The sequence below is a fragment of the Microtus pennsylvanicus genome, chromosome X (genome assembly GCF_037038515.1).
Source record: "Microtus pennsylvanicus isolate mMicPen1 chromosome X, mMicPen1.hap1, whole genome shotgun sequence".
NCBI lineage: Eukaryota > Metazoa > Chordata > Mammalia > Rodentia > Cricetidae > Microtus > Microtus pennsylvanicus.
In genome coordinates, this window is record NC_134601.1 from 143,061,040 (window position 1) to 143,133,128 (window position 72,089).

General features: G+C 38.3%; 1 pseudogene; it reads right to left on the reverse strand.

The window, feature by feature from the left end:
• Positions 1–32,152: 32,152 nt before the first annotated feature.
• On the reverse strand, positions 32,153–32,720 carry LOC142841632 (RNA polymerase II subunit A C-terminal domain phosphatase SSU72 pseudogene; annotated as a pseudogene).
• Positions 32,721–72,089: the final 39,369 nt, after the last annotated feature.

The following is a 72,089-nucleotide window of genomic DNA, read 5'->3' on the forward strand; positions in this document are numbered from 1 at the left end:
TATAGTCTATGAGATAGTTCTGAACTGGGACTTTCAGCAGCACCAGAAGTGGATATTTCTTATGCTATATTCACCACCAAGTGTTCAAATACCAGAGTCTATGTGGGACATTTCTCACTCAAACCAATGCATTCCACTCCCTGGCTCCCATAGACCTCATGGCTATATCATAATACAAAATGGATTTAGTTCAACTTCAAGAGGTTCCATAGTCTTTCACAGTTTCAGCACTGTTCAAAAACACAAAGTCTATTCTGAAATTTAAGGCAACCTCTTAATTGTACCATCCTATAAAATAACAAATTATATATTTATAACATATAATACCATAGAAAATACCATTCTAAAAGAGAAGAATGGGGACATAATAAGGAAACATGGAACCAAAGCAAGACTGGAATCCAGCAGGTAAAACTCCAAATCCTGCATCTCAATGTGCAATGCCAAAGGTCTGAGGTGCTTCCATCTTTTCAGATTTGCTGCCTGCAACATCTCTCTCTCTCTACTTCCTGTGTGCAGCTCTCCTTGGTAGATGTCTCATGGCTCTGGTATCTGCAACATCTTGGGGGCTCCACCAAAACCAGAGCTTCATGTTCACAGCTTCATGAAGTGGCCTCTTGGGGCTACCTGCCCACTTAGGGCCTTCATTCTGGGATTCCCCTGCCACAGGATGCCTTGTCTCAGCAGCTCACTGAAATGATGGAAGTAGATTCATGACTCCTTCACTCCTGCCCTTTAAGCTTTTCACTCTGTCATCACATGGATGACACGGTCAAGTTCTACTGCTGGTTTGGGATGTCCTCTCTGCCAATCATATTAAAATTTTTCTAGGAGCAGAAAACTCCTTAGGCCTTTTCATAGTTTGGAACCTTAGTAGGGTAGGGTCTTGTTCTGAGGGCACACTTCCTTTTATTCCAGATTTAAACAAATGGATTCTCTTTGAGGGCACTAAACTCTATATTTTTTTCAGCACAAGCCTTGGCTGGAACATTAAGTTTCCTGATGCTTTTTAATCTCTTCAGATTGTACATTTTCTGTTTCTATCTGCCCCACTTGCTCCTTTACATAATAGACCTTTGTAAGTTATTAATAATAACCCTACCTCCAATTAAATATTATGATGCTGTGAAATTGCCTCCACCAACAAAATTCATGCATTTTAAATGTAACCTTGGGAAACATTTTAGGACAAGGACAGAAGCTAGCTATATTCCTTGCCAAAATAACACAAGACTAGCCTCTTACCAAGTTACTAATGTTGCTCACCTCTGAAACTGCTTGAACCGTGCCTTCACAGTAACATCGCTCTCAGTACTACTGTCTTCTAATTTACTACTAGGATGTCCCCTTAAGCTCTGCTTATAGTATTAATCTGCTTTTCCAAAATCTCCCACATTCCTCCAAAAAATAACGTAGTCACTTTCCTCACAGAAAGGCCCACTCTCTTGTACCGACGTCTGTATTAGTTCCTTTTCTATTGCTGTGCTAAAACGCAACTTAAAGAAGAAAGAGCTTACTTTGGCTTCTAGTTCCAAAGGGATAAGAGTCCATGATGGTGGGATGGAACCATTGACAGGCATGGTGACAGAAGCAAGAAGCTACAAGTTCACATCTTGAATCACATGCAAGAAGCAGAGAGAACAAACTCTAAGAGGAATGAGTCTTTTAATCTCAAAACCTGTCCCCATCAATGTCCTTCTTGCAGCAAGGCTATATACCTTCTAGACCTCTCCAAACGATGCCCACCAACTAGGGACCAAGTATTCAAATACTGAATCTTATGTGGGACAGCTCTCATTCAATCTTCTACAGCAATAGTAACTTTTCTGAACTTTCTTCTGACAAGTACCTTGATTTTCTATGCAAAATACCATATTGTCTGAAAATAAGGAGTTACTGATTTTCTATTGTCAATTATTATATAACACTTTAAAATATTTACTAAATTTTAATTCATGTATATGTGTGTGCATGTGTACATACATATATGTATGTGCATGTAGATGTCTACAAATGCCATAAAAGGGTATGGAAACTCCTGGAGCTGGAGTTAGATGTAGTTGTGAATGTGGGTGTTGGGAATTAAGTTCAAGTTCTCTGCAAGAGCAGTAAGAAGTCTTAACTACTAAGTTGTTTCTCTGGTCTTCAGTTCTTATAATTCTTAGTTCTTTTTTTTTAAGTTAGGTAGGACATCTAGTTTCAGTTTCAGTTTTTGTGAGCTCCTGTGAACCCAGGTTAGACGATTCTGTAGGCCATGTTCTGTGGTGTCCTCCACTCCTCTGGCTACCACAGTCCTTCCTCATCCTCTTCAGTGGGGTTCCCCTGGCTCTGCCTAGTGTTTGCTGTGGAACTCTGCATCTGCTCTCATTAGTTAATGGATGACACCCCTCTGAAGACAGTTGGGCTAGACACTAATATGTGAGTATAGTACAATATCATTGGGAATCCTTTTCCTGACTTTTTTTGTCAGTTGTGTTTGGTTCTATCTTAGGTCTTTGGACAGTTCTGCCTCTAGGCCCTGGCCATCGAGGCAGTGTCAGGCTTGGTATCCCTTTCCAGGTATGGCCCTCAAGTTAAACCAGTCTTTGGCTGGTCACTTGCACAAGTTCTGCACCACCATTACTGCAGCACATCTTACAGACAGGACAGATTGCAGGTTAAAGGTTTCGTGGCTGGGTTGATGTTCCAGTCCCACTTCTGGGAGCCTTGTCTGGTTATAGAAGATGGCCAGTTTGGGCTCCATATTCCCCATTACTAGGAGAATTTGCTAGAGACTCTCTCATAGATTCCATGGAGTTTCCACAACTCTAGGTTTCTATATCACCCTCAAATGCCCCACAATTCCACAAATCTCTCCCTCTATCTCTCCCCCCCCCACCTATTCTCATCCTGATCCCTCCTATTCTCATTTTCACTTGCCCCAATTCCACCAACAAATTCTATTCTATTTCATACCCTTCCTAAGGAGACTCATGTGTTCCTCCCCTTGAGCCCTTCTTGTTACTGAACCTCTCTGGGTTTGTGGATTGAAGCATGGTTATCATTTATTTAATACTAATGTCCACTTGTAAGTGAGTGCATATCGTGTTTGTCTTTCTGGGTCTAGGTTACCTCACTAAGGATGATCCATTTGTCTGTAAATTTCATGATGTCATTGTTTTTAACAGCTGAGTAATACTATACTGTATAAATGTACCATACTTGAGTTTTGTGCAGGGTGATAGAAATGGATCAATTTGCATTCTTCTACATGATGAAATCCAGACAGAAAAATCATCATTAATTGAAGATACTTTCTTTTTTCCATTGTGTGTTTCTGGCATCTTTATCAAAATCCATAGACGTATGGATTTATAGTCTGCTTAGCTATTGGATGTTTAGCTTTTTATTAAACCGATCAAAGTGACATATCCTCACAGTGTACAAAATTATTATTATACAGCATTTTGGCCCTCAGTTTGATTATTTCCTGCCCTCTACCCCTCTTGTATGTACCCACTTCTTTTTGTTCTAGAGCTTTCAGTTATGCTGTCAAATTACTGGTATGAGATCTCTCCAGTTTCTTAATGTAGGCACTTAGTGCTATGAGCTTTCCTCTTAGCACCATTTTCATTGTGTCCAATAAGTTTTGCTATGTTGTGTGTTCATTGTCATTGAATTCTAGAAAGTCTAATTTCTTTATTTCTGCCCTAACACAGTTTTCATTCAATAAAGAGTTGCTCAGTTTCTGTGAGTTTACAAATTTTCTGTTTTCTCTGTTGTTATTGAGAACTAGCTTTAGTCAGTGATGGTCTGATAGGATGCAGGGACTAATTTCAATTTTATTTTATCAGTTGAGACTTGCCTTTTGACTGAATATATGGTAAATTTTGGAGAAAGTTCTATGAAGTGCTGAGAAGGAGGTATGGTCTTTTGTGTTTGGATGAAATGTTTTGTAGATATTTGTTATGTTATAAACCAAATGGGTTCATAACATCTGGTAACTACATTATTTCTCTGTTTACTTTTTGTCTGGAGAACCTGTCCATTGGTTAGAGTGGGGCATTAACGTCTCCCAGTATCAATGTAGGAGGTTTGGCATGTGATTTAAGGTATAGTAAAGTTTACTTTATAAATTTGGGTGTCCTTGTATTTGGGGCATAAATGTTAAGAATTGAAAAATTATTTTGGTGGATTTTTCCTTTGATGATTACGAAGTGTATACTTTCTTGTCATTTTTGGTTAATTTTGGTTGGAAGTCTGGTGTAGGAGGTCCTTCTGCCTATGTGTTGCTTTCATTGGTTAACAAAGGAACTGCTTTGGGCCTCTAGCAGAGCTGTATGGTAACAGAGCTAGGTGGAGAAAATTAAACAGAATGCTGGGAGGAAGAAGGCAGAGTCAGAGAGACGCCATGGATCCTCACCTGGAGGTAGATGTGCTGAAACTTTGCTGGTAGGCCATGACTTCATGGTGATATACAGATTAATAGAAATGGGTTAAATTAAGATGTAAGAGTAAGCCAATAAGAAACTAGAGCTAATGGGACAAGCAGTGTTTTAATTAATACAGTTTCTGTGTGATTATTTCAGTTCTAGGCAGCTGGGATGAACAAGCAGCCTTCCTGTTACAGAAGTCTATTTTGTTAGATAGTAGAATGGCTACACCAGCTTGGTTTTTTAGGTCCATTTGTTTGGAAAATCTTTTTCCAACCCTTTATTTTGAGGCAATGTCTATCTTTGATGTTGAAGTCTCTTCCTTTTGTGCAGAGAAGGATGGATTATATTTTTGCATCCTTTCTCTTAGTCTGTGTCTTTTTATGGAGTAGTGCATTGATATTGAGAGATATCAGCCCCCAATGATTGCTAATTTCTGTTAGTTTGCTGTTGGTTGTGTGTGTGTGTGTGTGTGTGTGTGTACATCCTTCCTTTCTTTTGGTTTGCTGATGTAAGCCGTGTCCATAGCCCTTGATTTGCTAATATTTTAAGATTTATGAAAACATGTTTATTCAAAATACAAGCTGCTCAGAAATCTTTTTTGTTAATTATTCATTTTAGCTTCCATTTTATCATGAGACAATTTGGAAAACCTGAATGATATTTGAAATAAATGAATTTTATCCCTTCTAAAAGTAAGTATTTATAGTACTTATTTGTAATTTAAGAAATTCTATGGGTGATTAGATCTCTATCTTTCCCCCTCCTCTTGTATATGTTACCTTTTTTTCATTATTATCCAATTTTACTAGAAACAGGACCATTTTCTTTTTTTTTTTAAAGATTTATTTATTTATACAACATTCTGCCTCCATGTATGCCCGCACGTAAGAACATGGCACCAGATCTCAGTACAGATGGTTGTGAGCCACCATGTGGTTGCTGGGAATTGAACTCAGGACCTCTGGAAAGAGCATCCAGTGCTCTTAACCTCTGAGCCATCTCTCCAGCCCCAGGACCATTTTCTTAATATTTTAAGGCTGTCTTTTATTTGATGATGCCAGTTTCTTCATTTATATTTGATTGGTGTATGCTCTTACAATCTTTTTATTTTACTTTATTTTCATCTTTTTTTTTTTTTGAGTCAGGGGTATCCCTGGATTCCCTGGAACTCACTATGTAGACCAGGCTGGCCTCAAACTCACAGAGATCTGCCTCTCTCTGTCTCCTGACTACTGGGATGAAATGTGTCCACTAACATGATGGTTTGATTTTCTTTTCTTTTTCTTTTTTAGCTCCCTGGAGCAAATCCATAGCTTGTATATTTTTAGTCTTAAAAAAAAACTGTTTGTATTTAGTTCTACATTCTGCCCATACTTTTATCAGTACTTTCACTGTGGGATGGTTTTCAGGAGCTTTTCATTTTCTTTGCCTATGTGAATGTACATGTGCAAATGTATGTCTGTGCATGTATGTGTGGAAGTCAGAGATCAATGTTGAATGTTCTTACAGAGTTTTTAAGCTTGTTTTGTTGAGGCAGTGTTTCCCCCACAACTTCCATGAGCCAGGCTCTCACTAAGTAGCCCTGCCTGGCCTGTAACTTGCTGTGTAGACCAGCTGACCCTGAACTCACAGAGATTACCTGCCTCTGCCCCTGAATGCTGGGATTAAAGGGCTGTGCCAATATCCCTATCTTGAGACAGGGTTTCTAGAATTAAAGGCCTATGCCACCCCACACTCATTCAAAACACAAAGAATAGCTATTATAGATTGTTGTCTGGACTATACATCATATTCCCCATAGTCGAATGTTTCATTAATTTCATTACAAGTTATTTTTACAATAATAAACATTTTTTAATAATTTTCAATATTTATCCTTGTTGTTTCCTCTTTATGTATCCTCAGTTTTGTTTTATTTTCTTGCCTTTTGAATGATATCTGGGTTGCTTATAAAATCAAGGTTGACAATTATTTTAATCCAGTTTTTTAAAGATAACCTCATCTTTTGCTGATAAATAACTGATTCTTCTCTGTAACTTGCCTTATTTCTCAGGTAGCTTTCAAAACAACCTTAAAGAGTAACTGTCCAAATCTGACAGTTTGCTGTTTTCTCATAATGTTTCTTGTTTCAATGAGTATGTAACAACTTATTCTTCTAAATAACTTTATTTACCTGAGGATTTCTATATTTTTTTCAGTTCTGCAAAGTTCTCAATTGTTTTTGTTTTAAACAAAGTCTCTTTGAACACAAGCTGACCTCAAACTTGCTGTGTAGTGGAGTATGTCTTTGAACTTTTGCCACCCCCCGCCTCAATTTCTGAATGCTGAGGGGACAGGCATGCACGACCTTTCCCACTTTATTTGGTGCTAGGGACTGAAATCAGGACTTCCTATGTGCAAGGTAATCATTCTACCAACTGAGCTATATCTCCATCTCATTCTTTTAATTCTTAAGTGATCAAAATATGGCTTCTTGTATAATTGTATCCATTTATTTTAGGGACATATTTTGGTCTTATGCTGGATTTTTAAAGTCTATTTGTAATACCCTTAACTGCTTATATTTTGATAGACTACCTTGTTTTTATGGACTTTCAATGTATTCTGCATTTTTCCCATCTTTCAATTTTTTATTTTAATGATATTTTAACTTAATTTTTATTTGTATGTATATTCACAAATGTATTGAGTGCACATGTCTGTGTGGGCATGTGCTGATGCCGGATAAGGACAGCAGGTGTTGTGCTCTATATTAATTCCTCAAGATAGTGTCTCTCACTGCTTTCCCGTTGGAATGGCTAGCTAGTGAGTCCCAGTTATCATATAGTCTCTGCCCAGCCAAGCACTGGACTACAGATTTCTACCTCTGCACCCAATTTTGACTTGAGGGCTGGGAATCTGAACTCAGGCCCTTATGATTCCAAGAGTAAGTGGTACTACCTACTGACCTGTCACCCTAGTCCCTTGATGGTATTTTTTAATAGAATGCATTTTTAAAATGCTTGCATATTGTTTCATTTGTTAGATTACTTTATGAAATTGTTGTTGTAATGGGACTTATTCTTTTTTTCTTTCTTTTTTTTTATACATAGCCTTTATTTCTTACAGATCAGAGATTCTGGGCTTAATCATATAAAGATGAGGAATCAAGTTTAGCAACTTAAAAATATTTACTTATTAAAACTATATTAACACTTTAGTAAACTATACAAAAAGATAAGGAGACAAACATGTACATTTATAGAACTGCATGTCAGTCAGGCCAGATCCTGTAAAGAGAATCCCCAGCATGACCTCATTCATCTGTGAGGACACAGAAGAGTCCTTGTTTAGATACACACCATCTTGTCCTGCATGAGCTGCTCTTCTCGTGGTGGCTTCCTTCTACACACACGTGTGTCTAGTTGTCTGCTTCTCAGAGCAGATGTTTACCTTCCTCATCCACCACCCATTGGAGGAGGGCTAGGGCCTTGAAGATGACTGATTCGACCCATTCTTCGTGGAGGGTTTCCTGTGGCCCCCTTCCATCATCGTATCTGGAGCCGGACAAGCTTCTATAGCCTCTTCTCTTCTTCACATCTTGCTGAAGCAGAGTTTTGAAAAAAAAATCCACAAATTCTGCTATTCCCCAGAAGTTGGGCTGGTCTCCCCGGGCGTTTGGAAGCGGGCACCCGGAGGGAAGATGGGTTACATCTCGAATGGACAAGTGTTGGACAGCCAGATTCAGTCCCCATGGAGATTGTCTTTTATAACAGGTGGGACTTATTCTTATTTTGGGTTCTTTGGGCATCCCAAATCTATTTATTTTTGCTGATTTTTTTATATTATTGTACACATTCAATTCATTGTAGTGAATTCCTGTTATGTTGGCTGATTTTTTTTTTAACTGTTTTGGCATTACATTTCTCTATGATGTAGAATATGTTCTTCAGACCCATTTCTAGTGTCTTCCACTTGACTTTCAGCTTGGTTGTGTCCTCCTTCACAATTTGTCCTTCTGTGTTTTTGTGATGGTGTTTGTGTTTCCAATTAATACTGAAGACACTCAACAGGTACACCAACTCACCCAGACTCTTTAGTATAACTTCAAAATAATGCAAAAGTTAGAATAGAATAAAAATTACATTTTCTACTAAATTAAAATACTAACTTTAAGAGAGAATGTTCAGTATCTTCAAATGCAGTGTGTAGTGGGAGGTGAGGCAAGATTGTGTGTTCAATGTCAGTTTGGGTTACATAACAAGACCATACTTTAAAAATCTTTTTGTATGTTTGGTTTTGAAACAAGGTTTTATCATGTAGCCTTTGCTGTCCTGGAACTTGCTATGAAGACTAGGCTGGGTTCAAACTCACAGAAATATCCCTGTCTCTGCCTTTCCAGTGCTGAGATTAAAGGAGTATGTCACCATCCCTGGCTTTTTCTTTTCTTTTTTAAAAGAAGAAGGAAGAAAAAGAAAAGAAAGAAAATACAATAAAAAGTTGAAGATATCAAAAATAATTATCCTTTTCCTCCCTAAAGTATATTAATAACCATAAATCTGTTTATTAACACATATAATAGAGCCTTTCCTCCATTTCTTTCTTTTTATTTCCTTTGTGACAAAGTCTAGTTATGTAGCACTGACTTGCTTGATAATTTCAGATCTTCCAGGCTGGGATTCCATAGTTCTGGGATTACAGGTATGTACCAGAACACCTGACATCTTCTCTCCACTTCTTACAGACTAATTCAATGACAAGAATAATGAAAGATATAGGTATACAACAGTCTTCCCTAATTTCAGCTCATATTTCTCACCATTGATTTCTGTAGTTAGTAATGGTATGAGGGCAATCATTGGTGGAGTCTTCCAAGGGCTTTACTTGCACTACTTGAAAATTATAAAATGGTACTAAAGCATTAATTACATAATGGAGACAAATTTAAGCAATATATATCTATAAATACAGCCTTACAGAAGGTGCTAGAAGGAAAACTCCAATCTAAGAAGGTTAACTCCAACCATGAAAATCAGTGGGAATAAATAACCCACTGATTAGAAAAATGTTTCAAAAGAAGAGAACACCCTCCCACACCACCACCACCACCATCACCACTGCTATCACCACCATCACCCAAACCATCAACAAAATAAAAAGAATTAACAATTGTTAGTCCTCAATAGATTCAATTCTTCAATAAAAAGACAGACGTTAACAGAATGGATGTGAAAACAGGATCCATCCTTATGGTACATCCAATAAACACACTTCAATGTCAAAATAGACATTAACTCCGGGATGGAAAAAGATATTCCAAGAAAATGGACCTAAGGAACAAGCTGGTATAGCTGTTTTGATATCTGACAAAACAGACTTCAAACCAAAGCTAATCAGAAGAGACAGGAAAAGACACTACATACTCATCAGAGGAAAAATCCACCAACATCTATGCCCCAACACAAAGGCACCCAAGTTTGTAAAAGAAACACCACTACAGCCAGGCAATGGTGGCACATGCCTTTAACCTCAGAACTCACAGAGGCAGAGGCAGGTGGATTTCTGTGAGTAAAAGACCAGCCTGGTCTACAGAGTAAGTTCCAGGACAGTCAGAGATACACAGGAAAATGCCACCTTGAAAAACTAGATAGATAGATAGATAGATAGATAGATAGATAGATAGATAGATAGATGATGGATGGATGGATGGATGGATGGATGGATAGATGGATAGATAGATAGATAGATAGATAGATAGATAGATAGATAGATAAAAGTAGAAAATAAGAAACACCACTGTATCTTAAATCAGACATTGACCTCCACATACTGATAGTGGGATACTTCAAGACTCCCATGCTCATCAATAAACAAAGAAATGTGGGAGCTAACTGAAGTCATAAACCAAATGGACCTAACAGAAACTTTCAGATCATTTCACCCAAACACAAAAGAATATACCTTCTCAGCATAGCAAGGAACTCAGGGCAGAAATCAATAAAATAGACACAAAGAGAACAATACAAAAATAAAACAAAGAGTTGCGTTGATTCCTTAAGAAAATCAACATTGACAAACCTATAAGGTTTTCTTTTTTTTATTAATAGACAACATATAATTGTATTTACTGATAAATAGGATATTAAGAGTATAATTTCAATATTAGAAATATATTGACTCCATATTTCTTATATATTGGGTTGTGAGTTTAGTTTTTTTGGGTGTGTGTGTGTATTTTTTATTTTTATTAAAAATTTCCACCTCCTCCCTGATGGGGGAGTGTCATATATCAATCTGTTGATTTCATTGGTTAAGCAATAAAGAAACTGCTAGGCCCATTTGATAGGCCTACCCTTAGGTGGGTGGAGTAAACAGAACAGAATTCTGGGAGAAAGAAGCTGAGTCAGAGAGTCGCCATGATTCTCCCACTCCAGACAGACGGAGGTTAAGATCATTCCTGGTAAGCCAGCTGGTGGGCTACAGCAGATTATTAGAAATGGGCTAGTCCAGGTGTGAGAGCTAGCCTAGAAGAGGCTAGATAGAAATGGGCCAAGCGGTGTTTAACAGGATACAGTTTCTGTGTAATTATTTCGGGTATAAAGCTAGCCGTGGGGGCGGCCGGGTGCCGGGGACGCAGCCCTGCCGTTCCTATTACTACACCTCCCATGCTCCCATTTCCCTTCCCTTCCTCCTATTCTCCCTCCCCCTCCATCTCCAGTCCTAAGAGCAGTCAGGGTTCCCTGCCCTGTGGGAAGTCCAAGGTCCTCCCCCTTCCATCCAGGTCTAGGAAGGTGAGCATCCAAACAGGCTAGGCTCCCTCAAAGCCAGTACATGCAGTAGGATCAAAACCTAGTGCCATTGTCCTTGGCTTCTCCATCAGCCCTCATTGTCAGCTACATTCAGAGAGACTGGTTTGATCACATGCTCCATCAGTCCCAGTTCAGCTGCCCTTGGTGAGCTCCCATTAGATCAGCCCCACTGTCTCAGTGGGTGGGTGCACCCCTCGCAGTCCTGACTTCCTTGCTCATGTTCTCCCTCCTTCTGCTCCTCATTTGGACCTTGGGAGCTGAGTCCAGTGTATATTATATACAACCCAATATATAAGAAATATGGTCTCTGTCTCTATCTCCATCCATGGCCAGATGAAGGTTCTATGGTGATATGCAAGATATTCATCATTTTGACTATAGGATAGGTCCAGTTCAGATGCCCTCTCCTCAGTTGTCCAAGGAACAAGCTTGGGGCATCTCCTTGGATACCTGGGAACACCTCTAAAGTCAAGTCTCTTGCCAACCCTAAAATGGCTCCCTTAATTAAGATATCTACCCTTCCTCCATCCCAACCATCCTATTCCCCCAAGCTCTCCCCATTCTCCCCTTCTCCCTTCTCTCTCCTCCTCTCCCTTTACCCCCATTACACCCCCACCCCCAAGCTCCCAATTTTTGCCTGGCAATCTTGTCTACTTCCAATATCCAGGAGGATAACTATATGTTTTTTTTTTTTGAGTTCATCTTCTTACTTAGCTTCTCTAGGATCCCAAATTATAGGCTCAATGTCCTGTATTTATGGCTAGAATCCACTTATGAGTGAGTACATACCAAATTCCTCTTTTTGGGTCTGGGTTACCTCATTCAGGATAGTGTTTTCTATTTCCATCCATTTGCATGCATAATTCAAGATGTCATTGTTTTTTTACCACCGAGTAGTACTCTAATGCATATATATTCCACACTTTCTTTATCCATTCTTGCACTGAGGGGCATCTAGGTTGTTTCCAGGTTCTGGCTATTACAAATAATGCTGCTATGAACATAGTTGAACAAATGCTTTTGCAGTATGATAGAACATCTCTTGGGTATATTCCCAAGAGTGGTATGGCTGGGTCCAGGGGTAGGTCGATCCCGAATTTCCTGAGAAACCGCCACACTGATTTCCAAAGTGGTTGCACAAGTTTGCATTCCCACCAGCAATGGATGAGTGTTCCCCTTAGTCCACATCCTCTCCAGCAAAAGCTATCATTGGTGTTTTTGATTTTAGCCATTCTGACAGGTGTAAGATGGTATCTCAAAGTTGTCTTGATTGCATTTCCCTGATTGCTAAGGAGGTTGAGCATGACCTTAAGTGTCTTTTGTCCATTTGAAATTCTTCTGTTGAGAATTCCCTGTTCAGTTCAGCGCCCCATTTTTTAATTGGGTCAATTAGCATTTTAACGTCTAGTTTCTTGAGTTCTTTATATATTTTGGAGATCAGACCTTTGTCTGATGTGGTGTTGGTGAAGATCTTCTCCCAGTCAGTAGGTTGCCTTTTTTGTCTTAATGACAATGTTCTTTGCTTTACAGAAGCTTCTCAGTTTTAGGAGGTCCCTTTATTCAATGTTGCCCTTATTGTCTGTGCTACAGGGCTTATAAATAGGAAGTGGTCTCCTGTGCCCATGTGTTGTAGACTACTTCCCACTTTCTCTTCCATCAGGTTCAGTGTGTTCAGATAAATATTGAGGTCTTTAATCCATTTGGACTTGAGTTTTGTGCATTGTGATAGATATGGATCTATTTTCATTCTTCTACAGGTTGATATCCAGTTATGCCAGCAACATTTGTTGAAGATGCTTTTTTCTGCTGTATAATTTTAGCTTCTTTGAGAAAAACCACGAGTTTAAAGGTGTGTGGATTAATATCTGGGTCTTCAATTCGTTTCCATTGGTCGACTTCTCTGTTTTTGTGCCAATACCAAGGTGTTTTCAATACTGTAACTCTGTAATAGAGTTTGAAGTTAGGGATGGTAATGCCTCCAGAAGTTCCTTTATTGTATAAGATTGTTTTGGCTATCCTGGGTTTTTTGTTTTTTCATATAAAGTTCATTGTTGTTCTCTTAAGGTCTGTGAAGAATTTTGTTGGGATTTTAATGGGGATTGCATTGAATTTATAGATTGCCTTTGGTAAAATTGCCATTTTTACTATGTTGATCCTACCCATCCAAAAGCATGGGAGATCCTTCCATTTTCTGGTGCCCTCTTCAATTTCTTCCTTCAATGCCTTAAAGTTCTTGTCAAATAGATGTTTCACTTCCTTGGTTAGAGTTACCCCAAGATACTTTATGCTATTTGTGGCTATTGTAAAAAGTGAAGCTTCTCTGATTTCTCTCTCTGCTTCTCTATCCTTTGTGTTTAGGAGGGCTACTGATTTTTTTTGAGTTGATCTTGTAACCTGCCACATCACTGAAGGTATTTATGAGCTGTAGGAGTTCTTTGGTAGAGTTTTTGAAAAGGTTTTCTAAACTCACTAAAAAGTGAAGAATATCCAAATTAACAAAACCAGAAATGAGAAATGGGACATAACAACAGACACCAAGGAAATCCAGAGAACCATAAGGACACACTTTAAAAATTTGTGCTCAACTAAATTGGAAAATCTAGAATAAATGTATAATTTTCTCAATAAGCACCACTTACCTGTTAAATCAGATAAGATAAGCAATTTAGACAGATTTATAACCCCTGGTGATATAGAAACAGACATTAAAAATCTCCCAAACAAACAAAACAGAACCAGATAGTTTTAGTGCATAATTCTATCTGACTTTCAAAGAATGGGTCACAGAAATACTTCTCAAATTATTCCACAAAACAGAAACAAAAAAAAAAAACAGAGCCCAATTTGTTTTTTGAAGCCACTGTTACCCTGGTACCTACATCATAAAAAAAGAGAATTACAGACCAATCTCACTTATAAAATGGATGTAAAAATTCTTACTAAAATATTTGCAAACCAAGTTTAAGAATACTTCAAAAAAGACTATCCACCATGATCAAATAGGTTTCACCCCAGAGATGTGGCAGCAATGGTTCAACATATGTAAATCAATAAACAATCCGCCATATAAACAAACAAAACCCACATGATCACCTCAGTAGATGCAGAGAAGAAATCTGTCAAAATCCAGCATCCTTTCATTATAAAAGTACTGGAAAAATTAGTGATACGAGAGTCATACTAAAGGCAGTTTTCAGAAAGCCCATAGTCAGTATCAACTTAAATGGAGAAAAATTCAAAGCAATTCTACTAAAACCAGAAACAAGACAAGGTTGCCCACTTTTTCCATACCTATTCAATTATCATATTTGAAGCCTTGCTCAGTAGCAATAGGACAACTGAAGGAGATCAAGGGGATACAAATTGGAAAGGAAGAAGTTGAAGTATTGTTATTTGCAGATGATGGGATATTACACATAAGTTACCTCAAAATTCTACCAGGCAGGGAACTCCTACAACGGATAAACACCTTTAGTGAGGTAGCTGGACATGATATTAACTCAGAAAAGAATCAGTACCTCTCTTATATACAAATGGACTGAGAAAAAAAATGAGGTAAACAGCATATTTCACAATAGCCTCAAATAATATAAAATATTATATTTGGAATGACTAACCAAGTGAGTGAAAGAATTTTATGATAAAATCTTCAAGTCTTTGAGTAAAGAAAATTGAAGAAGATATCAGAAGATAAAAAGATCTCCCATGCTCATGGATCAGTAGGATTAATATAGTAAAAATGACCATCTTATCGAATACAATTTACAGATTCAGTGCAATCCCAACATTCCAACAGCGTTCTTCACAGATCTTGAAAGAAAAAATTTCAGCTTTCTATGGAAATACACACTTGGATAGCTAAAAAATCCTGAATAATCAAAGAACTGCTGGAAGTCTCACCATTCCCTATTTCAAATTGTACTACAAAGTTATAGTGATAAAAATAGCATGGTATTGGAATAAAACCATACAGGTTAATCAATGGAATCAAATTAAAGGCCCAGCCATAAATCCACATATCTATGGACAGGTGATTTTTATAAAGAAGAAAGACACAATGGAAAAAAGACAGTATTTTTATCAAATGGTGCTGGTCAAACTGGATATCTGAATGTAGAAAATGCAAATAGACTCATATGTATCACTCCGCACAAAACTAAACTCCAACTGGCTCAGAGACCTCACCATAAAGCCACATACACTGAACCTGATAGAAGAGAAAGTGGGGGATGTAGCCTTGAATGCAGTAGTACAGGAGACAATTTTCTGAATAGAACACTGATAGCACAGGCATTAAGATCAGCAATTAATCAATGGGACCTCATGAAACTGAAAAATGTTCATAAAGCAAAGGACACGATTAATGGGAGAAAGTGGCAGCCTACAGAATGGAAAAAGATTTTCCCCAAACTATTCATTTAATAAAGGTTTAATATATAAAGGACTGAAGAAACTAGATATTGAGAAAGAAGATAACCCAATTAAAAATGGGACACAGATCTAAACAGAGATTCTCAATAGAGGTATCTCAAATGGCTAATAAATCACTTAAAGAAATGTTCAGCACCTTTACCATCAAGGAAATGCAAATAAAAATGACTCTGAGAATCCATCTTATACCTGTCAGAATGGCCAAGTTCAGTAACACAAGTGACAGTTTATGCTGGGGAGGATGTAAAGTAAGGGGAGCACTCCTCGATTGCTGGTGGGATTGCAAACTTGTACAGCCACTAGGGAAATCAACGTGGCAGTTCCTCAGAAAACCAGGAATAGATCTACCTCAAGATCCAGTTATACCACTCCTGGGCATACACCCAAAGCACATCTTGTCCTACTATAAGGACACTGGCTCAGCCATAGTCATTGCTCCTCTATTCATAATAGCTGGAAATTGGAAACAACCTAGATGTCTCTCAAGAGAAGAATTGATAAAGAAAATGTGGTACATTTATACAAGGGAATATTACTCCTGTTCTTTTCTAGTGAGTGGATCTGGATGGTAGGGGAGGTGGGGAGGAACCAGGAAGAGTAGAGGGAGGGGAAGCTGTAATCAGGATGTATTGTATGCAACAGGGAAAAAATTAAAAAAGAAAAGAATGTGGAATGTAAAAATAAATTAATTCTGATTTTGGTTAAAAAAACAAAAAATAACTGGTTTATAATCTCAAAAAATAGAGTAAATAATGAAACAAAATAACTAGGTATGCTTACTCTCTGAATTGCGCTGCTTGGAAAGAGAGAAGCATTACATAATGATTTGCAGGTGCTGTCTCATGGGGTCGGTAATTAATTCACACAATAAAATATAATATATTTTCCCACCTGTAATTGCAACACCAAATCACCAATGTAGTCAAGTCATATTTTAAATCTTTCAGTTTACTACTAGATGTGCAAGGTTTGGAAATTTTTTTCTCAGTTTGCTACCATCACCCCCAAAATGCATAGTTTATTTTGTTAATTTCAATAGAAATTATTAGCTCAAGTGACAATAAATTCATATCAATAAAAATAAACCATTGCTCATTTCACATTTGTAACTTAGTATTTGGTCATCATAAAAAATCAGCTACCAACCTCCTGGATTTATAATTTCTCTGTTATATTAAATATCTGAATTATATTATTGAAATGCTAAATTAGGAAGCAAATACAGTGTTTCCCCTTGGGAAAATTTCAAAATGGAAAAAATTACCCTGTGGTGATCCTTCTACACATTGTTTTTTTTGTGTTTGTGAACTGTGGTTATTTTTTCAATGAACATTTCCTTATCATTTGGTGATATAAGAATGATTGTTTCTATCTTTCCCTCTCTAACCCATTGAATTTTGTGGGCTTCAGTCCAGCAAGGATGGAGTCACTTGACATCATAAAGAAAGACTTGAGTACTTTAGATAAATCTTGTACAGCTCTCTTTACTAGCTCACTTATCATTTAATTATGAAACCACCATTGAAAGATAAAATATGGATTAAAAAGTAAATAGAATAGAAAATACCAGAATACATAGTATATAGTTAAAGAAGATTGGTGGTATTTCAGGAAGGCTTTATGTATGTACACACTTTTATATGTGCTTATACTTACACGCATGCATATATATATATATATATATATATATATATATGCAGTTATGTATCTGCTGGATTTCCATTAATTGTATGCATTTTTCCTATTACTCATGGTTTAAAACATTAATCTGTAGTAGTTTTCCTTAGAGTAGTTTTTCTGAGGTGTTTGTTTAAAACATAGCTGAGCTCCACCCCCGACCTTTTGAGAAACAGTTAAAAGGATCCCCACTTAATCTGTAAAACTAATCCTTGTTATAGTGCTAATGAGGAAGTACTACACTCAAGAATAATTTAATCAGAATCCCTAGAGGATTCTACACATTTGTTTTCTGAGACAGGATCTCATTACATTGTCCAGGCCATTCTTGAGTTCGCAAACCTTCTGCTTACGTTGGCTGGGTTACCTATGTCCGCAGTTTGCAGCTTTTCAGTGGTCTCTCTACACGGGCACTGGGAGTTATAGTCAACTAGAAAAGAGAAGGTAGAATTTATATTTACTTCATTTCTCATTCTCATTCTATGCCATTGGTTCCTAAATTTTAGTGTCTATCCAAATAATATTGAGAACTCATTAAAACATGGATTGCTGAACCCCATTCCCAGAATCTCTCATTCAGTGGATTTAGAATGGGGTCATAAAATCCACATATATGAAAATTTCCACCTAAGGCTGATTTTGCAAGTCTTTGAACAACATTTTGAGAACTACTGTCTATCACTAAGCACACAATGTAGCATTTATTCCAGGCATGTAAGGCTGGTTTAAAAGAATTAGTGACATTTTGTTTTTCATGGCACTAGAGATGCAATCCAGGAACCATGTACTTGAGGCAAGCAGTCTGTCACTGAGCCATGTATTTGTAATGTTATGACTGATAAGATTATGTCTTTCATTTACTTTTGCTGTTTTCTTCTGTAACTATGTTTCTTGTGTTCCTTTGTTTCCCCATTGCTATCTTCCTCTGTCTTAAATAAGATATTTTGTACTATTTTTATTCATTTGCCATTTCTTTTACTATTTTAGTAGTTTTGTGGCTTATTTATGCTTTAGTTTATCAATAACCTCAAGTCATAATATAGTTCAGACCAATATTAACTTCAATAGTATATAAAACTTGGCTCATATACATTACCATTTCCTCTTCTTTATACTGTTGTTACAAGTTACAACATTTTATGTTATATGCCCACCAATTTAGATTTACATACATTTTATTATGAGCTGTCCATTTAATCATTAAGAGAAAAATAAATATGATGAAAAATGAGTTCATACTGTCTTTTATATTTACCCATTAGCTACCTTTACCAGTGTTCTCTATTTCTTTAACCAAATTCTAAATATTTCTTTTAATCTTGACTACTACTTTTGACATTTATTTAGGGCAGAACACCTTGTTGCAAACTCAGTTTATGTTAATCTGGGACTATTCAGAAACATGGATGCAAAGACTCACAAATACATGATACATTATAAATATATTCAGAAATAAAAAAGAGTAAAATCTCTGCTTAGACTCTAGGTGCTAGAAGAATGTAGATTCTGTGTACTATCGAGATTACAGGATTTATACTGGGCGAGGTGGTGCATGCCTTTAATTTCAACACTTGAGAGGCAGAGGTTGGTGGATCTCCGTGAGTTTGAGGCCAGCCTGGTCTACAGAGTGAGTTTCGGTATAGCCAGGGCTACACAGAGAAACCCTGTCTCAAGAAGCAAATTTAAAAAGTGAAAAAGACACAGCAATGAACCAAATGCTATTTTATTTTATTTAATGTTTCTCTTAAGTTTAGAATAAAATTTAGCTTTTCATAACTTGGATGTGTTTATTACTATTTTAAAAGTTAATATGGGACTGAAGAAGCGATCTCAGCAGTTAAAAGTACTGTTCTTGCACAGAACCCAAGTTCAGTTCTCAGCAGCTACATCTGACCGCTGATAACTGCCTGAACTCCAGAGCTGGAGCTTCCAATGCTCTTGGCCTCCATGGGCACTTGCATTCATATGCATTCATATGCAAACACTTCCCCCATTGAATGCATTATTTAAAACACATGTTTTTAAAAAGTTAATTTGAATATGATAGTTTTATTTTTAATCTGAGTTTGAGGCTACTTCTAAATTCCCTACATTCTACCTAAATGAAATGATAAAATCTTTCAAGGAAAACTTACCTGAAATAGCGTGATTAAAAAAAAACAAATTGAGATCCTAAAATTGCAACTACTCAGAAGCTGAGGCAGAAAGACCATGAGTTCTAGGCCACCATGGACTTGTCTCAGAAAAGAAACAGAAACCAACTGACATTTGAGCCATTTTTAAAGTGTAATAATTTCTCACATAGTATTTACATTACAAATGCGTAGACCTGAAATGAGATATTGAACTTGATTTAAAATCTTTTACAATATTTTGTCAGAATATACTTTGTGTGTGAGCAAGAGAGAGAGAGACAGACACAGAGAGAGCTTTAAAGAAGTGCCTCGCTGGTTATTAGAGTATGCTTTACATTTCCAATTATCAGTGACAGAAAACTTGGCCTAAAATTGATCAGAGTAATGGCATGTGGTTAGGATTCTGTCAGCATTCAACAAACCCAGAGAGAAAAATGCCTTACAGGGAAAAGTTGGACACATGTCACATCAGAACTGTGACCCGTGAGATAAAATGTGCAGGATACACCATGTTTGTACCCTTTATATTTTCAGCACCAGCACAACATGATTCTTCCCATGTAAAATGGTGACAGGAAGTCTATCATCAGCATCAGCATCAGCATCTAGATTGCAGTAGAAAATACAGGCTCTCCAGACAATTCTGGGCTCCAGCTCAGATTTTAGGACCAAAGTTATTCTCATATGTTATTTTGCGAGTCTAGAATTTTATTATAGCTTATCCTGCAAGATGTTTTGCTTCCTAGAAGAAACAGAGGAAGTGTTCTGAATATGGGGATTAAAAATTCTAATTAAACTGGGTAATGGTGGCACATACCTGTAATTTCAGCACTTCGGAGGCAGAGGTAGGTGGATCTCTGTGAGTTTGAGGCCAGACTATTCTATAAGGCATGTTGCCGGACAGCCAGGACTGTGAAACCCAATGTCAAAAACTATAACAAGACACACACACATTTAATTCAAGTACTCAGGAGACAGAGGCAGGCAGATCTCTGTGAGTTCAAGGCCACCTTGGTCTACAGAACCAGTTCCAGGACAGGTTCCAAAGCTACACTGAGAAACCCTGTTTCAAAAAACCAACAAAAAAAGACAAACAAACAACAACAACAAAACCAAATCAAAAACTTCTAAGTAGCCAAGTGTGGTGGCATATGCTTGTAATGCTGATAGTCAGAAGGTTGAGGCAGGGGGACTGAAAATTCTAGGCTTGTCTTGTTCGCACAATGAGACTCTGTCTCAAAAACAAAACAAAACAGAACCTCTCTGTAACAAGGTCCCCTGCTTAAAAAGCAAGGCATTGTACAGTGATTTAGCTTTCACACCCCTAGTCCTCCAGACACCTTAAGTATGAAGCAGACAGCATTGCCATGGTTACGCATAAAGGAGATCTTCACAAAGCAAACACATCACACAGCTATGAGTATGCTGTGGGGGCAGTGCCTGAGGCTGCATGTTGAGAGGATGTAGAAAAATGACAACATGCCCTGTCGTGCCTCGGTGCTGACTCTAACTCAGTGGATAAGCTCGGATGTAGTTTCATTCCTTGATAGTTCCAGGCATTTTGTATTTATACTAAGCCCGACTCTGTATACAAAAAGACTTAGAAATATTCAGTATTTCAACTAGCAAATTGTAATTGAATATCTGCCTTGTGCCTGGAATGGTTCATGGTCAAGCTCTTGGCCATTGTGGTGGGGATGGCAGACTCTGATAAAGCACTTCCTTTCCAGCTAAAATTGTTTCTGAACCTTCTTTACAAAAAACAGGCTGGTTCAGGTGAAACATTTCGTGGATGGGTAGTAGGACTCAGAAAAGGAGACACAATTATCTGATGCTTCCATGCTATAACACCAGCACCAGACATTGAACACCCAATGGCACCTATGAAGTTAAAGAGAGCAAGCACTTTGATGAAGAGAAAATCTTGAACAAAAGCATAGCAAAACTCAAGCAAAAGCAGAGATGAGTCCATCCTTCTTAAGGTAGAGTAATTCAAAGGTCTTGGTCATCTGGTAAGTAAATAGTTTATTTCCTGTATAATTTTAACTTAAATAAAAAAAATGCAAGTGTAAGATTGGCACTTTTCACTAGTAGAAATGACTAGAAATGTAGTTCATGATTCAATCTAGTTCTTCATCTATAAAAGCATTTTGAAAGAAAATTATGAGTGCTCTAACAAATTCATTCTTCTCTCCCTAGTCTATCAAAGGAAACAGCAATGAGGGCAAGAAAACAACAACTGGAGGTTGACATAATTTGACTATATTTTCTTGATATTAGAATAATGTCTGAAGACGTTTCTTTCTCCTTTCTTTGATTTTTGTCTTTTTTCCTTTCCTATCTAGTCATCCATACATGCTAAAGAGTGCCTTATTTTTGCCAGGTACTATTTCCTGTGCAAGAGCTATATCCATACTTAAAACAGATGGGAATTTCTGCTTTCATGTGGTTTACATTGTTAACAAGATGACCCAAATAGTTTATTAGACTATACATACAGAAGATAAAGTAGGTAGGAAAGAGATTAGAAAATGCGTATGTGGAATTGAGGTGGGTGGGCAAACTGTCACTTTAAAGAAGAGTCTCATTGGGAAGGCAACAAAAATGTTTTGACCAAGCTTGAAGGAGTTTAGATTTCTGGGAGAAGAGTGTTCTGGACAGAGGCAACAGCCAGTACATAGAGCTGGAAGACAAGTCGTGTCTGACATTTCCAAGGACTAGCACACTCGTGGAACAGTAGAGGTGGAAGTCAGAGAGGGCAGACGTCAGAGATGGAGGGAGCATGTTAGAGTGTAGAAAGTGACAAAGATGAGAGAAACTTGCATACCTTTCCACTGAATAAGAATGAGAAGCCATTGTTTATTTTGTTTGTGAAGTGGTTTTGTTTGCTAATGTAATCCACAGAAAAGATTTACAGCTGTAAGTGTTAACAATATAAACAGAAACACAGCAGTGGTGTTGGAGGAAACTTGAAGCTTTGAGTTCAGCGCATTAATACTAATTGTGACCTGCCATAACATTTCCAGAGCGTGTGGAAAGCAATTTTATCTGTTTCTAGTTGCTTAATGTTTAAGAGTGTGTGTGTGTGTGTGTGTGTGTGTGTGTGTGTGTGTGTGTGTGTGTGTTGGGGGTGTCTGCAGTTTTCTAGTCTGCCATATTGTTAGAACTCACCTTGAACTTTAATACTGTGCTCACAAAGATCAGATTATTATATTGTGAACTTTTCATTTTAAAATAGTTAATAGATTCACAAAAATTTACATAAGAATATAGAGTGGGCATAGAGAAGTGCCTCAGTGCTTAAGTATGCTCTCTGCTCTTCCTGAGGATATGGGTTCAGTTCCCAGTATGCATGTTAGGTGGCTCACTCCTACCTGTAACTCCAGCTCCAGGGGATCAGATGCAGCTGACTTCTAGGACTCCAAGGGCACCCACACGCGTGTGTTCAAACCACACACACATATACCCATGGCTAAAAATACTATTCACAATAAAAGGGTACAAAGTTCTCTGTTCTTTTGTCCAGCTTCCCTCAGTGGCAACATCTTACAGACACAGTCCAATAGTAGCACCAGAAAGAAGACACTGGCATAAAACTATTAATACTCCAGATCCTCTGATTTCACTGTAGCTTACTCATCCTTCTGTATATGTTCAGAAGTAATGAGTAGTTGCAAGCAGTTTTATCACAAATGCTTTTTTGCAATTTGATGATTACAATCACAGCACTTGGGAAGCAGACTTTCTATGTTATCTCCCTTGTGCTTGGATATATCCATCACTATTTTCAAAGTTAATCTAAAGCACAATCCTCTTGTTTGCGAGTCTCTCTAGACCCTGTTTTACTTTTATTTATTTTATTTATTTATTTATTTTTGAGACAGAATCTCATGTTGCTTAGACTGACCTCAAACACTGTATGTAGCTGAGGCTGGTCTCGAACTTCTGATATTCCTGCCTTCTCCTTTCAAGGGCTAGGATTAATTGTACTGTCCCTCTACATCCAGATGTAGGTCATGAACTTGTGATCCTACTGCCTTAGCCTCCTAAATACCTTGATCAGCTAGACAGTGGTGGCACACGCTTTTAATTCTAGTACTTGAGAGGCAGAGGCAAGAAGATCTCTGTGAGTTCAAGTCCAGCATGGTCCACAGAGCAAGTTCCAGGACAGCCAAGGCTACACTAAAAAAACCCTGTTCAAAAAAAAATCTTGTAGCAGCCAGCTCAGCTTGTTCATAAATCATGATTTCAACACAGTTCCTTTATCCATATAACTTTCATAAGCATAATCCACAAAATATTATGAACATTAATTATTTATTGATTACACAGTCCTAAAAACATATTAAAACTAGTATTTTCGTGGCTGCTTTTAAAATTGAAAAGTGTTTCTAGCTCTCTTTGGATTGCGCACAAGAAAATTAGCAGTTGTGTATTCAATTTCCTTAAGTCTGGAGAACAATTGTGGAACTCGATGTGCCAGACACGAGTGTTGGGGGTGGGGCTTGTGGGTGGATGAGAATAACGATGAGCCAGACAAGTAATGTTCCTATCTTAAATAAGCCCGAAGTAGTTATCCATCAGTAGAAACAAAACCTTAAAGCATAAATTAGCAGTGAAGTCAGCGACACTGATGTGAGCAAAATAGTCAAGGTTTGTGTCTGTTCAAGTGATTGCATATCTTGCAAGTATCTTTCTGGCAAAATCCAGATATCATTGCTTGAGAGTGACTCAGTACCCACAGGCCCATCTAGCCCTGGCTCAGCCTGGGCTTGTGGAAGACACCCACAGGCTGGCCTGGCGCCTCAAGGTGAGCACCATTGTGATGAGCAACTATTTGGTGGAGGAATTGGAGAGAAAGAGAAGCAGAGTGGCTCATGTGCTGTGGAGAGGTGGAACTGAAACAGCAAAGGCAGTGAGAACGAGGCTGACATAGGTGGCCTGTGCTGCCACCCAGGGCCGTGGTGATGTCCAGACCCAGGCTGCTGCCAAGGACCATGTCTGGGTCCATGATTCTACCACAGCCAGGGTCTGTGTTGATGTCTGTGGCCTGTATTGTCACCAAAGGCCATACGGATGCCTGGGGTCTAGGCCATCACCTGTGGCCATGTTAGGCTCTAAGGGCTATGCTGTCAGTGGGGTCATACAGATCTGAGTGGCCTACAGGGCCCCCTGTGGATGTAATGTTGTTGTTGTCCAGGCCTAAGCTGTTAAGGGCCATGTTTGGGTCTGTGGTTCTACGGCAGCCAGGGTCTGTGTTGATGTCCGTGGTCCATGTTACCACTGGCGTCCAATGTGAACCATGTCTGTTGAAATCTGAGGCTGTGCTGAGCCAGCCTTCCTGTCTTTGCTGTCCCTGGGAGGTCTGGTGTAGTAATAAGGGGCGGGGCTGCGTCCCCAACACCCCAGCCGCCTGCTCGGCTAGCTTTTGCCCCGAAATAACAACACACAAACTGTATTCATTTAAACACTGCTTGGCCCTTACTGGCTGATTCTGATATACCGATCAACCCATCTCTAATAATCTGTGAGCACCGGTCTTACAGGGAAGATTCTAGGTCGGAGCTTCATCGCGTGTGTCTGCCCGGGAGTGGGGCATGGCGTCTCTCTGAGGCGTCTGCTCCCGAGAGGAGAGCTGTGGAGTCTGACCTCACTTCCTCTTCCTCCCAGCATTTTGTTCTGTTTACTCCACCCACAGGGCCAAGCAGTTTCTTTATTGCTTAACCAATGAAATCAACAGATTGATATATGACACTCCCACATCAGTCTGGTTCTGCCCCTTGCTGGTGACTGCAGTGGGAGAGCTGGTCCTACCCTTCATCATGGGTAAAGGGGAGCTGACCACAATGGCATGCGCATAGGAGAGCTGGCTCTGTCCCTCACCTGAGGGAGGTGGTCTCAGGGGAAGACTGGATTGACCAACTCAGCTACCACCCAAGCCCACATTCAGTGCTTTGAGTTGCGCCCCCTCCCAACATGTACACCATCTATACCTGCTGAAGTGCATGAAGGGACTGGTCCAGGGGAACCAGAGCTGCAGTATCTCCATGATTTGGAGCAACAGCAGGATACCTGGGAGGAGTTTTGGTGAGGGTCCAGTAATGACAGTATTCCAAAACCCAAAAGCCTTGAACCATGCCAACAACTAATTACAATGAACAATTGCAAGTAAAGCTGTTTAGATAAAATAATATACTGTGTGACACATGGCAGCTTCAATGCCACTGAGACAAATGAAGAGGTGAGGGAGAGGTGGGAAAGATGTGGGAGCATTGTGATTTTTTAAATTAATATTTTTTTTATTTTCTTTTGGGTGGGACATTACAAGGTTCAAGGGTGGATATGGAGAGACTGTGGAATGAGTAGGATTGTGGTACATGATGTGAAATTACCAAAGAATAAACAAAAAATTATCATTTTTTTAAAGAGTAAAAAATTAAGATGGGCAGTGGTGGTGCACGCCTTTAATCCCAGCACTTGGGAAGCAGAGGCAGGCGGATCTCTGTGAGTTCGAGGCCAGCCTGGTCTACAGATAGGCTCCAAAGGTGCACAGAAAAAGCTTGTCTCGAAAAACAAAACAAAAGAATAAAAAATTAAACTTTAAGTTTTATCATACACATGCATAAAGAGAAAGGAAAAAGGGATGAGAGAAACAAAAAGAAGAAAGAAAGAAAGAAAAGATAGAGTGGAAGAAAGGAAGAAGGAAGGAAGGAAGAAAAAGAGAGAAATGGACTCTCAGTAGGTTCCTTCTTCTTTCCTGATTATGTAGGCATGAGTGGCCTCCTTCTGGACATTGCTATAGTGAACACGTACTCAGATTCTAAGGGGTAAAGATAGGTAAGAGAAACTCATACATAGGACAGGGTCACATTTAGTCTGATGGCAAACTGAGAGGCATCACATGAGGGCAAGTAGGGTTCAGTGTCAGAAAAGGGGGATGAGAATGGTGGGCAGGAGATGCAAGCAAACAATAGCAGCAGAGACCATTTCCCCTAGTGAACTGATTTATAGAGCTAGCTGGTGAGAGCCAGCAGTTGAGGTTGACTTAGGAAAGCAGTACTTTTGTTGTTAGACCTTTTGATGTCCCAAAGCTATGAGAAGGGTTTCCTTCTTTCTACTTCCTTTTCTCTCTCTCTCTGGTTCTGTTAGTAGTGAAGATGGAGTATGCAGAACTAGCCTAGGCAAACCATCTACCACTGGTGTCCAGTGATAGAAATCTTTCTCAGTGGGTCATTTGCCTTCATACTTCACCTTGTCGTGGAAGGAAATGGAGCTTCTGGCAAATCTTTGGTCAATGGACTTCCTTTTTCCTCTCTCTCTGTAAAGGAAAAGCAGGAGAGAGAGAGAGAGAGAGAGAGAGAGAGAGAGGCTTCAGAAGGGATCTACAATCTATTCTTAACCTCTTTTGTAAGACACTTTGCTTGGGCTGAGAAAATAAGCAGCATCTGTTCTGAGCTGTTACTCATAAGTATTGGGAGTGTGAAGTATGAAGAAGTGGCCATGTGGAAAGGGGGAGTAGATTAACTAAACAAGATTTTCATTAAGCTTTCTAAATTGTCTCTTCAGTGCTATGGAAAACTAATGACGTGTTGGTCCTGTACAAATTGTTCTGGGTCATGGCATGACTGATGGTGATCTTTAAAAAATAAATTATTTGCCTCTGGTTAAAATTCATCTTGAGTTTATACATAATTTGAGAATATTAGGATACAACCTTAAGCCTCTGCTATTTTGAAAAAACAAAATGATTTTTTTTGCACAACTATAGGAAAATGCATGGATTTGTTTCCCCAAGCCTGTGGATGTCAAGATTATTCTGGCACAGGACTTAGTCAAGTTTATACTAAAGGACAGCGAGCAGTGTCAGAAAGAGCTGGAGGGCTTCTAGCATTCTTTTTCCACCCTGTTTCACCGCTTCTATCATCCTCTACCCACTCATATTCCCTTATATCCTTTCAGTCTCTAGCCCCAAACCCTGCTGATATATTCATTCATCTTCCTATTTTACAGTTGATGAGAAGCCCATACACTAACCCTGTAATATCCTTATTTCCCTATACTGCATCAAAGCCTTCTTGATTGATCATGCTGTTTCTGCTTTCTTTTCAGAAAAGTCCACCATGTACTTACTGCTTGTCAGGCATTAGGTGGACCAAACACTTCACATACATTATCTACAAAACAACCATGTGAACATGCTTGCTGTATAACTTTTGGTGGGAATATCTCAAGAAATTTTATTCACCCCCAATAGAAAGGACACCAACAGATCAAAGAGGAATTCTGCCAATATTTAGCTTGGTAAACTAATAAATTTACTGTGGTTATTCAAAGATGAGCCCAGATGACTTAAAGGTAGCCATAGCACCAGGATTTCTGCTTCACACACACACACACACACACACACAGAGAGAGAGAGAGAGAGAGAGAGAGAGAGAGAGAGAGAGAGACCCTAACAGGCAGCTACAACATCAAGAAACTTTATCCCCCAGTAAATTGTTTATGCCTTTTATCATCCTAGTCATCCTAGGAGGAGTCACATGGACACTTGGTGAAGGACTGTGAGCCTTGCTAACCTCCTCCTGTGAGGGAATGTCAGTAGGTTCCAGCTCATGAGAGTTTTGTGCTTGTGGTTACAGCATTTCTGCTTCCGGATAATCATCAAGTACTACTGGAGGAAACAGTTCTATCACTGTTGGTGGAGGAGTCGCTTGTTTGATTCCCAGCCGCCCAGCTAGCTTAGACCCAAAATAATCACACAGAAACTGTATTAATTAAATCACTGCTTGGCCCATTAGCTCTAACTTCTTATTGGATAACTCTTACATCTTAGTTTAACCCATTTCTAGGAATCTGTGTATTGTCGCAAGGCTGTTGCTTACTGGCTAAAGTTTCGGCATGTCTGACCTTGTCCTCTGCATGGTATTTCTCTCTCTGCCTTTCTTCTCCCCCCATTCAGTCCAGTTTTCCCTGCCTACCTAAGTTCTGCCCTATCAACAGACGAAGGCAGTTTCTTTATTCATTAACCAATAAAAGCAACACATAGACAGAAGGACCTCCCATAGCATTTCCCCTTTTCTGTTTAAAAAACGAAAGGCTTTAACATAGTAAAATTACATATAACAAAACAGTTATCAAGAAAGAATTATAGTTATCTTTTATTACAACTAAGGAAAACTATAACTATAAATTCTTCAACTCCATCAAAGACTCCAAGACATAATATTACCTAAGTAAACAAGAAGTACATTATAAGCAACTTCTAAAACTCTAGAACTGACAGAGACATCTTGCTGCCTGGACAGACACCCAAAATTCCTCTGTACCATTGGGGCATCCATCTTCAGCCTACAGGCCCATTGTATCCAGCAGACTTTTCCATGGAACAGGAAATTTTGAAGACAGTTCCACCTATATTGGCAGCTTGCCAGTCACTTTCTTTTGTATCCTGCAGAATGTCTAGCAGAGTTTTTTATGAAGCAGGAATCCCGAAGGACCATCTCACCTTTAGGCAAATTCAGCAGTCATTTCTCTGTGGGTCCTGCATGTCTAGTAAAGCAGACCAGGCAAGAGCAGTTTCTTGCCCAAATGGCTAGCAAACTCCATAAAGAGCCTCTTCGATGCCCATCTTCCTCTTGAAATAACTGGTGCTGCCAGGAGCAGACATGTCTCACTGTTATGAAAAGTCTTAAGTTCTTAAACATTTTAAATGCCATATTCTGAAGGTTTCTGAAAGATTTGAAGAATACCTATCTAACTGAAATATATCTCTATACATCTAGAAAATCTAACTAACTTGACTACAAGCTTAGCTATTATAGATGATTATCTATTAGCCTATATTCCTTAATTATACATTACATTTTTAAATGAGCTTCACAAACACAATACCTTAATCAAGAGCAGAAATATACATCTAACAAGATTGACCTTAAATTTGTACCAATAAGCCAAGATCCATACCAATGCAAATCTCTATAGCACATCACAATGTTCAATTTAGCAATGAGAATAAAACTACTCTAAGAGGCAAAACTGATTGATGTAGAATTATAGTTTGCAATTAAGATTGAGGTCATAGCTGGATAGTGATAGTACACGTCCTTAATCCCAGCATTTGTGAGGCAGAGGCAGGTGGATCTCTGTGAGTTCAAGGCCAGCCTGGTCTACAAGAGCTAATCCCAGGCTAGGCACCAAAGCTATGGTGAGAAACCCTGATTGAGGTAATAATCATCACGATTTCTTTAGTTCATCTCTCACAATGACTACAGAGTTACCTTTGTAGATCATATTTAGTATAATTTAAAATCACTCCTTTTGCCATATCATGTACATATATGTATATTATATGAACTTTTATATGTAAATATACATACACATTATATGAACCTTTTATATGTATATGTTCATGTATGTCAAGTGCATATTCATATGTGTAAGGGCCAGAAGATAACCTAAGGTGTCATTCCTTAGGTGCTATCCACCTTGTTTATTGTAGTTTTCGTACATAATTTTGGTTGAATTTTCTCCTCTCCCCCTAGTCTTCCCCTCATCTCACTGCTCCTCCTGCCTTTATTGTCCACTTCCATCTCCAGTACTGCCCCATTCACTTTCCACTCTCTCCCTTAAAGTCTCCTCTTACCAATCTCCTGAGTCCCTTTCTAGTTACCTAACTCCACTAGAGGCCTGCATAAATACATAGAGTTAACAATTACAAAGTAGAATCCATGCCTAGGAGGCAGTCTTCAACCATCATCTTTAATACTATGCCTTTAAATTGAGACACTTTACAACCAATTCATCTAACCTGTGGCCCATAGGCTTCACTTGTCAAAGATAACTATGAATGTAGCCTAACACATTTGTAGATGACATCATGACAGAATGTCAAAAAGTTAGACACCTTGGATGCTAGAGGTGGAATTTTATAACTTCATTTGTTTTAGTTTACTTCATTTTTGTCTAGGTCTCAACCTGCAATATTTTTCTTCTGGTTCCTAACCCTATCCCCTACCCACACCCCACTCTCTCACCTCCTCCTCTTTAGGATCATAAGCTTTCTGTTTTTGTGAGAAACAGCTGAGGGAATCATCTTTATATGAGGGAATGTTTATTCTGACTCATGGCTCGAAAGGTTTCAGTCCATGTCTGTATGCCTATTTGGAGGTCTGTGGTGAGGCATCACAGTAGGGAAGATGTGTTGGAGCAAAGCTGTTAATTTCATGGCAGCCAGGAAGCAAAAGGAAAAGCGTCATCTTGAATCTTAATATCCCTTTCAAAGGACACACCCACCACCACTTAATCTCCTTGCACTAGATCTTATCTCCCAAAGACCCACAGCCTCCCAATTGTGCCAGAGGCTGATGACCTAAGTTTTGCTTTGCTTTGTTTTGTTTTGTTTTTGGAGGGGTGGGATTTAAGATCTGAATGATAGCTGCTGGTGGTGCACACCTTTAATCCCAGCACTCAAGAGGCAGAGGCAGGTGGATCTCTGAGTTAGAGGCTAGCCTAGTCTATAAAATAAGTTTCAAAACAGCTGGGGCTACATAAAACAATAAAACCCTGTCTCAAAAAAACAAAACAAAACAAAAATCTAAATGATAACAGTGATATAGCTTAGTCTTCCCAGTTGTGTTTTTGATTCCTCTAGGTGTTTGTGTGTTGTCAATGTGCAACCCATCATCATTCTTGAGCTTCTTGAATTTCTGTGCTAACATGATAACACTGTTCCACCGATGTGGTCACATGCCTTATAGACATAGTCCTTGACACTCTGAGCCCAAATGAGGTTTCTAGATGCTACTCCTTTCTTCTTGAAGGTTAATAAACTTAAAAAAAAATGACTTCCTAAAAGTCAACTTCACAGGGCTGGAGAGATGGCTCAGTTGTTAAGAGCACTTACTGCTCTTGCAGAGGACCAGAGTTCATTTCCTAGCACCCACACGGCAGTTTCCAACCATTACTACCTCAAGTTCCAGGGATCCGACACCTTTTCTGACCTCCTTGGGCACTAAGCATTCATCCATAAATGCAGGTAAACACTCTTACACGCAAATTAAAAATAAATACATCTTTAAAAAAGAAGCCAACTTTGGGGGCTGGCAGAATGTATAAGCTAGTAAAGATGCCTTCCTCACAGCCTGACAAGCTGAGTCTGAGCCCCAGAACTGACTCCCACAAGCTGCCCTCTGCTCTCCATCCATACTTGTCCCTCAACACTAAAGAAATGTAATAAAAATTTTAAGTCAACTTTGGAAATGTATCAGGCATTGCATCCTTAAACATTGCTCTTATACTGCTTATTTTCACCTTGTAAGGGTCAATTTAAGCAGGACTTTTTGTTGTTTTAGGACAAGTAAGAACGTATATTTGAAAATCCCTAGTTTTCCCCCCTCATAACATATAGTCTATTTGTTTGTTTAGGTATTTGTAAGTCCAGTCAGAGCAGAAGGGAAATATATATATATATATGAAAACATACACTGTTTGAAAATTAACAATAAAATATTTCTTAAAAGAGAAAACCTTATTAATATCCAACTCTTCAAACATCGTACTGCTTTTTAAACCTGGTAGTTGTACAACTTATTTCATTAGCACAGTTTATATGGCAACATACCTGTTCTTAAATGCAGAAACAGTATCAGGAAGCAGCACTAATGAAGGATCACTTTAGGAGGCATCAGAGGGCAGCCAACAGTCCTCCTCAGTAGAAGCAGACTGTGTGTAGGAAGGTCTTGTCAGTCTTTGCCTTAAACATTTGCAACAGTTCTGCAGTCTCATCATCCACATCTCCCATTTGGTGGATACTATGGCAGAGCTCACAGATGAGGAAGGCCGAAGGGTGGCGTTTTTGTAGTTGTCAGGGATACTCACACTGATCACACAGCTCCTCTTCTCTGGCATTCAGGCATTCTATCACCTAGTCATAGACATGCTCCTCACATGTAAAGGTCACATCGAAGAGGGTCTTTTCTGTTCTGGACCTGTTCAGGGCCAGACATAATTCTTCGGTTCCTATCCCGCATGTGTACAATTCCATTCTGAGTGTAAAAGGCTCTATCTTTCTTCAGCAGGTCATGGTATATTTTGTCATACAAGGTTTCAAAATCATAAATATTCAGCTTGTCAGGCATGGGCCCAGCATGCTTCACAAAGCCATCGGTTCCAAAGGACTTCACTTTGAACCCTCATTTGTTCAGGACCCTGTGCACCTCCACGCTCCAGTTCTGGTTGCTTGAGCACACTACAGCCACATGGAGTGGAATGGACATGGTAATGACAGCAACGGCTTCACTCAGGGTTGTCTCTCAGATGCTCATGATCAGCAAAATGGCCATGAAATGGTGTGTTTAAGACCTAGCTAAAATTGCTCTGGCTGCCTGCCTAGGCAGAAGTTGCTTGCTGACCTTCAATGTTGCCCTGAACCATCAGGTTGTGAAGTACTGGCATTGGAAACCACATAATTTCGAGTGCACTGAGGAGGGCTAGAAGTCAGTTGTGAGATCACCACCAATGGTCCACAACAAATGAAAAGTCCTTGTCATGCCTCATGTAAATATGAGCACAGTAGCCTGTGTCTGTCATCGCAGAACTTCCATGGTGAGATGGGAAATACAGACAGGAGAATCCCTGGTAACCTGAGGGCCAGACAACCTGGTGTCCACAGCAATAAACAATAAAAGAGAGGCCCAATCTCAAACAAGGTGAAAGGTGACAGTCAACACCTCTGACCTCTACGTACATGTGAACACACATACACACAGGGGTATGTAACATTCTATCTTTCTTAGTCCAGTGTATATAGAACATTCTGCATTCAGAATGTCTTATTTATTCTCTTCTACACCTTCTTAAATCAAAAGGGTTTCAGGCACACAACTCTCCTGGAACAATGCTCAGTGGAGATCAGTGATGTTCTTTTGGGAAAGTCCTTAACTTTTCTCTTGTGTAACTTGTGAAAAAATTGATATTGATCCCTCTCTGTGTTCAAAATTTTGCCTCCCCTTGTTCTCTGAGAAGATTTTTCTCCTGTATGTCCTTCTGTCTCTGGCCTCTCCTTCCTCCAGCTCCTCTGACTGCCTTCTTAAGTGTGGGTGTTTCTCAGGATCTGTTCTTGTTCCTTTTATCATTTACACACTTGGAGCAATCTAACAAGCTGCAGTATGTCATCACCATCTGTACAGTATTCTCAAACATTTGGAATCTAATGGGATAATGACATATTAGAACCATGAGGTTTTTAATTAAAAGACTCATTTCAACTTGTAATTCATCTTAGAAATACAAAAATAATTCATAGGTATCCCTAATAAAGAAGTAATGCCATTTTCATAACAGAGAAAATGATAAAGTCATTTGCAATCTTTTCTCGGTGTTAATATTGAATAGCCTGGATTTTAGGTCAAGTTTCAGTGTATTATTCCTCTTTTTTTATACTAGTTTATAAAGCCCTATTTCACAATCTTCAGTTGTAGCAATTAATATCAAGTATTTACTACATTTTCTAGGTATGTTTTGAATATCAGTTAAGTATCAAAATAAAAATTATGAGAATTCTAACTAAAAACTAATGTTTTGTTATGTTTTAAACTGATTAGCACATTGAAAAGAATAGTGGGACGTGTTGTGGAATAATCTTTTTGTACACTATGAAGATTTGTCACTTGGATTAGTTCAATAAAAACTGAATGTCCAATAGCTAGGCAGGATTTTCAGGGCAGAGAGAATGCTAAGAAGGACAGTCATAGGGAGGTGCTATGAGACAGAGCATGCAGGATGGGAAACATGCAGATGAGGTAAACGTGCCTCAGGACAGGACACAGATGAATAGAAACGTGCCTCAGGACAGAACACAGATGAATAGAAACGTGCCTCAGGACAGAACACAGATGAATAGAAACGTGCCTCAGGACAGGACACAGATGAATAGAAACGTGCCTCAGGACAGGACACAGATGAATAGAAACGTGCCTCAGGACAGGACACAGATGAATAGAAACGTGCCTCAGGACAGGACACAGATGAATAGAAACGTGCCTCAGGACAGGACACAGATGAATAGAAATGGGTTCAGTTATTAGAGCTAGTTAAAAATAAGTCTAAGCTATTTGCTGAACTTTCTTAACTAGTAAGTCTCAATGTGGTTGTTTGGGAGCTGGCAGGCAGGATAGAAAAATCTGCCTACAGGGATGAATATTTTAGTGAATAAGGAGTAATTTAAGAAATTGCAACAGATAGATTGCCAGTCTATTCTTTAGTTATATTCCTTTCTTTGTAATGAAAATTCTAAACGTGTATACATAGAGGCCAGAGTTCAACCCTGCCTGCCATTCCTCAGGCATCGTCCATTTGGTTGCTTTTCTTTTCTTTTCTTTTTTTTTTTTTTGAGATAGGGTCTCTCACTAGCCTGGAGCTTGCCAGGTATGACTTGATGGCTGGCCTGTGAGTCCTAGTGGTCCAACTGTCTCCACCTTCCAGCACTAGAGTTACAAGACCGCCCCACTACACCTAGCTTTTTTAAATGAGTTCTCGAGATCAAGCTCAGGTTCATGGGCTTATGTGGTATGTTCTTTGCCAACTGAGCTTCCACCTCAGCCCCATGACAGCCTTTTTACGTGTGTTCTGGGAAACTACTTCAGGATTTTTGCTTACACAGCAATAATTTTACTGACTGAGCTATGTCCACGACTTACAAGTTAATAATTAATCAATCTGATCTTCAACCAGTTTTCAAGGTGCCAACATTATTTAAATTAACAGATAACTGGCATATAGATTTACATAAATCACACCAATTCACTCACTAAGACACAACACTGTAGAGTGTTTCTTTTAAGAAAGAGTTGAAAGAAAACTTGACCATATTAAATTTAATAAATATTAATATCAAACTATACTACTTAAGTAGCCTAATTGGAATTTAATAACCTAGTATGAATATTTTACACATAAACACGCCAATAAAAGCTACATACAAATAAATATAAATTGCAGACTGTTAAATTTTCTTAAAACTGCTGCTGGTGCTCTATTAGCCTATCCAAATTCCTAGGCTTTCAATTCATAAATTTAATTCTATATTGGGATGAAAGGCCATATTTCTTACATCCACAGATTAAAAACAGGGGAATTTGACTTAAATGTTTACCAGAATTTCCTTGGAGCCACCTTCTTCCAAATATACGAAGATCACCTGCCATGGGTTTTCTGAAGAGGTCCTATTTCCATAATTGACCCCATTTACCAGGGCGTGCGTCCAATGAGCCTTTATGCCCTCTCTTGTACACATACTAGTGTACTAGAGGCAAAGGTAGACCCTGTGAAGAGCATTTCACCTAAACTTATTCTTGACTAGAGATACGCACAAACCTCTGTATGATGCCCAGGACTAAGAACATTATTCTAAATTAGGCAACAACTGTCCACTTTACTAAGATACTGGCATACTAGGCTAGCAAGATGGTTCAGTCAGTAAAAGCTTGCCACTCATACATGAGAATTAAGTTTGATCCCGCAAAACCCACATGAAAGACCAGACAGGCCTAGTGCTGAGGAGGTGGAAGCAAGGATCCCTGCAGCTTGATGGCCAGCCAGACTAGCCAAAGTGGTGAACTCCAGATTTAGTGAGATACTCTGTCTGATAAAATTATAAGGTATATGTACATGCATGCATCCCAGTGCTGAGGAGACAGGCAAATCTCTGGGCTTTCCTAGCCAGCTAGCCTAGCCTAATCAGGGAGCCCAAGCAAGGGAAAGATCAAAAACAAGGTGAATAGTTCCCGAGAAATGACATCTGAGGTTAACCTTTAGCCTTCACACACAAGTGCACCCACAGGAACACACACACACCCACACAAACATTTTTCTATACATTCTAAAATCCCTGAACTTACATGAAATACTTTTTGGCTCATGGTAGGACTATATTAGTCTCAGTTATTTTTCTGTGTATGTCAGTTATGATTGTTAATTATAAATGAATATGTCAGTAGGAAACTTTTTTTTGGCATAGGTACATAAGGAAAGCTAATAGCGGAAGTATGAAAATCAGGCTGAAGGTAGGACAAGTACCTGTAACAGGGAGATAGGGACCTGTTCATCTTTGAAACTTGGGAGGCCCATAATTAGGTGTTTGAGAAACTTAACCTGAATAAAGGCAGTTCCCTAAAGATGAATTCTTATTGATTTTTATATTTTCTTTTTATGTTTTGAACATCTGCTTAGAGTTTGAGTATGGTCAGAATAGTTTCTTTTTCTTTTTATTTTTTGAGATAGGGTCTCATTGTTGTTTCCTAGGCTGTTCAGGAACTTGTTTTAGTCTCCTGACTGTTATGATCACTGATATGTACCCCATACCCAGAAGGAATAATTTGTAATTGTGGTAAAACAGATTCTATTTATATTAATGTGATTCCTTGCTTTACTTGACTGACATAGCCTTTTTTTTAAATTTTCTCTCCAGCTTTATAAGGTGCAAGTGACAAGGTAGGTGTAATCCCAACATTTACGAGTCTCAAGCAATAGGATTGTCATAAGTTTGAAGCCAGTTGGTGTTGCATAGTTAATTCCAGGACAGCCAGAGATGTATAACAAGAATATCTTTAAAAAGTTACAATTTACAAATAATTTTTATATATTAATGGTGTATAACCTAATATTTTGCCTTTATTTTTGGCAGTGATGGGTTCAAACCCAGGGTCTCTTGATCCTAGTGCTATACCACTTTTTTTATACCTAGTGCTTTGATATATATATCAAAGTGTGCACTTATGTACTCTGTGAAAATGATTATGTCCACAAATCTGTGACCCCACTCACTTATCATTTTCATTTCTTACTTTTTTTGTCAGGGGACATTTATGGAAAGGGTATGAAAAACAGAACCATAAAGCAAGAAAGAAGGTAAAACACCTCATTACAAACTTTGTGGTTGCAAAAGTCTTTACTTACCTTTGAAGAAATATACCTTTTAAAATTTTTGCTTGATAGGGATTGAACCCAGGAACAGTTTCATGTTAGGCGAGTGTTCTACACTGAGCTACAGCCCCAACTGCAAAGTGCATTTAGTGATAAAATAGAAAATATAAATCAGCAAAATAATATACAGTTACAGGGACAAATTCTATGAAAGGAAGTAGTACTGTCTTCCTACCATTTTTTTTTGACAGAGCAGACTGTAATCGTAGAATTGAAATGTTATCCAGTTCAATGTTTTGCTAGGTGACAAAGCCTAGGTCAGTGCTTGTTACAATCTAATTGAAGCAAATATTAAACTTGTTCACAAGATTACGTCACTGGATATTGAGTGTCTATGTGGGGCTGGGGATACAGCTCAGATGGTAGAGTGATTGCTAATCGTGTAGGAAGCCCTGGGTTCGATCCCAAGTACTTTGTAAAACTGGGCATGGTGGTGCATAACTATAATCTCAATACTCAGGAAGTGGAACAAAGGGGTCTAAATTTCAAGGTCATCCTCAACTCTATAGTAAGTTCAGGACCAGCCTGAAATACATGTGAATCTGTCTACACACGCACACACACACACACACACACACACACACACACACACACACAAAAAAAAAAGAAAAAACAAAAACAGGAGGTAGGTCCAAGTGAATCACTATTTTTCCAGCCAATGTGGACATTTTCTGCAACTTTTATTTTGTCAAGAGTCAGTTTCTTTCAAATGAAAGCATAGAATATCTATGGGTAATAAATCCTAGAGCCTTTGATGAGGTTTGAGCTTGCAACCTGTTCATCTGTCATTTTCCAGATCTGTACTATATCCCTCCCTCTATTTCTTCAGAGCATCACTTGTAGAAATGCTTCTGCTGTATTTATTTAGAAGGTTTCAGAGAAGATTTTAACTGAGAGAGAAAGTGGAGAGGTGACCTAACTTGCAGTGGAACTGCCTTCCCTCTGCTTTACTATTTAGTGCCGCCTTTACCAGCATAGAAAGAGCTTTGACGAGTGCCTGGAGATGTGGGTGTAACAGAAGGACAAAAATTAGGACTCTTCCAACAGTTCTTTACAAAGCAGATGGCCTGCAGTAAACTCTACGTGTCTGTCCAAAAAATATTTCAAAATTGTCTTTTGAAGCTTAGATAACCAAGTGAAAATAATAAAACAAAAATTAGGACAGAAAACTATATTTCCTCACCTTTTGATTAAAAAAAAAACCCCTAAGATACATAGTAGATTTACTGTACTGCAGTAAGTTATCAGCACAGTAACAAAGTGTGCATCTGTTAGTTTTTGCTGGGCCAAAAATGCCTTGAAATCTAGTGCCTTGAAACAACTGATTATTTCACCATTGATTCTGTAGATTTGTAGCAGAGTTCTGGTCTGGATGGGCTCTGCTAATCTCTGGTGGCAGGATGGCTGGAAGATGATTGATCTAAAACAGATAGATACATTCATGTATCTGGTGATGAGCAGGATTTGGTTAAAGGGTTATTCATTTCTACTTTCAGTCAGTTTCTATTTTTTCAAAATATTACCCCCTTCCCCTCCCAACTAATGTAGTCCTAGCTAGCCTCCCTAGTACTGGGATTACAGACATGTACCACTATGCGTGGCCTACAGTTTATGTTTCTGTCCTCTCTGTTGAGTACAACCCTTTGAACATTCACATTTTCTCTTGCTAGTCTTTTCTTCTCTGATTTCTTAGATACCACTTGACATCTTTTGAGTCTTCATCTTTGAATGTTTGTGATAGTTAAGGTTTATTTCTGTTCATTTTCTCTGTTTATTCTACACTAACCCTAAATGAATTTTGTCCATGCACATGAATTTGTTTTGCTTTATTCTATGTATGTTTTATATGTACATGTTTGTTTAGATGTAAATACTTGTGTGTACAAGTGTATAATATGTACATGTACATGGAAGCCAGAGGTCCATGTTAAGTATTTTCCTCTACTTTTTAAAGATTTCTTTATTTTTAGCTTATCGTATGTATGTGTACCATGTATATTACTGTGTTCAAAGAGGCCAGAAGGAGGCATCGACTCCCCTGAAATTGGAGTTACAAGTGGTTGTAGGCTGCCGTGTGAATGCTAAGAACCAATCCCAGGTCTTCTGCAAGAACAGAAATTGTTTTAAAACTACTGGTTCATCTTTTAAGCCCTCCATTTATTTATTTGTTTGTTTGTTTGTTGGGATAGTGTCTTTCAGTGTACCTGGAACATTCCACCTTGGCTAGACTAGCTAGCCAGTGACCTACAGGAATCCACCTGTTTCTGCTCCCCAGATCTGAGGTTACAAACTCACAAGTCTGTCCGTGACTGTTATGTAGGTGCAGGGATCTGAACTCAGGTATTCATGTTTACACAGTAGGTATGTTACTGACTGAGTTAGCTCCCTAGCTTGCACTCTTATGTTTTAATGGCTTTATTTTCAGTTCTATAATTATTACAAGTTTCTCTCTTGAATTTAAGACTGGCCCAGGCAGCTTTTTCTGTGACATCCCACATACTCTTTAAACTTTTATATCTTCTTCATTTCACTAAATACCATCAACTCAGTTATTCAAACAAGAACTCTGGGAAAACAATTACTTTCCCTTATTTTCTATCCAGGAAACCAGATGAGTTTCCTCAGAACAGCTCCATAACATTCCCCTGCTCTACAGTGGAACTGATCCCTTATAGCAACCACCTTCTAAACTCTACAATCATATAGCCCTAACTAATTATAGCCAATGAGAGGTCCCGCAAGATCCAATAATGTGGAATCTTCCTTACCAAGGATGAGCTTCTACTGTTGCTTCTAAATGTCTAGACCAGGAAATTAGAGGCTCATGATGACCTTTTTATTTGCAACCATTCTCTGGGGGAACCACCCAGTCACTTATTAGCAAGTTCAGCAATTCAACCTTTTCATATAATGAACGTTTTCAGTTTCTCCTTATGATTATAAATCTAGATTAGTCTTCTTATCACCATCCCAACCTGTGGTTCAAGACCCCTTTGGGGGGGGTCGAAGACCCTTTCACTAAGGTCACATATCAGATATCCTATATATCAGATATTTACATTATGATTCATAACAGTAGTAAACTTACAGTAATAAAGAAACAATGAAAATAATTTTATTTATTGGGGGGAGTCACCACAATATGAAGAACTGTATTAAAGGGTCACAGTATTAGAAAGGTTGAGAACCACTGATCTAAGGGCTTATGGAATATTAATTCACTTTTATGGTATCACATATAACAATGCTCTAGCCAGTGGATGTATTTCATTACAAGAAAAGTACAACAATAAATCATGACAATAAAATTTGCTGCTTAGCATGTACTCCATCACTTGGAAGCTGCTGCCCTAATAAAATGGCAGAATGGCTTAATTAAGCTTGACTTAGGGCACCAAATGAGATATCTTGTATTGTGGAGTTGGGATACTGCTTCTCAGTATATCTCATGTGCATTGAGCTGATTACTTATGCATGGTGTGTTTCTCCTTTATCTAGGATTTGTATGTCATTTAGAGACTTTCCACAACCATTTGGTCTCATTATTAACTGCAGTTGAGGTGGTCACTTGACTCCTTATAACACTGAACCAACAAGCAGAGAGAATGACTCTATTAGTTGAGATGGTTGATCATGATTAAGGATGGGAAATTGGGTTGCTGATACATAATAGAGATTTTTTTGGTACTTCCATTTTAGAGGGTAGAAACCAGTCTATAGTGATTCAGTAAGTACAGGAACCTCAAGGATGCAGAGTTTTCAGGAATTAAAGCATGGATCACAACCCTCCTATCCCCACCCCCATCACTGCCACCACTACCAAAAGAATTGCAACTCAATGTCATAGCTGAGAGAGAGAGAGAGAGAGAGAGAGAGAGAGAGAAGCCCACAAAATGTGTTGTGTAAGAAGAAAGTGATTAGGATCAGATGTATTCCTGCTCATTATAAGACAAGAATTGAAGTGTCTGGCATAATTTATTCTACATGGATCAGTGATCAGCCTCCTTCCTATTATTTTATATTACTTATGTTTTAGATTATTTCTAATTGTTTGTGTGTGTGTGTGTGTGTGTGCATGTGCGCTTATTCACATGTTCAGGGAGGATAAAGGCATCAGATTCCCTTAGAGTTGGAATTACAGGCAGTTGTGAATTGCCAAACTGAATACAGGGATCTGAACTCAGGTCCTCAGCAAGATTAGCAAGTGCTCTTAACCACTGAGCCATGTCTCCAACCGTTTTCTTATAATTTTAGATGAGGAATGTTGGTGATGATGACTTTGTAATTTAATGCATAGATCATTAAACTACAGAAATCTGCATCTGGTATTTATACGTGGGATTCCATAATGCTTGTAGTACCTGGACTTAAGATGGAAAATTGAGAAACTAGTCATTCCTCTCTCTGTTTTGTAGGAGGATGATAAGTTGTACTTATATTTCGAAGAAGCAAAAGTTTGCTAAATATGAGTATGAGGTAGAATGGATATTTAGTAGCTGGAGTAATTGACTGTTAGTTCTGCCTGTTAGCCCCCAGGTCTGTCTCATACCTTTCTTCAGCTCTCCTCTGTATGCATCTTAAACGCTGGCTCCTATGGGCTATATTCCCCAGCCTCCCAAGTCATCTGGCCTGGAACTGGCCTTGGCATTGGTTGATTAAAGGGCTGGCGAAAGAAAGACTGTAGGGTATCTTCACACATTCTCTCTGATGTGGGCACGTTTTTCAGCTGTGGTTACATCTCTAATAACTTCCATTCTTGCCAGACATACTGCTGTATTTCCAGCTTGCTTTGGGCAATCCTGTCTTCAGTAATATGGCTGGAACTTTGCCTCTAGTTCAAGGGCAGCAGGAGCTTCTTACTGTTACTGATCTCAGGAGTCCTTCTCTGTGCTGTTTGGCTCCATGATCCTCTCATTGTGCTATCAACTCTGCATTAAATCTCTCAATTTAATGGAATCAAATTCTTCTTCTTTAATCTGACCATAGGCTTTTCGTACCTGTTCACCTTCAGCTACCACTGCCTTGTAGGTATCAATATGCCACCACCTTTCACCTGTGCTACCCAATCTTCCTCCTCCTTAGTCAACACTTCCAGGCTCTGCGTCTTTACATCTCTTATGTTCTTTAAGGTATCTATTGGAAATGTAGGTTCAGAAGTAATCTTGTCTTAAAAACTAAACTACTTAACCCATTGTGCCATTTATTTATTTATTTATTTATCACAGCATGCATCTTGATCCCATTCATTTCCCATCCTTACACATCCACCCTCTGCCCTTGCAGTGCCATCTCCAGGCCAATGACTTTGAAGTGAACACTTGCAAGTAAAGATAGAAGGACAAAGGGATTTACTGTGTGACTCACTATGTCATACTACAGTATCCATGATGAGATTCCACCCTCCATTTTTTCTTTTCTTCTTTTAAACTGTGCCTTTTTTACTTAGTACCAGGAGTTGTAGACAGAAGTTTCTGTCTTGCCTAGTTCCACAGCCATTAAGTTCCAATAAAACACACAGAGACTTTTACTAATTATAAACTGTTTGGACTATTAGCTCAGGCTTATTATTAACTAGCTCTTATAAAATAAATTAACCCATAATTCTTGTCTATGTTAGATACTCAGCTTAGTACCTTTTATCAGTAAGGTATTTTCATCTTGCTTCCTCTTTATCTGGCCTTTCTTCTTTTCAGAATTCTCTTAGTCTGGTTGCCCTGCCTCTACTGCTTGCCTGGCTAATGGTAAATCAGCATTTTATTAAACCAATATGAGCAACAAATCTTTACAGTGTACAAAAACATTTCCCACAGCAAGGGGTGTATTTAGAATCTGAGAAACCAGAGGCTAGTGAGATGGCTCACATGGAAAAGCACTCATCATGCAAACATGGAAACTAAGGTTCACTTCCTCAGAACCCATACAAATGTCAGGTCCGCCTTCAACCTAGTGCTTTGGAGTTGAAGACAGGGCATCTCTGAAGCAAACTAGCTAGGTTAACTATGTAAGCAAGCTTTGAGTTTGAGTGAGTGATCCTCTCTAAATATATTAGAGAATGACTGAGGAAGATATGTAGCATCAATCTCTGGCCACCACATTCAATTCCAGACATGTGCACCAATTGGGCAGCTGGAAAGGAAATCATTGAATGGACACTAGAAAACCACCATCCATTTTTACCACTTTTATCATTTTCCTCATCTTTGCTGACATGTAAACATTACTAACATCAATATTTCTCTTCCTAAATTCTTCAGAAACATTGTGAAATCAATGCACAGAGCAAATAGTTTTTCTGACAGTATAATATCTGGATGTTTATTATGACTTTAAAAAACCCTCAGAATTATACAGAGAAGAAATAAGCATCATCTATAATTCTATATCCCTTTCCAATCAATGTTAGCAAATCAATGACTGATCTTTGGTACTTTTGTATTCATTTAAAAAAGAAACTCTGGATCTTACTGTGAATATTACTTTTTAATAGAAATTTTTATGACGATATTGTAGGTTCATGTACAGATATCAGAAAAAAATAGAGAGCCTGTGTGCTCTATACTCAGATTTATCCATTGTTGATATTTTGTGAAATCATAGTGATGATATTGGATTTAATATAGCTTAATGGTGTTTTTCCAGTGTTGTTTGTTTGAAAATGTGTATATGTGTTTTATACCCTCTGTGATTATATCACCTCTGTGGTTTCTTTTATTCATGGCCATAGTCAACACTACAGGAAACTCCCATGTTACCCTTTTATAACCACGCTCCCTCTGCCCCTGCAGGCTTCATGTCTCTAACCTTCGACAGTGTCTTATCTGCCTTTCTTTCATTTCTAAACTAGTATGTCAACAAGTCATATGACTAGAATAATATAGTATATAACTTTGGGGGTTTGGCTTTTTAAAAAAGAGCTCAGTGTGATTTTTTAGGCATTTCCTAACAATCTTTTGTTTACAATAATTATTTATGTGCTAATGCTTAGTTACCACTACCTTTTTACTATTTATTTTCTTTTTTTCCCAGTGGGTCTCACTCCTCTTTGTTTTATTTGAATGTGTATATTTTTGGAATACTTTTTAGAATCTCATCTTGATTTACTGTTTTGTGACAGACTTTTCTTTGGGAGAGGCAACACACATACCTATTCACCCCAGATATGGAACTCACCATAGACTAAATTATGCTACCATCAAAGTTCAAATCAGTGAGCCAATGAGGTTTGTTGGAGGTTACTTACTGGAATATGGGTGAGGGGTTAATTACCCAAACAGGAAAGACTCAAAGACAGCTGCACCACAAAAGTTCATCCCAGCATGGGTTACAGCTTCCGCAAACTGGAAGCCTGGAACATATATCATAACCTGCAGGTAGCTCAACAGGTTGTAAAGTGTCCTTTCTAGGTGACTCAGTTGATCTGAGCCTCTTCCAGACTTCTCAGCATGTCTTTTTCTTTCTTCTAGAAAGTTGAGCAGGTCTTTGCTTCTTTGTTGCTGCTTGGTCATATGAAAGTGACTCTCATCGGTCTTTACTGTTTATATGCTCCTGCAGGGGTAGGTCTAGTGAATCTGACCAGTTTCAGGGGATTTCTCAAGCTATTTTGAATTGTTCACTTCCCATCTTAATGGAGCCTCACAGCAGAATGGAATGTTTCAATCTCAAAGGAAACTGATACTCATTTACTTATACTGCATTTCGGTGTATGTCCGTATATGTTTGACAGTGGTTTCTCTGAGTACTAATATGTTGATATATGACTTGGGACTGTCTACTGTCATCAGCACTTTACTACTTGGAGTGAAGTGTAGAAAACTCACTTGAGGCCTTTGAATCTTTATGACCTTTAAATATCATTACGTTGAGTTTAATTTAATGCTATAATTTTATTCGGTCATCAAATATTCGTCCAACTAAGAAGGAAAGAACATTGTATTTCAGTTGCTTTTTATATTCTCTTCATTCTTAAAGGATTATTTTGCTAGATGTTGACGATCAACAACTCTTTTTACTTAACAGTTCTTTCTGGCCTTTATGATTTTAAATGAGAAATCTCTTTATCATTCAAGTTGATATTCTTTAAGTGTCTCCTCCTCCAACTTGTCCTTAGTTTTCAGAAGTTTAACTGGTACTGTAATTATCATGTCTCACAGCATAAATTTCTTTGGAATTGTTCTATTTCTGAGTTTTTCTTTTACTAATTTAGGCCTAGCTAAGAAAACTTTGTGTACTAATTTATCTTTGAATGTTAGAATGTAGCATCAAGCTGAAGTACAGCTGGTGCTTTTTATATATTCACTGAATGAACAGTTAAATAAATATAGAAAGAAATGAATAAAATTTTCAGTAGCTGTGATAGGTAATCAGCAGTAAGTTGGGGTTCCATGAGCAGATTAAGTTGTAGCTGTCAGAGTATAGCTTTGAATCATGGGTGAAACGCAACTTCTCTAGGAAGTAATAATCTCTGTTACCTATGGTTGTTCACTTCTTCCCATGACTGAAGCATTGAGTCTCATGCACTGATTGAAGAGAAGAATTATAGCAGTGAGGGGGTCATGAGAACTGTTGAAACTTTGGAAGTCAAGGAGAGTCTCAATTAGGATAGTGAGAATTCCTGGGAAACCAAAATTTCCAAAGCCCTACTTGTCACCAGTTTTTTTCTGAAACCATCAGTAAATAAACATGTGAATCCCTTGGTATGTGTTTGGATAGAAACTTCAGTATAATATCTGATGCCTTCCTGCTGCTGTGGCCCGCCAGTTCTTCATAGTTATAGATCACAGCCCTGTGGAGTCAAGCTTTGATTATCCATTTTAGCTTAAGTTAGAAAAAGCAACACACTCACATTTGATTTCCAAACCACAGGGAACCAAAGTTTTCAAAGTTCTGAGGCAGAAGCAAGTTTACTGTGAGAGTCTTTTGCAAAAATACCTTCTGTTCAGAACGTATCACTTGGTTGTGTATGTTTGATTTTCTTTTTCCTTTTCATTTTTACCCTTCCTCCTTCCCTCTCGCTCTTCATCTCCCTGTGAAATAAAATCTATTTTCATATACAGAATACATCCAAAATTTAAACCTTGCCTTGCTTGTTGAATTAATACTAATTTAATTATATATTTATTCAAAGTGTATTTGGATTGGACTTGTATAATCCCCAGTTAAATGAGTTCAAGTGTACTAAAAAAAAAACAAAGCAAATAAGTTAGATTATATGTACATATTTTTATTAAATTCAATTTAATGGAGTTTCCAGTATTGTCAACTAGATTGACTTATTATCCTAGCTGGGGGAAGGTTTTTCAGACCCCAGCCAGAAACTTGTGGTCCTTTCCCACTTGGGATTGGTTAAACTCTCCCCATTTGTGACCATTGCTCCAAATGTGATGTAGGTGGGTCTTCTGTCAGTGTGTTAATTTTATTGGTTAATAAAGAAACTGCTTTGGCCTTTGATAGGCCAGCCATTAGGTAGGTGGAGTAGACAGAACAGAATGCAGGGAAGAAGGTAAGTGAGCACAAGCTATAGTTCTCCTCTCCAAGATGGACGCAGGTTAAGATGCTTCCCAGTAAGACACCACCTCGTGGTGCTACAGAGATTATTAAAAATGGGTTAATCAAGATGTGAGAGAATTAGCCAATAAGAGACTAGAGCTAATGGGCCTAATGGGCCAAGCAGTGTTTAAAAGAATACAGTTTGTGTGTTGTTATTTCAGGTATAAAGCTAGCCATGCGGGAGCCAGGCAGGAACGCAGCCCACCATTCCATCTACACAAATGAGTTAAGAGAAATTTAAGCAGGTTTCCTTCAGTAGTATGAAGATTGTAAGTCACCTGGAAAGAATGCAGATGTTACTGCTCACAGAGCAGCTTAAACCTAGCCCCAGACCCACACAAGACATTCTCAGTTTCCAAGACTGTGTGAAATGCAAAAGTGAGCACTAAAGCAGTGGAGTGGGAATGTACAATAAGCATCGGGGCCCTCCACAAGCAGAAGTAAAATATTAGTCAGGTTCTCAGAATGTCCAAAGGACTTCTTGTGTTCACCATAATTCTTGGTGAGAGAGTGAAGATAAATAAAAGTCACAGTTACAGAAGAGTGGTGTTATTTATATTTGAAAAATTTAATGATTAGAGAAAGGATGAGGTTATTTTGTGTTCCCATTAACTGGTATTTAAAGTTAATTTTTGGTTAATTTGTGTTTTTATTTGGATGAATTCTGGGTTTGTCTGTCAAATATTTGCCTGATATTATATTATTTTTGCCTCCTAAGATAGCCAGAAAGCTTTCTTCTGCTGCATCTATATTTGTTTTATATGTCTTATTCTTAGTAGAGTAGGGTTGGGTAAGTGATTTCCATAGACGAGTAAAATGGGAATCACTTTTCTTTCATTCCTTTCTTTTTTCCTTCTGTTTATTTGCTTGTTTAGTTTTTCTGGCATTTGTGTGTACGTACATGTATGCTCATGTATGCTTTCATATGCATATGGAGATCAAAAGATAACCTTGGATGACATTTCTCAGGCATTGTCCACTTTGCTCATTGAGACTGAATCTTTCACTTTCCTATAAATCTCCAAGAAGACTAGACTGGAGGGTCAGCAAATTTCAGAGATTTCGAGGGATCTGCCAGTCTCTACCTTCCCAGTATTGGGATTATAAACTTGTGTTACTGTACCTGGATTTTCCACATGGATTCTAGGAATTGACTCAAGTCCTTGTGAGCTGACTTTACTGACTAAGCTGTCTCTTTTGACACTCTGTTGTTTTTGTTTTTGTTGTTGTTGGATTTTTTTTGTTTTTTGATTTTAGGGGAATTTTTATTTTAACAGTTTATATAAAAATGAATAAGGTAGATTTTAAGAACTTATTTTTTCTTTCATTTTATTTTTTATTAGATTTTAAAAAAAATACCAATCCAAATTCCCACTGTCTCCCCCTCCCATTCCCTACACACACCCTCCTACCCCACTCCCCTCTAATCCTAACAGAAGGTAAGGCACTTTGCTTTGTGGAAAGTTCAAGGCCCTCCCCACTACATCTAGGCTGAGCAAGATATACATATAAAGAGAATAGGATCCAAAAAAGCCAGTACATGCAGTAGAGACAAATCCCAGTGCCACTGCCAGTGGCCCCTCAGTCTGCCCCAACTGTCAACCACATCCAGAGGGACTAGTTTGATCCTATGCTGTTCCTTCCCAGTCCAGCTGGAGTTGGTGAGCTCCCATTAGCTCAGGCAAACTGTTTCAGTGAATGAACCCTTCATGGTCTTGACCTCTATGCTCATATTCTCATTCCTTCCACTCTTCAACTGGACCTTGGGAGCTCAGTCCAGTGCTCCCATGTGGGTCTCTGCCTCTGTTTCCTAGTGTTATTAGACGAAGGTTCTATAGTGATATTTAAAATAATCATCAGTCTGACTACAGGGCAAGGTCAGTTCAGGCACCCTCTCCTCTATTGCTTAGGGTCTTTGGTGGGGTCATCCTTGTGGATTCCTGGGAATTTTTCTAGAGCCAGGTTTTATGCTAACTCCATAACTACTCCCTCAATCAAGATATCTCTTTCCTTGAGCTTATGTCTGTCCTTTCTCCATTTCGACTATCACATTCCCTCAAGTTCTCCTCAACCCTTCCCTTCTCCCCTTTCTTCTACCCCGCTCCCATGCTCCCAACAATACAAACGATAGAAATTGGTGAACCAAAAATATGAGCTAGCTAGAGAGGGGGAAAAAGTGAAGTGAGGGGCATGGAGAAGAAGAAGAAGGAATGGTCTCCATGAGGTTTTTGGTTTTTACAGCCATAGTTGGTAAATTCCATAGGCAAGGGCAATGATAATATGCATATCAAAATCACAAAAAGGGCAGGTAGAACCTGATAAAGCAGTACTCTGAACAGGTGACATGATCCAAGAAAGAACCAGCATCCAAGGGGAAATACCTGGCATTCCAAGACATTAGATAAAGTTACCTGGATTCACCCATTCTCCTCATCTAATTAACCTTTTTTGTGATAACCAACTTTGGGGATGCCCAGATTTGTTAGCAGAGGTGGGGCATGCTGCCTCCTTGCTCAGTGCCTGTCTTCTACAGAAATTTCTATGTGGTCTATTAGCAGGTAATTCGGTGGAATTGACTCTTATGTAAATTTGGCTGTTAGAACTAATAGTGAATGTTATCGCTTTAAGGCCTCAAGGTGTGGGGGAATGGAGCAAGTTCATTCTGTTGCCCATGCAGAAGTTAAACTGCTGAGGTGTTTTGGGAATGAATCCCATTTTGAAGGGAAAAATCCCAGTTTCACAAGGTTTTGACATATATGACAGTGACTTTTCCAGAAGAAAAATGTTCCTGCAGCTCTGCAAAATGGGTGCTCCATAAGTTGTTTACTCGCGAGTCTGCCTTTATGAACCTGTCAGCTGGACATTTAGTGTATAGTCTTGTGGCTCCAACAAGGTACCACTTACCAAAGTTAAATAAAGATCCGACAAACAATTGAAATATATCTATAACCCCTAAGGAAGTAGAAACAATCATTAAAATTCTCCCAAACAAAAATATTCAAATAAAAACAACCCAGAATCAGATGGTTTTAGCGCAGAACTATACCAGACTTTCAGGGAGGAATTAATTCTTATTAATGTGTACTAGAGTCAAAAAAGGGGAGCGAAAGAGAAAGTTGGCTTCCCACTGGAGTTATCAGTGATTGCAAGCCACCTATAATGGGAATTCTGGAAACTGAACTTGTGTCGCCTTTCTTTTTTTTAAATATTTATTTATTTGTTATGTATACAATGTTCTGTCTGTATGCCTGAAGGCCAGAAGACGGTACCAGATCTCACTACAGATGGTTATGAGCCACCATGTGGTTGCTGGGAATTGAACTCAGGACCTTTGGAAGAGCAGGCAATGCTCTTAACCACGGAGCCATCTCTCCAGCCCCCTGTGTTGCCTTTCTTAACTGCTGGGCTTTCTCTCTAATTCCTTGAGGGAATTTAAAAGCAAAATTTGCTTTTTGTTTTGATTAGTTTGTTTCTTTCTGTTTTGAATTTACTGTGAATGGCAATGAAGCAGACAATGGCTGTGAGAACAGGGCTACCACCAAATTGATTCACACTAAGCAAGTGGGCATCATTGTACTCACATCAATACAGTGGAACTGCAGTGCTAGGTATGTGTGTATGTTAGTAAACAATTAGAATATTCAGTCTTTGTATTAATATGCAAATAGTATTCACCTTGTAAACGCTCTGAAAACATCTTTATAGAACACCCCTTTGAGAACTGCTCATCTGAATGAAAGAATGGGCTGTATATCTAACACACACACACACACACACAAATCTATAACATGTATTTCTCTAAAACTTACCATAAATACCTGCACATCAGGCTTCAATGAGAAGTTTTGTTTTTTGCTTCTTGGGGTTTTTTTGAGGGGAGTCAGGAAATACAAAGGCTACCCATATCCTTCTACTGAAATGGGTGAGTGTGACAAGCTCAGATCTGTGGAGTATTAGCCCAGAGAAGGCCATATGCTACTCAGCCCAGAGACAGCTGATACTCAATAAGCTAAACCAACTGACCCGAGTGCATCCAGTACTCTTAATCAGTATTACATGGTTATGACTAGCTTTTGTCTTTAATGTTGGACCTTGTCTTAACAGGTTTTACTTATAAAAAATAGAATCAAACCTCTATTTATTTTTTATTTATTTTTAATTAAAAATTTCCACCTCCTCCCATTTTCCTCCCCCTCCCCCCTCCCTCTCCAGTCCAAAGAGCAGTCAGGGTTCCCTGCCCTGTGGGAAGTTCAAGGTCCTCCCCACTCCATCCAGGTCTAGGAAGGTGAGCATCCAAACAGACTAGGCTCCCACAAAGCCAGTACATGCAGTAGGATCAAAACCCAGTGCCTTGGCTTCTCAGTCAGCACTCCTTGTCCGGCACTCTAGAGTGAAGTCTCTTGCCAACCCCAAAACGGCTCCCTTAATTAAGATATATACTTCCCTGCTCCCATATTCATCCTTCCTCCATCCCAACCGTCCCATCCCCCAAGCTCTCTCCATCCTCCCCTTCTCACTGATTTCTCCCCATCTCCCCTTACCCACATCCCACCCCCACCCCAAGTTTCCAATTTTTGCCTGGCAATCTTGTCTCTTTCCAATATCGAGGAGGATAACTGTATGTTTTTCTTTGGGTTTTTATTTAGCTTCTCTAGGATCATGAATTATAGGCTCAATGTCCTTTATTTATGGCTAGAATCCACTTATGAGTGAGTATATACCATATTCATCTTTTTGGGTCTGAGGTAACTCCCTCAGGATAGTGTTTTCTATTTCCATCCATTTGCGTGCAAAATTCAAGATGTCATTGTTTTTTCTACCGCTGAGTAGTACTCTAATGCATACATGTTCCACACTTTCTTTATTCATTCATCCATTGAGGGACATCTAGGTTGTTTCCAGGTTCTGGCTATTACAAATAATGCTGCTATGAATCAAACCTTTTGATAGTAGTTTAGTGGTCCATCTACATCCCCAAAATTCAAAAGCATCACTAAATCTAATTTAGTGATGATAATCAACGATCTTAATACAAATCACAAGACAACAAATGGCTTAAAAGTGAATGATGATTTAACTTAAAATTTGTGACATTGACCTTAGCAAAATAACTCAACACCACTAACACTGATGATAATTACATTGCTCTCATTAATTTCATAAAGATTGTTTTTGTGTTTCTGTTTGTCAATGAGGTAAGATTATCTGAATTGGATTTTTATTTTTAATATTTATTTATTTAGAGACAGGGTTTCTCTGTTGCCCTGGCTGGACTGTATCTCTCAATGTATACCAGCCTGGCCTCAATCTCAGAGATATCTACTTGTTTCTGACAGTACTGAGATTAAAAATATGTACTACCAGACCCTACCTGTTGGTGATGCTCAAGCCTGTCTCCCTCTTAGACTTGAAAGCCATTTTATAGTAAAGAGAAACTAGGTTCATTTGTGCTAATGATTAAACCCATTTCTCAAAGATTGGGGTATGCCTCACCTGTAACAATAGGTACAAATGGTTCCCAGAAATGGCAACCATACTTCTGTTTCAAATGGTTATTATGACAACTTTCCTATGAATACCTTGCAGCTGTGTCTTTGTTTCAGGAGATTATTATCAATTTTTTACACTTATGTTTTACTTTTGTAAGCTGGCTTAGTTGCCTGCCAAATCCTTTCTTTGGAAACCCCCTCCTCCTGCACTATTAAAATCTTTATCTTTCCCATGTCCAGTGCTGATCTCTTAACACCCACTTTAGAGAGAAACAACCTGTATAGATGAACTAAAAATCTTGCTTTTATTGCTAGCTATAATTAATTTGCTCATGATTTGGTTCAGTGGTCTTTGTTCTCACATCTGTGAGATTAACATTGGTTGAGGGTCTAGATCAGGTATTTCCAGCTTGTTTGTCTCTTATTCAGAAAATTTAAAATAAGGGCTCTTCCTATTTGCTGCTGAATAGTATTCCACTCCACAGCTATAATACAATTTGTTGGTTTATTCACCATTTTAAAGGCATTTGAAGTGCTTTCAGATTCTGGCTGTTATAACCAAGCTGCTATAAAGAGTACACACAGGTTGTGTGTGTGTGTGTGTGTGTGTGTGTGTGAATGCAGTTTGTCATTTCTTCTGCAAAAATGACTAAAAATATTTTTAAAAAATTTTAGGTTATATGGTAATTTCAGGTTTGTGTTTTAATAAACATAGCCTGTTTCCCATAATAACTATACCATTTTTCATTCCTACCAGAAAAATATGAATGACCCACTTTCTCTACCTCCTTACCTTTGCTTAATGTACTTAGAATGTTTGTTTTAGAAATTCTACTAGATATGAACTGATCTCTCATTATGCTTTAAATTTCTATTTTTCTAATGAAATATTAAATGTGTTTATTGTCATCTGTATGTTTTGCTCATCAGAATCTTTTTAATTAATGTCTGATGATGTGGGAGTGTCATATATCAATCTGTTGATTTCATTGGTTAAGCAATAAAGAAACTACTTGGCCCTCATAGGTTAAAACATAGGTGGGAGGAGTAAACAGAACGGAAGGCTGGGAGAAAGAAGCTGAGTCAGGAGTCGCCATGATTTTCCCAGTCCAGGCAAACGCAGGCTAAGATCATTCCTGGTAAGCCACCTCGTGGGCTACAGCAGATTATTAGAAATGGGCTAGTCCAGGTGCGAGAGCTAGCCTAGAAGAGGCTAGATAGAAATGGGCCAAGCGGTGTTTAAAAGAATACAGTTTCCGTGTAATTATTTTGGGTAAAGCTAGCCATGCGGGCGGCCGGGTGCCGGGGACGTAGCCCCGCCGCCCTAGTACAACAGTCTGACACTTTGTTTTATATTTTGAGTTTGATTTCTTTATACATACATCCTAGAAACTAGTTCTTGCTATTTTTCATATCATTTATGGTTTCACATTTTACTTTGAAGATTGACATCTTCTGTGAGTTAATTTTCGTATAAGTTTGAGCTTAAATTTTTTCCACTCCTGAATTCTTTTCTGCGTGAGAAAATTTTATACTACTTGGAGACTATACATATATAAAATGGGGGCTGGAGAGATGGCTCAGAGTTTAAGAGCACTGGCTACTCTTCTAGAGGTAATGAATTCAGTCCCCAGCAACCTCATGGTGACTCACAACCATCTGTACTGAGATCTAGCACCTTCTTCCGTCATGTAGGCAGAACACTGAGTACATAATAAATAATCTTTAAAAAGAAAAGAATGAAAATAGATCTATGCCATGCACAAAACTCAAGTCCAAATGTCTTACACACCTCAATATAAATCTGACCACACTGAATCTGATAGAAGAAAAAGTGAGAAGTAGCCTTCAATGCATGGGCACAGGAGACCACTTCCTAAATATACCCTCAATAGCACAGTCACAGAATAAAAATAAATACATTGGACTTCCTGAAACTGAGAAGCTTCTGTAAAGCAAAGGACACAGTCATTAAGACAAAAAGGCAGCCTAATGAATGGGAAAAGTTCTTTACCACCCCCACATCAGACAAAGGACCAATCTCCAAAATTTATAAAGAACTCAAGAAATTAGTCATTAAAATTCCAAATAGCCCAATTAAAAAATGGAGTACAGAACTAAACAGAGAATTCTCAACAGAAGAATCTCAAATGGCCAAAAGACACTTAAGGAAATGTTCAACATACATAGTCATCAGGGAAATGTAAATCAAAACAACTCTAAAATACCATCTTACATCAGTCAGAATGGCTAGGATCAAAAACACCAATGAAAGCTTACGCTGGAGAGGATGTGGAGTAAGGGGAACACACATCCATTGCTGGTGGGAATGCAAACTTACCAACCACTTTGGAAATCAGTACAGTGGTTTCTCAGAAAATTGGGAATCAACCTACCTCAGGATCCAGCAATACCACTCTTGGGAATATGCCCAAGAGATGCCCAATCATACTACAAAAGTATTTGTTCAACTATGCTCATAGCAGCATTATTTATCATAGCCAGAACCTGGAAACAACCTAGATGCCCCTTGACAGAAGAATGGATAAAGAAAATGTGACACGTTTAAAAAACCCTGATATCTTGAAATTTGCATGCAAATGGATGGAAATAGAAAAACACTATCCTGAATGAGGTAACCCAGACCCAAAAAGATGAATATGGTATGTACTCACTCATAAGTGGATGCTAGCTATAAACAAAGAATATTGAGCCTATAATTCCTGATCCTGGAGAAGCTAAGTAACAAGGTAAAACCTATATAGATCCACCTAGAAAGTTGATATAGACAAGATCACCTGACAAAATTGGGAACATAGGGGTGGGGGGAGAATGGTAGGTGGAAGGGGAAGAAGAGGGGAGAATAGGAGGGGGGAGGAGAACTTGAGAGAACAGGATACTCAAGATAGAGGAAGGACAGAGATGAGAGCAAGGAAAGAGATATCTTGATTGAGGGAACCATTATGGGGCTAGCAAGAAACCTGGTTGTAGAAAAATTCCCAGGAATCCACATGGATGACCCCAGCTAAGACCCTAAACAATAAAGGAAAGAATGCCTGAACTGGCCTTTCCCTGTAGTAAGATTGATGAATATCTTAAATATCACCATAGAACCTTCATCCAGCAACTGTTGGAAACAGAGGCAGAGACCCACATCAGAGCACTGGACTGAACTCCCAAAGTCCTGGTGAGGAGTTGGGGGAGTGAGAATATGAGCAAAGAGGTTAAGACCATGATGGGGACATGCAATAAAACAGTCTACCTGAAGAAATGGGAGCTTAGCAACACCATCTGTACTGGGAAGGAACAATCTTAGAACCTAACTAGTCCCTCTGAATGTGGGTGACAGTTGCATGGCTGGGGCAGACTGAGGGGCCACTTCTAGTGGCACCAGGATTTATCTCTAATGCTTCTACTGGCTTTTTGAGAACCTATTCTCTTTGGATGGATACCTTGCTCAGCCTAGATATAGTAGGGAGGGCCTTGGACCTTCCCCAAACCAATGTGCCTTACCCTCTCTGAGGAGTTGTCAGGAGCCATTTCCCCCCAAAAATATTGCAGGGACCATTGTCCTGGGGAGTTTGCAGAGAGCTCCACACCCCAACAGTATTAAGAACTGTTTTGTTGGCAGAGCCTACCCCACACCCAACTATCTTGAGAGCTATCTGTTAGCGGAATCCACCCCACATTCCAACTATCTGAAGAACTAGGTGTGTCAATTCGTGACTTCCCGATCGAGGAATCGTGACCTGACCGATGGTAACCTCCCAGCCGATGACCTCATGACTGGCTCGAACCATGGCTGCAAGATTCCTTCCTGCCCATGCCCCTGCCCCCATCCCAACCCAAATTCCTCATCCAGGGGCTATATAAGCTGCAACCCTGACGCTAATAAACGGAGACTTTGACAAGAGAATTTTGCTTGGCCTCCTTCCTCTCTCCTGCACATGTCTTTTCAGATAGTGCCTCTCCGGAACCCTTTAATAACTGACCTGCCAGGCGGGTTACAACCCCTAGACTAACTGACCAGCCAGTGCAGTCTACAAGGAGTGGATGGAAGGTGGGGTGGGGAGGTAAGTGGAGGGAAAGGAAGGAGGGGAGGGAGTGGAGACTTGGATTGGTATGTATAATGAAAAAGGATATTTGTTTTCTTAAAAGAAAAGAAAAAAGAAAGAAAGAAAAAGAAAAAGATCTGCCGGGTGGTAGTGGCACACACTTTAAATCCCAGTACTTGGGAAGCAGAGGCAGGTAAATCTCTGTGAGTTCAAAGCCAGCCTGATCTACAAAAGCTAGTTTCACGAAAGGCTCCAAAATTACAGAGAAACCCTGTCTCAAAAAAAAAACAAAAACAAAAAAAGTAATAAAATGGGTATACAAGTCAAATATTTATTGGTAACAAATCATAAGGGAATTTATTTTAAAATAATACTTTAATCTACATATCATATAGATTATTTTACCATTTATTAAAGATGAAAGTAATTTTGCATGCAATGTAGACGAATGTGCTTACTTATTTTTACATAAAGAATTAAGTCTCAGCTAAGTATCTGATAGTGTAGGAATACAACATCTTCAATGTTTAACAGAGGTGATGAATATTTTATTTTATAATCATCAATGTTTACAGCACTGTTTTGTATAAATATTTAATAAAATAAATAAGCACAGACATATTTAGAGTTTTTTCAGATATTGTTGGGAATTCTGTTTTAATCACAATTTAAAATTCATTCAGCAATTTTTATGAAACTCAAGTCAAAATCTCAAGTAGCAGTTTTTAAATATTCATGTTTTGTTCATGTGTGTGCGCACATGTATATGTGAATGTGTGTATATGTACATGCACATATGCAAATGCATGTAACGGTCAGGTGTCATCTTCAGAAACATCATCCAGTTCCTTTGACACAGCATCTCTCACTGGCCTTGAGAGCACCAATTAGGCTAGTCTAGCTGGTTAGTAAGCCCAAGGGATTTTCTTGTCTCTACCTCCAGAAAGGAGCACTGCGTTAACATGTACCACTGTATCTGGCATTTTTATGTGGCTTCTGAGGATTGAAGAAAAAATTTTATGTTTACAAATAAAACAATTCACTGACTGAGCTATTTTCTGTCAGGAGCCATTTTCCCAAAGATTATAGCAGGGACCATTGTCCTGGGGATGTTTGCGGAAAGCCCCACACCCCAACTGTATTGAGAACTGTTTGTTGGCGGAGCCCAACCCACACCCAACAATCTTGAGAGCTATCTGTTAGCAGAACCTGCCCCACATTCCAACTATCTAGAGAATTGTTTGTGGTTGGAATTACAAAAGGAACTATTCCGTTTACATAGAGAACACTAGGTGTGTCGACTCTTGACCCTGTGTCTAACTCGTGACCATTGCTGCCCCAGCAAGATCCCTTCCTGCCCTTGCCATGCCCCTGCCCCAAACCCAAGCCAAATTCCTCATTCAAGGGCTGTGTAAGCCACAACCATTTCGCTAATAGAGTGAGACCTTGACAAGAACTCTGCTTGGTCTCCTTTTCTCCTTCCCACCCATGTCTTTTTCAGAAAGCGCCTCTTTGGGACCCTGGAATAACTGACCCGCTGGGTGGGTTACAATTTCCCAGTCCTCAAAGACCAATTTTTAAAATTAAACATTCTAACAGGATGTAATAAATAGATACATCAGTTTGAAACATACATGCTGAGGAATGGTAGCAGGAAAACGTTAAAGGCCTTTATGTTCTACAATTAAGAGTAGAAAACTGTACAGTAAAAGCACTGTATCCCCATAATACAGTCTTGACTCTGAGCTGAGACATTTGGTTGGCGTTGAGTGTTATGATGCCAGACACATACCAATCAGAAGAACACTGCTGGAAACATCTTGGATTCATTATGCACCTGACTTTGAATTAAGTTTTGGTCATTAAGATCTAAGAAACTTTTGCTGTTGCCATATTTTTCTCAGCCCCCATATTGAGTTATATATGTAACCCCATGTGGGTCATGATTCGCAGATTAAGTAGCTGCGATATAAAACATAAGATAAATTTAGATTATCTTTGGCCTACAAATATCCAATTTCTCCAGAACCATTTGCTGAGGTCTTTTTGTGGTTTCATCAAAATTCAGATTGGCAAATTGGTGTGGCCCTATTTCAGGATTCTGTGGCCTCTATTCAGAACTGTGGTTGTGACTCTATCATCACTACATTGCCTGGATTATCAGAAGTGTGTAGAAGGTCTTAGTGTTGGTTATATTACCCCATCACACACACTTATTTTTTGATTTTTTTTAGTTTGATTCTACTGCTGCCCATGCCTTTCCATTGAAATTTTATAGTAAACTGGTCTATGTCTACAAATTTTGTGCTGGAATTTTGACAGCAATTACATTAAATGTAGAATCAACTCAGAAAGAATTGATTCCAATATAGTTTGCTTTCTTGCATTCATGAATACAGTATATCTCTTCACTTATTTATATCTTCTTTAATTTAGTTCATTGGTATCTTTTCATCTGTGGAACAAGGATTCTACAGATGTTTTCTTCAGTTTATACCTATCTCATTTTATTTAGTAGTGTTATAAATGGTATTGTCTTTTAACATCAGTTTCCAAAATTTATGATTAGTATCTATTGAAAGACAAAATTAATTTCCTTTTAGCTTATATCCTGTGACCTTGTATAAATCATATGTTAGTTATAGGATGTTTTGCAGATATAGATTTTTCTTAGAAATTTTCCAAATAGAAAACAAAATAATCTGCAAATAGGGAAATTCTTTCTTCCTGTTAAATTGTTGTACCTTTCACCGCTTGCCTTATTGCTGAGTATATTTGTTGCACGAATTTTGTAAATGCTTGTCATCAAATTTAAGCATTTTCCCTCTCCTAAATGCCTGAGTTTTTGAAATTATGAATGAGCGTTAGCTCTTGTCAAGTTGTTTTTATGCATTAATGAATGTAAAAACACAAAAATATAAGTGTTCATCTTTAGACAATATAATAGAATATAGTGATTGATTTTAAATATTGAATCATATTTTTATAAATTCTATTGATTTGGCCTTAAGGTCTCTAATTCTATCCTTTCCTGACATTGATTCCAACCAGTGAACCCTTTCCAGTTGTTGTGGATTTTAGTTCTGTAATTTCCATTTGGTGTTTTCATATTGTCTCTTTTTCAAGGGAATTTATAATTGATGATTGAAGCATTTTGACAATGATGTAGAATCATTGTTAGATAATTTTAGTATTTGATTCACCTTGGTATTGGGACCTATTGCTTTTTTTTCCTTTTTTTCTTCATTGTTGTTATGATGTTTCTGGTTATTGATGTGACAAGAGACATATATCATTTAAAATGTTTGTCATATTTAGATATTTTAAGATTATGAAGTCTATTAAGTCTTAGAAAAAAGATTTATTTTCAACTGTTCATAACTCCTCAGTTATGGACTCATAAAACCCTCTTGTCCTTGCTGGAATGTTAACTGGCTTGAATCTGTGCACATCTTGTGCAAACAATCACAGCTGCTGTAAGTCCATGCATGTAGCAGTACTGTTATCTCCAGAAGACACTGATTTTCTCTGGTCTTCCCTAACATCTGACTCTTATAATCTTTCTGCTCCCTCTTCCAAGATGGTATATAAATATCCTAATTTTGCTGAACATTTCATTAACATGTTTTCTCTGCCCTTTGATCACTGGTGAGTTTCTGCATTCCAAACAGTTGATGGTTTCTGGGAGAAGGAGAAGGAGTTTCCTTTAAGGATGTGACTGCTGGTAGATTGACCATGCTCCAACATAGTCCTTCACCCAGGAGTATATATGCAGCACAAGTTGGATTTGGTGGGTCATATTTTAAAAGGTTTTAAAAATGCACAAATTTGGGGTGGATGATTGGGAGATAGAGGTGGATTTAAAAGGAATTAGGGGGAACAGTAGGGGATAAATTGATCACCATTGTATAAGTCTCAAATAATAAAAATATTTTTAAAAACAGAATGAATAAACAAACCAAAGCCCAACAAAAATTTTGTAAGTTTTTCATTGTGTGTGTGTCTTTGTAAGTGCATGCACACAAGGGTGTGCAGGTGCCAAAGTGCTGAATACTTTGCTACTGGAGTTATAGATGTTTGTAAGGGGCAAAGAATGTGGGCAAAGAAGTGCCAGCTAAAACTTCCCACTACTTTACTTTGCCTTGCTGAGGAGCTGGGTGCAGGAAGAGGAAGCTCAGTTCACTACTGAGCTCTATTGAAGTTATTCTAGCTGGGAAATCTGAACACTCCATGGTATGCCAAGAAAAAGATGAAAGAGCAGCTGCCTGCCTGCTTCCACGTATGCTTCTTTGGCAGAGAAATTGAGTTGCTGCCACTTGCTTCTGCTGATTATGAGAGAGAAGATAGCTCCCTACTCTCCTAGTCAACACCATCCAGCCAGGGAATTGGAATGTGCTGTTGCTTCTACTGAGACAGGGATGGGAAGGGGTAGAATGTCAGCTTCCTACACAGAGCTAATATTGACTGAAACATTTTCTCTATTCAGAACTTTGGCTGAATATAATCAGTTTTTCTTGGAGCTTTTTTGTTTTGTCTCATGCTCTTGGCTGTTCTGCCTTGGAGGCTTCTGCAGCATCTTGTGTAGAACATTATATATATTACAATATATTATATATATACATATATATCGAACAATATATAACAATAACTATAACTATATATATATATATATATATATATATATATATATATATATATATATTGTCTTGTCAGTGGTTTTTTTCCCTCAACTCTTAGATCTCCAGACAGCCTGCTACCATCTTCACATCACCTTAGAATCCTCCCATGCTATCTTATTTGTTCTATTATGCTCAGAGTTTTGTTTGCTTGTTTTCAGTCTGGTTTAATTGCCAAGATACTTGGATTTTTAAAAAATTTTTCTTTTGAACTGACTCATAGAAACAAAATTATTCAAAACAGTGGGGTATCATGTTTTGATATATGTGAATGATACATAGTGTGTAACTCAGGTTTAGCATGTTTGCCTTCGAAAATGTTTACTGTTTTCTTTGTTTATGTTTTGGGGGGTGTTGCTTTGTTTTGTTTTGTTTTGGGAAAGGGTCACATTATATAGGTAATGCTGGCCTGGAACTTGTATGTAGTAAAGGGCGACCTCAAAATTCCAATTGTCCTTCCTCAGTACTGCTAGGGATACCAATGTGTCACTGCGTCTGGTTTATTGTTTCTTTATTATGAGAACTTTCAAAATCCTTTCTCAGATTTTTGAAATGCACAACGCATTATTATTCTACCATGCAGCACTACACTAGGGTTTGTATTCCTATCTAACAGCGAAACTATAGCTAAATTGTTCTTACCAACTAATCAAACATTTTGAGGACCCTCCATACTGCTTTCCATAATGGCTATTGCAAATTTATTTTCCCATCAATGGTGTTTAAGGCTTCCTTTTCCTCCATAGACTCATCAGCACTTGATAGCTTCAGGTTATTTTCTATAATAGTCATTTTATTGGGGTAAAGTGGCTATGTCATTGTGATTTTGATTTACATTTCTCTTATGATTCATGATATTAAATATTTTCTCATGTACCTACCAGTCATTTGCATGTCTCTTTTCAGAAAAAAAGCTTTAAATTAATTGCCCATTTTTAATTGGCATATTTAGTTTTGGAAGGCTTTTTTATTTATTTTGTGGTTGAGTTTTTGGAGTTCTTTATATATATTCAATATCATTGTTAGATATATAGTTTCAAAATTTATTTCATTTTGTTGGTTGTCTTAATATTCTTTTGATCTTTTGCTATGTAGAAGCCTTTTAGTTTGGTAGACTTCAATTTGGTTTTTTTTTTTTTTTGCTTGTTTTGTTTTCCTGTGCTTTCAGTGTCTTACCAAAAATAAAATCTTTGCCCATTCCAATATTTCTGTTGTTTTCCCTCTACTAGATTCATAGTTTCAGGATTTACATTTACATCTTAAATTCCTGTTGATTTGATTTTTGTAACTGATGAGGGACAGAGCATGAGGGTTTCTTTCCTTGGACATCAAATCTTTCCAGTAGTATTTTTGGAAAGACTGCCTTAACTCCACTGTGCCATTGTCTGTAGATGCCTGAGTTCACAACTAGCATTTTATTTAGTGCTGTTGCTCTCCGAGTGTACTTCTGTGTCTATATCATGATGTTTTGATCACTACAGATTGCTGGTATCATTTGGAATAAGGCAATGTGGTGTCTCCAGTTTTATTCTTTTTCCTCAAGACTGCTTGGCCTTTTGGTTAGTTTGGATGAAAGTTTGTCTCCTTTGTTGATTTTCTAGAAGAACCAACTCTTTGTCTCATTGATTCTTTGTATTGTTTTCTTTGTTTCTATTTTGTTGATTTCAGTTCTCAATTTGATTATTTCCTGCCATCTAGTTCTCTTGGGTTAGTTTGTGCTTTTTGTTCTAAAATTTTTAAATGTTCTGTGAATTCACTAGTGTGGAATTTTTCCAGCTTGCTTATATTAGCATTTACTGCTATGAACATTCCTCTTAACACTGCTTTCATTGTGTCCCATAAACTTGGATATATTGTGTGGTCATTTTCATTGAATTTTAGCAAGTCGTTAATTTCTCCCTTTATTTTTTCCTTGACCCATTGATGATTCAGATGAGCATTGTTTAATTTCCAGGTGTTTGTGGGATTTCTGGAATTAGTGTTGCTGTTGACTTCTAGTTTTAAGCCATGGGTGATCCAATAAGATACATGCAGTTATTCCTTTCATTGTGTGTGTGTGTGTGTCTGTTGAGGGTTTTTTTTTTTTTGGTTACTGAGTACGTGGTCAGTTTTTAAGAAGGTTCCATGAAGTACTGAGAAGAAGGTATATTCTTTTGTGTTTGGATAGAATATTCTATAGATGTCCGTTAAGTCTATTTGAGTCATTACATCTGTTAGTTCCCTTATTTCTCTGTTAATTTTTTGTCTGACTGACCTGTCCAGTGATGAGAGTGGAGTGTTGAATCTCCCACTATTAGTGTATGGGGTTTAATGTATGATTTAAACTTTAGAAGTGTTTCTTCTACATATGAGGGTGCCCTTGTATTGGGGCATAGATATTCAGTACTGAGATTTTCTATTGATGAATTTTTCCTGTGACTAATAAGAAATGTCCTTTGTCTCTTTTGATTGATTTTAGTTTGAAGTCTATTTTGTTAGATCTTAGAATATATCAGCTTGTTTCTTAGGTCCATTTATTGGGAAAAAAATTCCCAACCCTTTCTCTGAGGAGATGTCTGTCTTTGAGGTTGAGGTTTGTTTCTTGTATGCAGAAGAAGGATATATTCTGTTTTTGCATCCAATCTGTTAGCCTATGTCTTTTAAAAGATGAGTTGAGTCTCTTTATATTAAGGGATATTATATTATTTATATTAAGGGATATTAATGACCAGTGATTGCTATCTCCTGTTAATTTAGTTTTCATTGTTGGTGATGTTAATTTGTGTGTTTTTCTCTTCTTTGGAATTTGATGCTGTGAGATCAACAGTTGTCTGTGTTTTTGTTGATGTAACCAATTTCCATGAGTTGGAGTTTTCCTTCTAGTATTTTGTGTAGGGCTGAGTTTGTGACTAGGTATTGGTGAAATTAGTTTTGTCATGAAATATCTTGTTTTGTCCTTCTATGGTGGTTGAAGGTTTTTCTGGGTATAGTAGTCTGGGCTGGCATCTGTGGTCTCTTAATGTCTGCATAATGCTTGACCAGGACCTTCTGACTTTCTTTGTCTCCATCGAGGAGTCAGCTGTGATTCTGATAGGTCTACCTTTATATGTTACTTGGCCTTTTTCCTTTGCAGCTTTTAATATTTTCTCTTTATTCTATATGCTTCATTTTTTTCTTTTGGTTTTTCGAGACAGGGTTTCTCTGTGGTTTTGGAGCCTGTCCTTGAACTAGCTCTTCTAGACCAGGCTGGTCTCAAACTCACACAGATCCGCCTGCCTCTGCCTCCCGAGTGCTGGGATTAAAGGCGTGCACCACCACCGCCCGGCTTCATGTTTTGATTATGTTTTGATATGGCAAGGGGACTTTTTTGTTGATGCAGTCTATTTGGTGTTCTGTAAGTTTCTTGTATCTTCATATGTAGGGATAAGTCCCGCCCCTTGGGGGGCGTGTTCGCCTTGGGCTAATGTCTGCCTATAAATTTGGCAAGCGTGCTCCCAGCCGTAACTTCTGCTTTCCTGGTCTCCGTGGGAACGGTGGTTCTGTAAGTCTATTTCTACATTAAAGCTATAGATATATATATATATTTTTTTTACAATCTGTCTGCATTCGTTTACGCCATTACATTTTGGCGCCCAACGTGGGGCTCGAACCCACGACCCTGAGATTAAGAGTCTCATGCTCTACCGACTGAGTTAGTAAGAGAAAAACCCAGAGTTTCTGGAGTTTCTGTCTCATGTCAAGAGCCATGATAGGGGACAGAAAGAAATATGAGTTTAGAAAACATCTTTGCTTTTCTTCATATTTATCATACTTTTCATTGAATATATCTATCATGCCTTTCATTGAAAATATATATGTATGTCTATATATGTCTATATGATTAATGTTTAAGTTTTTCACAATGAACAATGAGTTTTTACTGAAGTGACATTTGAAGTTTCCAGGAAGAAGATGGGGCCCCACAACAACAACTCTACCTGGTTGATATGACGTCATGATACTGATAGCACTACTACAGGACCTGTTTTGGATACCAGCTGCACAAGATGATCCCAACTTGGTTAGCTGAAAGGGTGCACATCTTGTACAACATTCTGGCCAGACCTCCACAAAATACTCAGAGACTATTTGCAATTTTAAAAGACATTGATCTTGAAATTTAACCATCATTTTACTTTCACAGGATCCCCCAGAAAGAACATCGCCTTCATGACAGCTGGAAGTAATTCTAGAGGACAACGTCCCCTCTCCCAATAAAGTTTACCCCTGGGTTTAGGGACATCATTTAGGGGTTGGGAGGTTGGGGGAGGAATTTTATAAGCTCAGGGATCATTTTGAAAAAAAAGAGGGAATGATGGGATAATAAATTTATAATTGTGAGTTACTGCTTTTAGACAAATATATTGGTATTGATTCTTGTATATTGATACAAAGTTAAATTATATTGACTATTGTATGCATGCATGTTTCTATGTCTGTTTAAAACATTTTTATGTATTGACATATATTGTATTGATATATATATATATAGTATATAGTATATATTTACCATATTGCAGTATACATTTCTACCTCTGATTAAGATACTTATATAATGTTTGTGTATTGATATATATTTACCATATTGCAATGTATATTTGTACAGTGTTTATGTTTGGAGGTCATTATCCCCATTTGTTACACAGTTATTTATTGTCTTAGTCTTTAAGTTAGATAGATATTGAGAATTATATAGATAAATAGTCATCTAAGTTTGTCATTTATAATTAAACTAATCAGGTTCTCTAGATATATAGAAATTACACTCAGTATAGATAGATAATCTTCGACCTCTTCAAAGAGCTGTAGAAAATGGCCTTTAATCTAACTCAGAGTTTCATGATAGTGAGACACAATTGTTCCTGGCAACACCGCTCTATTCCCGAGAGAATGTTGAGCACCAAAGACACTCCACCTGGAGCCTTTCTATTTGGCAGAACTGGCCTTTGGGCAAAGAAATGCCCATATCTCAACCATTGACAGAGATACAGAGCATGCATCAATGGATAAAACAGGACTGTCATATCCTGCCAAGACAGGGTAAGATAGTTTTGAAAAGTTCCTTGCCTTTAATAATGGTATGTCAGTTATGTTAGGCCTTAGCCAAAATTGGTTGACTCAACATTGCAAACAAGACTTTGGGTGATTGCCCAGGTAGTCAGTTGTCTCTGTCAATTGTTGCACATTTTGGATATATCTCGTTTGTTGAGTAGTGTTTATTCCCTTCTCAGATCTTTGACGGAGTTGAAGATTATATAATTGTAGTTACTCTCTACATTATTTGGACTCCTTGAGATAGAATGTTTAGCAAAGATTTTGTTCTCAATATTGTTTGTTATATTTATTATTTGTTGTTATTGTATATAGTTGTATTTGGTTTGGTTCTGTCTTATTTAGACAAAAAGGGGAGATGTAGGGATAAGTCCTGCCCTTTGGGGGGCTTGTTTGCCTCGGGCTAATGTCTGCCTATAAATTTGGCAAGCGTGCTCCCAGCTGTAGCTTCTGCTTTCCTGGTCTCCGCGGGAACGGTGGTTCTGTAAGTCTATTTCTACATTAAAGCTATATATATATATATATATATATATATATATATATATATATATATATATATTACAATCTGTCTGCATTCGTTTACGCCGTTACATTCATAGGCATAGCTTTCTTTAGGTTGGTAAAGTTTTCTTCTATGATTTTGTTAGATATATTTTCTGTGCTTTTGAGTTGAACTTCTTCTATACCTATTATTCCTATGTTTGGCCTTTTCATGGTGTCCCATATTTCCTGGGTATTTTGTGTTAAGCTTTTGTTAGATTTAATATTTTCTTTGATTGAGGAGTCTATTTCCTCTATTGTATCTTCAGCACTTGAGATTCTCTTCTATCTCTTGTATTCTGCTGTTTATGCTTGTATTTGTGGTTCCTGATCATTTTCTCATGATTTCTGTTTCTATAATTCCCTTGGCTTGTGTTTTCTTTATTGTCTCTATTTTAGTTTTCAAGTCTTGAATAGTTTCTTTCTAATGTTTGACTGTCTTTTCTTGGTTTTCTTTAAGGAATTTGTTGATGTCTCCCAATATTTTATTTGTCTTTTCCTCCATTTCTTTGAGGGTATTTCTCATTTCCTCTTTAAGGGCCTCAAACATTCTCCTGATATTTTTTTAGGTCATTTTCTTCTGCTTCATCTATATTTGGTTGTTCAAGTCTTTCTGTTGTAGGGTCACCAGATTTTACAAGTGTCATGTTGTTCTTTGTTGTGTTTAGTGTATTATTACCTTGTCTACCCATCTTTTTCTCTAGTTGGTGTAGTTGGGGCTCTATGTGCCTCTGGTAATCAATTTTCCAGGTGCCAGTGGATCAAAGATTCAGATGGTTGCTCCTCATGGTGCAGTCAGTGCCACAGTTCCAGTTGGTCACTCTGTGTTCTTGGAGGTCACTTAGCACTACTCGGGTTTGCTCTGCTCCTGTGGAGTTCACTGTCTCAGGCCTGCTCTGTCCAGGTTGCTGGCTCAGACCTGTTTCTGTAAATGTCACTGGCCTGGATCTGTTTTGTAGTTGGTCCCACAAAGATCTCTGGCTCCAGTCTACTCTTTTGTAGGTCCCATACTTGGGTGTGCCTGGACCAGCAGAAGACCTGGCTCAAGCCTACTCCCTCAGAGGTCTAAGATTCATGCCAGGACCCACAGAGGTTTCTGGTTCCTTCCTACTCCCTCAGAGTTCCCAGACTCATGCCCAGACTGGCAGAGGTCCTGGCTCAGATCTAGTTCTTTGGAGGTTCCAGACTCACTCCAGGACCCACAGAGGTCTCTGGATCCTGCCTACACCCTCATAGGTCCCAAACTCATGCCTGGACCTGCAGAGGTCTCTGGCTCCAGCCCACTCCCACAGTGGTTGCTCCCCTGTACCTGCTCCTGTGGAGTTTTCTATATCAGGTCTGCTCTGGTTCAGGTCACTGACTCAGTCCTGCTTCTGTCTGCTTAAAGTTTATATATTAAGTAAATTAAATTCATTCATTATGCTCATGTTATAAAACTTATTTACCCATTCTTGCTTCCAAAGTTTGTTAACAACAAAAGTATAATTTTTCAGAATAAACCAAATTGACAAATAGTAAAAGTTTATACTAAAAGTGAAGGTACTCTTGGTATCTAGTAGAGAATAAAATTGAAATAGAATTTTTTGCATTATCTTTAATAGACTCAATAGGATTACATATAGCATATTCTATTATAATAAGATGTATCACTGATTATAAAAAAGCATATCTATAGAAGATAAACAAGAATATGTGATATGAAAATGCAGGCTATTAACCTTAAGAGCAATACACCAATGTTTCAGGTAATATTAAAAAAGATAGGAAGGCTCATGTAGACAGAACACATCCATAGGCCTGCCTGGGTCATCACAGTGGCCAGGGCTGGATGAAAGCATCCACAGGCCTGCCCAGCAGTGCAAGACATCAGGCAGATAGGCACCATTATAATGAACAAATATATGTGATATGGGAGTGTCATATATCCGTTGCTTTCATTGGTTAATTAATAAAGAAACTGCTTGGCCTGATAGGTTAGAACATAGGTGGGTGGAGTAAACAGAACAGAATGCTGGGAGGAAGAGGAAGTGAAGCAGACGCCATGCTTCTGCTCTCCAGGGCAGATGCGATGAAGCAAGCCACCAGGTCAGACATGCTGAATGTTTCCTGATAAGACTGGTGCTACACAGATTACTAAATATGGGTTAGGCAAGATGTAAGAATTAGCCATTAAGATGCTAGAACTAATGGGCCAAGCAGTGTTTAAAAGAATACAATTTGTGTGTTGTTATTTCGGGTAAAGCTAGCTGGTGTCTGGGAGCTGGGCAGCAGGAATGCAGCCCACAGCTCCTTTCTACATATATGGTGGAGAAATGTAAGAGAAGCAGAACAGTTCATGTGCTGTGAGAAGAGACAAAACTGTGAAGAAACAAAGGCTGAGGAACAGGCTGATGTGGAAGAGCTGCTTGCCACCTGGGGCCATGGTGACATCCAGGCCCAGGCTTCTGTCAAGAGCTATGTCTGGGTCCATGGTTCTACCCTACCAGGGGTCCATATTGACCTTTGTATCCCATGTTGACACCAAAGGCCACATGGATGCTTAGGATGTGAGTCACCACCTGCGACCATGTTGGTATCTTAGAACTATGCCTTTAGTTTCCTTTTTTAGTAGTAGAGAACAATTCCAGGGTCTTACACATGCTAAGTGAATATTCTATACTGAGATCAAGAATTGTTTTTAACAAGCTTGAAGGAGATCTTGGGGCATAATTGCAAAAGGTTCATAGCTAAAGAAGTTAAGAATCACCTATAAGTTATTTTTCAATATTTTCATTCTTTTTACTTTTCCATTTCTGTAGAGATCTCAGTCCTAATAAAAGAGCCAATAGATTGTTCAAGCTATCAAGAGTACAAATGTGCACACAAGACCCTTGTCTTTCTAGGAAGAAAGAAGTGGGACTCACTACACATTGTCAGTTCTTTTGTAAGACTTATTTTGTCTTTTTGTAGGCAATATGAGCAAATAATATAAAGTTTAAGAAGGTTTACAATGAAAACAATTCTCTACTATTACCTTCCTGAAGATATTCAATCTAGCATTTCTTGTGTAGCCTTCTAGTATTATCCTATATTGACACAAGAATGTAAATACCTGCATAAATTTAGGGGGGGAGTGACAGCATAATTTACTCTTAACTTTATTTTTACAGGTATGTCTTAGAAATTCTCTCATGTGCTACATGTATATGTATATGTATATTAATCTCTCTTATTTTTAATAGTGGCATAACATTCTATTGTTATATGTGTATTTGTGTTGTATGTATATGTATTCTTTGACCAATTCTCTTCTTACGGATATTTAGATTATTACAAATCTTTTACTAATACAATAAAGCCATTATGAATATCTTTGAATACATGATAATTTTCCCATAGGTCTATGTTTTGGAAAGCTCTTAGAGTATGATCATTGCTGTGGTGGTTTTAATGAAAATGACCCCCATAGGCTCATTGGGAACAGCACTATTAGGAGATGAGGCCTTGCTGAATTAGGTGTGACCTTGTTGGAGGAAGTGTGCTACTGGGGGTAGGTTTTGAAGTTTTATATGCTCAAGCCAGGCCCAGTGGCTCACTCTATTTTCCTGCTGCCTATGGATCTGCATGTAGATCTACCAGATACCTCTCCAGCACCATGTCTGCCTACATGTTGCCATGATTCCTGCAATGATGACAATGAACTAAACCTCTGACACTGTAAACAAGCCCCAATTAAATGTTTTCCTTTATAATAGTTGTTTTGGTCATGGTGTCTCTTCACAGCAATAGAAACCTAACCAAGACAATTAGTTATTCACTGGAGGATTTTGTTAGATAAAATCTCCACTCACAAATATTGTGTTCATTATTCTACCACCATGGTGGTCTGAATAGGTATGATACCTATAGACTCATGTGTTTGAATGCTTGGTCCATAGGGAGTAGCATGACTAAGAGGTATGAACTTGTTGAAGTAGGTGTGACTTTTTTTGAAGGAAGTGAGTCACAGTAGAGGCAGGTTTTGAGAGTGTATGTACTCAAGCTAGATGTAGTGTGGCAGTCTCTGATGTCTGTAGAGTAAGATGCAGAACTCTCAGCTCCTTTTCCAGTACCTTGTCTGCTTGTATGCCACAATGTTCCTCTATGATGATAAAGGACTCAACCTCTGAAACTGTAAGCCAGCCCCAATTAAATGTTTTCCTTTATAAGAGTTGCTGGGGTCATAGTGCTATATAAGCACAACACATCAAACAAGAGTAGAAACAAATAGTATAACAAATTAGTTTTATATTTTTATCACTATACCAAAATCCATGCCAATGCAAAATATATGAGATTAATAGTTGTCTTTTTATCCTATATTCCTATATTCCCCTAAATCATAATAAATATTCATGACCCATCAAATAATAGAAGACCACTCACACCATCCCTTGGGAATGAGGGTATCATGTTCTCCAGATTATCTCCTGCAGTCTGTGGGTGAAGGCTTTTTAGGGTCCCAGAGAAAATAGAGATAATGGCCAAGTCCTGGGAAGACCAGCTATAATCTTTGTTGATATACATCACCGGTCATAATTCAAGAGGTCTTCCCTGAACAAATATGATCAATATTACTCCTGAAGGAATCCATAGCCTCTTGTCTCCTGTGGAAACAAAAAAAAACTTTTCTCCAAAGCATTTTTTATTTCCATTTGACAATTTTTTTTGACTTCCATTTTAAAGTTAAGATAGCCCTAACAGTATCTATGTTGGCTCAATTTTTCACTTCTGCTCACAATCATATGTCTCCCAGCAGCTGTCTCTTACTGGTCAGCAATCAAAAAATTCAAAATTAACACAGTACTATACAGGATCCAGTATTGCTATGTATTTCTTATCTTTTTATTTTTTAATTAATTTATTTATTTTTAAAACAATATTTTCTCATTTTACATACCTATCCCAGTTCCCACTCTCTGCCCTCCTCCAGTTTCCCCCACTTTCCATTGCCCCCACCCTCCCATCCACTCCTCAGAGAGGGTAACGCTTTCCATGGGAAGTCAACAAAGCTTGACACATCACTTTGAGCCAGGACCAAGGCCCTCCCTTCTAAATTTAGGCTGAGCAAGGTATTCCTCCTAAGAGAATGGAATTTAAAAGGTCAGTTCAAGCACTAGGGATAAATTCTGGTCCCGCTGCCAGTGGCCCACAGACTGCTCAAGGCACACAACTGCCACTAACACTTAGAGGGTGTAGTTTTGGCTTATACAGGTTCACTCGCTATCAGTTTGGAGTCAGTGAGCTTCCACTAGCACAGATCAGCTGAT